The sequence below is a fragment of the Saccoglossus kowalevskii genome, chromosome 10 (assembly GCF_978046115.1).
Source record: "Saccoglossus kowalevskii chromosome 10, keSacKowa6.1, whole genome shotgun sequence".
In the NCBI taxonomy this organism is placed as follows: domain Eukaryota; kingdom Metazoa; phylum Hemichordata; class Enteropneusta; family Harrimaniidae; genus Saccoglossus; species Saccoglossus kowalevskii.
In genome coordinates this window covers 3,467,438-3,539,526 of record NC_140650.1, presented here as the reverse complement: position 1 = coordinate 3,539,526, position 72,089 = coordinate 3,467,438, and the positions used below count along the sequence as shown (strand labels likewise).

General features: G+C 37.6%; 3 protein-coding genes across 3 annotated transcripts in view; 2 read left to right on the top strand and 1 right to left on the bottom strand.

The window, feature by feature from the left end:
• The window catches only part of LOC102802743 (sulfotransferase 1E1-like), a 10,256-nt gene extending 7,396 nt beyond the window's left edge, over positions 1-2,860 (top strand). The window contains exons 4-7 of the mRNA XM_006817793.3: positions 1-90; positions 670-764; positions 1,013-1,202; positions 1,807-2,860. The exon at positions 1-90 is cut by the window's left edge and continues 67 nt beyond it. Of these exons, the coding sequence (XP_006817856.1) occupies positions 1-90; positions 670-764; positions 1,013-1,202; positions 1,807-1,922 (491 nt within the window). The 3' untranslated portion in view covers positions 1,923-2,860. The remainder of the gene's footprint in view (positions 91-669; positions 765-1,012; positions 1,203-1,806) is intronic.
• Positions 2,861-14,400: 11,540 nt separating this feature from the next.
• Positions 14,401-28,210, bottom strand: LOC100368628 (TIM double twin CX3C motif protein-like). The gene is made up of 3 exons (XM_085504155.1): positions 28,110-28,210; positions 18,831-18,971; positions 14,401-14,679 (listed from the first exon to the last, which is right to left on the bottom strand). The coding sequence occupies exons 1-3, from the start codon at positions 28,194-28,196 to the stop codon at positions 14,488-14,490; spliced, it is 420 nt and encodes a 139-aa protein (XP_085360281.1). The 5' UTR covers positions 28,197-28,210; the 3' UTR covers positions 14,401-14,487.
• A 208-nt stretch (positions 28,211-28,418) lies between these two features.
• LOC144344488 (ribose-5-phosphate isomerase-like) lies at positions 28,419-54,167 on the top strand. The gene is made up of 8 exons (XM_085504699.1): positions 28,419-28,642; positions 37,794-37,854; positions 38,482-38,597; positions 39,592-39,656; positions 40,124-40,192; positions 49,800-49,938; positions 50,621-50,723; positions 52,614-54,167. The coding sequence occupies exons 1-8, from the start codon at positions 28,487-28,489 to the stop codon at positions 52,694-52,696; spliced, it is 792 nt and encodes a 263-aa protein (XP_085360825.1). The 5' UTR covers positions 28,419-28,486; the 3' UTR covers positions 52,697-54,167.
• Positions 54,168-72,089: the final 17,922 nt, after the last annotated feature.

Below are 72,089 nucleotides of genomic sequence, written 5' to 3'. Positions count from 1 at the left end.
CCTCCTCACGCAGTTCACCAGGTTACGAGAGTTTCAGCGCCTTTTTACTTGATTTTATCAGTGCTAAAAATGATGCACAATGTGTGATTTGTAAGTATACTTACTTCCAATGAAGAATGAGCGTATTTAACAACATATCTGTTCATTTTTACAGGGCTGCTCATATCCCATGATGCTTTAACGATGTCTTATAGTAAAGCTTTGTCAAAACAGCGCCTTTTACAAATAATGTTGAATAAAGATCCCAAAATAAAAGCATTCATAATACAATGATAATCTGCATACAATTTCAGTGGTGATTTTTAATTTGTTAATACGTTCTACGTACTTCTACTACATACATTGGTTATATTGTTGATCTGTTAATACATTATACAAACCGGTTCGCAGAAACTAAACATGAGCGAAATAAAATATGAATATACACGTCTAGTATACATACATGGACTTGGTATCAGCTGTATATAACAGCAACTGAAATGTACATGTACATATTCTACACTTTCCCGCCTTATTTTATCAGAAGAAACGTCATATCCGCCAAATAGAAATAACAGAATGGCCCGAACCGCTATGATAGCACGCGGTATTCAACTTGTTAGACTTGCATCAATTGAATTGTTGAGACTTTGATATAATTTTAACACATAGTATATGCCCTTGTTCTAGACGGTGGTTCATTGTGGAAAGACCATGTTCTACACTGGTGGAGTCGAAGACACGATAGCAATGTTCTATTTATGTTTTATGAAGATATGAAACAGGTAAATTCAAAATTTACACGCTTTATTTTGATTTTACACTACATCGCATCACATTAGACGAATATCACGAGTTAATACGATATTGGTGTTGTTGGTTGAGCAAAATACATTCTTTGTATTTTCAAGTTGTGCTGATCAAACTGTTTATGACCAAACTCTTCCAAACGTAACTGTATAAAGGCAGGTGCATTTATTTCTCATCCACCCACATACCATATAGTTGTTCACTTTTATATTTCAATACACAGGATCTAATAGGAAATATTAGGAAAGTGGCTGAATTCCTCGAGGTTAAGCTTGATGATAATGTTGTTGACAAGATTGCCGATCACTGTAGTTTTGATAGCATGAAGAAAAATCCTATGGCGCTTAAAAGTGATTACTGTTCACAACGTTTGAAAGTCAACCCCACACAGGACTCTCCATTTGTGAGAAAAGGTACAATCACAATACAAGGCGCTTATCAGGTGTTACAAACACTGGAACTGAATAAAGTTCAACACATTTATGAAGTGAAGTTCCTGAAGCTAATTCGATTTACATGTTTTTATAAAGAATAATTTAAAATCACACCTGAATTCAGAATGTGGCTTTCAGTCAGTTGTTTAAGTACACGCAAGTCACTTTATTCAAATATCGAAGTACGCACTAGACATATAAAGGCTGTTTTTGGAACCATTCGATACGACTCACTGGAAATCGCATACGACTTAAGAACAATCTGTTGAGCAGACGCCTTTGCCACATATGTCATGCACATAGTGGCATATGGCACTGCACAAACCATATTTCAGAATATACATTTAATATGTTTTATTAAAGCGGAACATGAATCTTTATAAATACAATTCTGATCGCCCAGCAACATGTTGGTTACCCTTAACTGGTTAGCTAGTCAATCAGAAAAAAACAAAAGTGGCTAGCCATAGAAACAAAGCAAAAACAATTTTAAAAGACCGAAACAAGTTGTCTTACAAGCAATCCGGTTTATAAATGGGTTTCTATGGAAACAACTGCATTGCATTCTCATGTTTATTTACAGGTAAAGTTGGTGGATGGAAGAACTATTTCACTGTTGCTGATAATGAACTATTTGATTCACTCTACAAAGTTTGGATCAAGGACAGCGATTTGAAGATGCAATTTGACCTTCCATAGTGACCTGCAAGATATCTTCTACAGTGGGATATATAATATATTTCACAGTGGTTACCATGATGACATCACGTACGCACATTTGGTACACATGTTTATGGTTGACATAAACATATATTACAGGAATTTTATAAATACATCGTTTAACTGTGTTCAGTTGAGGTAATATCGCAATGTATCAACTTTTGAGACGCATCCCTGGTGATCACAAGATCATATCAATGGCTGCAACCATTGGCTGATCTCATGTTTTATTTGTGAAAATTTGTAAAATTTTGTAAGAAACAGCCAGCGTGTATTACGTCTGCTGACCGTTTGAATGAATAAAGATGAACTATCTGTAATGCGTGTTCATTGGGATCAAACCTGGTATCTCTACAGTGTATCATCGGCTAAATAAGTCTAAGTCACCCCCCTCACACACTATGCTAGTTCGTAACACAGATATATTATATCTTCTACAGGAGAATATATGATATATCTCCAACGGTGGCATATATGATATATTCATCTTACACATTTTTAGATGTCTCATTGCTACTATTACTGAGAACAATACATTGTGTATCCCAACATTCTTAGATGTCTTATTATTACTACTATTATTACCGAGAACAATACATTGTGTATCCCAACATTCTTAGATGTCTTATTATTACTACTATTACCGAGAATAATACATTGTGTATCCCAACATTCTTAGATGTCTTATTATTACTACTATTATTACCGAGAACAATACATTGTGTATCCCAACATTCTTAGATGTCTTATTATTACTACTATTATTACCGAGAACAATACATTGTGTATCCCAACATTCTTAGATGTCTTATTATTACTACTATTATTACCGAGAACAATACATTGTGTATCCCAACATTCTTAGATGTCTTATTATTACTATTATTACCGAGAATAATACATTGTGTATCCCAACATTCTTAGATGTCTTCTTATTACTATTATTACCAAGAATAATACATTGTGTAACCCGACATTCTCAGATGTCTTATTATTGGATTTGGATTTTGAGATATATGTAGAAAATAGTTGATTCGTTAATACATGTATGCACAGATTTCATTCCAAAACTAATTAGGTCTGTGTATTGTTACAGGGCACAAGTTTTATGTTTCATTACTGTGTGACAATCTTAAATCAAAAAAAAAAACTTAAAAAGAACTCCCGTGTGCTGAGAGTATTGAAGACACGTTAACAATTAATTCAAAATTGCTTGTACCTGAGATATTGATGGAAAAGCTGAAAACTAATTATGTAAATCAGGTTACCTGATATGAACAAAACCAAAAAAAAAATTAACTAATTATGCAAATTAGGTAATTAATATCCACAATTATTCACCCTAAAACCAATCAGGTCTCTGCACAGTTTGATTTTTACACCCTATAAAAACATTCAATTCACTTTTCTTCCTACTGAGTGTTTGCTCCTTGTAGTCCAGCATTGAAAAATACAAAAAAGTAGAATTTTGGGTTTCAAAGCAAAAAAAGGTGTACAGCATCCTTAAGCAACTATGTACCAAGTTTCATTGAAATATGATTACTACTTGAAATATCAAAAGCTGAAAATTAAATAATTATGCAAATTAGGTAATTAATATCTACTGATACTACCCTAACAACTATCAGGTCTGTGCAGTATCCTATGACATCTGTGTACCAAGTTTTATTGAAATGTGATGATTAGTACTTTAGATATCAGTGGAAAAGCTGAAAATTGATTAATCATTATGCAAATTAGGTAATTAATATTGCACAGATTTTTACCCAAAACTGCGCATTAGTTTGGAGCATCTATGTGCCAAGTTTCATCAAAATCTAATGAGTGGTTCTTTAGATATCAGTGGAACAGCTAAAAATCAGCTAATTATCATGCAAATTAGGTAATTAATATTCACAAATTTGTACTAAAACCTAATCAAATCTGTGCATTGGCCCAGAGCATCTATGCACCAAGTTTCATAAAAAATTACTGTAATGTATGGTTCTTGAGATATCAGTGGAAAAGATGGCACACATACACAGACACCCATTGTGTACACGGATGTCAAAAATGGATGGAAAGAAAATATGATTATGCAAATTAGGTAATTATTCTGCGTGTATAAACTCAAAACTAATTAGATCATCACATTGTCTTAGAGTATATATCTACCAGGTAATTAATATGCACTGATTTTAATGTAAAACTAATAGAAGTTGAAGTACTTGATTATCTTGATATATCAGTGGAAAAGCAGAATTTTATCCAAAACTAATCAGGCCTGCGTATTGTCATCAAAATTCATTTACATGGTTCTTTAAGCTCAGTAAAAATTGGCAAATTAGAAGATTAATATGAAATGTATTTCAACCAAAAACTAATCAAATCTGCACATTATATCAGAGCATAAATCTACTATGTTTCTGTGGTGGGTAAGTTTATATCGCAAAACTAGGCGTTGAGGTGTTCTTTTCGTCCCATAAAACGAACTGACTAAACATGCGGAATTGTCTACGATGTCAACTCCTCATGAAGCTATTTCTGTATTTCTGTTCAAAGAATTCCTATTTAATTATTCAGACGCCATTTTGTTGTGTACAATTTATATTCCATTCAGTACACAAATTTATATGTTTCAAAAAAGGTTGTCATTTTGCGTCATTCATTTTACTTCTAAAATAATTAAATAGGAATTCTTTGAACAGAAATACGTTTGGTGAAATCAAATACGTTTGATGAAATCAAATACGAATTTTAGAGAATAAAATAATATTTATGAAATGTAAAATAGAATTTACAAACATAAATTGCGTTTTATGGAATGAAATATGGATTTTACAAATGTAAATCGCGTTTTGTGGAATAAAATATAGATTTAAAAAAAAATGTTTTTAATAATATTGCAACACTTGGCTTGCCATAGCAATGGATTCTAGCTTTTTGTACGAACGGAGTTAACTCCATGGCGGACGCCATTGAAGTGTGCAAAGCAATATAATAATAATAATAATAATAAATACAAGTTTATATAGCGCCTAGTATCCATCGCAGTAATGCTCACTGACGCTTGGTTTCGCAGATAGGCTTGCTGAAACAGGTAAGATTTGAGTTTGGTTTTGAAGATGTTAACATTTGGTGCAGAACAGATGTCATTCGGTAATTGATCCCATAAAGATGACGAGGAATGGGCGAATGACCGGTCACCATAATTCTTGAGATGAGTTCTAGGTATGGCAAGTGTATGTTTCTTACTTGAGCGAAGGGTTCTCTGGTTTTGATTTTTGTGAATAAGGTCCGATATGTAGGATGGTGTCAATCCATGTAGTGACTTGTACGTGAGTAGTAAAATTTTGAAGTGTATCCTATAGTGAACTGGCAGCCAATGTAATTTACGAAGAACAGGAGTGATATGATCAAATTTTTTGGTACGTGTAATTAGACGGGCAGTACAGTTTTGAGCCCTCTGAAGCAGGTGTATCTGTAATTTTGGTAAGCCATCGAGTAAGGCATTGCCGTAATCCAGTTTAGCGGTTATAATAGAGTAAATGAGTTTAAGACAGGTATGCTCAGATAGATGTTGGCGAATGAGTCCTATGCGTCTGATATGCATGTATATGCTCTGGCATGTACTGATAATGTGTTTACTGAACTGAAGTGAATCATCGAAGATGACACCAATGTTGCGAACTGCTTTAACCGGTTTAACGAGTGTTGATCCAATGTTGATACCATGCAAGGGGTTTGGAGATTGGTCAAATTTTGAACGGATTAGCAATATCTCTGTTTTACCATCATTTAGCTGTAGTTTTTTGTTAACCATCTAAGCCTTGATGTTAGATAGGCAATTTTCAATTTGCGATGTGGCAGCTGAAATGTTATCTTTAGTGAAAGAAAGGTAAAGTTGATTGTCATCAGAGTATTGGTGAAAATGAAGATTGTGGTGACGAATAATTTGACCAAGTGATGAGATGTAAATTGAGAATAACAGGGAACCGAGTACTGATCCTTGGGGAACTCCATAATGAAGGGTTGTTTCTTTAGATGAATGACCATTAATGACAATTGACTGATGTCTGTTTGTGGGATATGAAGCTAGCTATTGCCAGGCGAGATCACATATGCCCATATCTGCTAGCCGTGCAAGAAGGATGTCACAGTCGATCGTGTCAAAGGCAGCAGACAGGTCTAGGAGGACAAGGATAACATATTGTCCTGCATCAATACACATTGATATGTCATTGTGGACTTTGATGAGTGCTGTCTCAGGGCTGTGAAATTTCCTGTATGCAGACTGGAGAGGTTTCAGAAGAGAGTTCGTAGCAAGGTAGTCATTTAGTCTCCTGGCGACGACTTTTTCCAGAACTTATGAAAGGAAAGGTAGGTTAGAGATAGGTCGGTAATTATTGAGTATTTGCTGATCAAGTGTTTTCTTTGTAAGCAGTGGTATGACAACTGCAAACTTCAGATTAGCTGGTACGAGTCCTTGTTGGAAAGATAGGTTGATGAGATACATGAACCAGGGTATGATCTGTGATTGAACTTTCTTCAATAAATATGTGGGAATTGGGTCGAGGCAACATGATTTAGATGGTGATTCCTTAATGATTTTCGTGAGTTCCTGTATAGTAGTAGGCTGGAAACTTGAAAGTTGTTCAGATGTACATGTAGCATTTGAAGTAGAAATGACTGGATTATTATCACCCTGTCTGTCTAAATCCAAACCATGTCGAATATTGGTGATTTTGTTTGTGAAAAATTCACTAAATGTTTCTGTGAGTTGATTGAGTGAAGAATGAGTTGGCAGTGGTTAGATTAGATGATAACTGAAATAGTGCTTTTTGATTGTGAGCGTTCTCTTCCATTATATCTGAATAGTAGCATTCAAGAGTTAGCATCTTGAACGAGCTTGTTAGCTTTACAACAATGGGTACAATAAATTTGCTTGTGTATTTCTAGTTTCGTAGTGCACCACTTCCTTTCATGAAATCTGCGTGTTTTCTGAACTACCATCATGTCCGTTGTATACCAATCTGCATTAGGGCGCACAGTGATAAGTTGTTTACGTTGTGGTGCATGTTTATTTAGTAGTTTCCTGAGGCACGAGTTGTAATGAGAAACAGCCAGGTTCACATCTGCTGAAGGTTGGCTGGGGATTAGAGCATCCTTAATGTCACATTCAAAATCTTCCACAACAATATCTGCAATGCGACGATATTTAATTTCCTTTTGAACTAATGGAGGTTTAGGTAGTAAGACTTGTATATAGATTGGAAAATGATCTGAAATATAAACAGTGTCAACAGTGACATTGAGAATCAGGTCAGGATTTGTGAAGACCAAATCAAGTGTGTGACCATGAGTGTGTGTTGGAGTGTTCACCCACTGCTTTAAATTACACGTCCAGTAATTCTTGAAATTTACGAGTATTAGGATCCGGTGATACATTTGCCCAGTGAAAATTGAAATCCCCAATAATAGATAAATTGCCAGTGTATGTAGATGAAGATTCAAGAAGATATTCAAATTCATTAAGGAATTTAGAGACAGTGAATTTGTTCTTCGTGTTGGGAGGTGGACGATACACAATAATGACTTTAAAAGTAATTCCATGGTAACGCAGAGTGACTTCAACAGCTTCAAAGGTAGTAAGATTCTGTAGTGGCTTCCAGGTGGTGACTGTAATACTCGACTTAAATATAAATGCAATCCCTCCACCAGTTGATTTCACACGCGGAAAATGACGGTAAGTGTATCCAGCTGGTGTAACTTCATTAATGATTGGTTCATCGCCACTGGCTTTCAGCCATGACTCTGTGATTGCAAGTGCATCAATATTGTGTTCTACAATATAGTCAGAAATTAGTGTAGCCTTATTCCGAATTGAATGTACATTCCAACAACCAAGCTGGAAATGCTGATTTCTTGTAATTGTACGTTGTGGGTGAGAATTCAGCTTACGAGTACCAACTCTTTTCCCTCTGTGGGTTGATGACTTTGACTGAATATCTAATGATCTGATCCTATTCCCGACTGAGAGGGAGCATTTGTGCTCAATAGTACAGATGTTACTGTTCCTAATACTGAATAGATCCTTTTTAGTATAATTAATTCTTCTGGAATGATTGTTCATTTGCATGTGAATGATAATTAGTAGGACAACGATTTCAATGAGTCTTTTCATTTGAACTGCTGAGTGGTGACAGGTATTTCCAGGTGTGCATGAATATAAATGAGTCTATTGTTCATGCAAGGTAATTACCATGAAAATGGTGACTGAGTTGAAACACAAAACAAAAAGGATATGAAGAAATTACAGCAAACAGCGATTCTGGCACACACAATGACAGTTCTGCTAGTCCAATGTGTTCTCTGACTGTTCATAGATGGAGTATTGGCACAAAAACAGCTTAATAATCGATGGTATTCACTAAACCAAACAATTTTGCAGAGCTTCTGTGAGGGGCAGCCTGCTAGGCGCACAACAATATCATTGTGGGTCCATCCTTTAAAATAAATTGATGAAGTTGGTCATTGGTCGTCGCAATGCGTCATTGGTCGTCGCAATGCGTTATTGGTCATCGCAATGCGTTATTGATCGTCACAATGCGTTATTGATCGCCGCAACGCATTACTGATCGTCGCAATGCGTCATTGATTGTCGCAATGCGTTATTGATCGCCGCAAGCGTTAGTGATCGTCGCAATGCGTCATTGATCGCCGCAGTGCGTTATTGGTCGTCGCAATGCGTTATTGATCGCCGCAATTTGGTCATTCTTCGCCGATTGTATATATGGGCCACCGTAGAGAGTCCCTTTTGACGGACCGCTGAGGCAAATAATGACCAATGGTTGTATCGTCATTGGGAATTCTATCATATATTTTCAGAGAATTTGGTTCTAATTTTCGAATTATACTGCGTGTTCGCACTTCTGTTGATTTGAAATTTGTGGGTAAAATTGGGTGATTTACTTTCCACGGCAATTTTGCGACAAATTTTCCACTGTTAAGCATTTGTCGGTATATTCCTTGTATTGTTGTTCATGTGTAATGTTGAGTGCCTGTTGTCTTGTAATCGTATCTTTAACACCCACTGACTCCAGGTCCCAGTAACTAGCAATCATTTTATTCATTACACTGTCATGTGCTCGGATAGAAGCAATGGTAAATGAATTTGTTTTGTTTGTCCTGTTGTGTCAGTGTGTAGTGAAAGGCCCTGACAGTAGGTACCGAAAGACAGTCGGTATAGCGTTTGGTTTGCCCCTAACTATGCGTGAGTTGTGTGTAACAAAATCCCAATAGTGATCGGCGCCTATCAGAATATCGATGTTTAATGTGGACCGATTTGACGGCGGATAGGCCAACGATAGACCTCTCAAATGTGGCAAACGTGCAATATCGTAAGTTACAGTGTTCTCCACTCCCTCGGAAATACAGTCGACCATCAGTACATCGATCGGGGATTTAATGCCATTTTTGCTTTGTAGTGATAGCGTGGTACTATCTCGGTATGGACTGCACGCCGGAACGCGGATTGGAGAACGAGTTCAGACTCAATAATTCGTTATAATTTGGGATTACACCTAGTTTACGTGCGAAAGAGTTTGTGACAAAGCTTCTATCACTACCATTGTCAAATAGGAGCGGGTAGCAACACATTTAGTACCTCGAAAATGCGTACTAACTCGTGCGGTTTGAAGCATTGCGCGTCGCGGACTGTCAGAGTTAATTTTTGAGTCACTCCCGGTAAAACGCGATTGTTCACCAGTATTTGCTGAATGTGAAAAAAGCGAGTTTGCCGTGCTAGAATTCGTTGAATTTGTTTGCGCAGTTCCAGATTTATCAAAATGAATCGACGTATGGTGTTTACTCTTACAAACACGGCAAGTGAAACGCGATTTACATTGAGACAACATGTGCTTTCCCAAACAATTAAAGCATCGTTTATTTTGGGAAATAAATTCGACTCTATCCTTCCTAGTTGAAATATTTGTACAATTTGTGGTGTAATGCTTGCCTTTGCAATATATGCAATGTGGGGTCCTGTCACCAATTTGTGTTCTACCATGAGTGTGATCAGTTTGTGTGACATGGTTTTGTTTCTGTTGATCAGAATATGTGGTACCACTGTAAGATTTGTCAGTATTATTGTAATTACGACGCCCATATCGTTTGGACTTGAACTGTATTGAGTCATGTGTACTCTGGGTAAAAGCATGTATTGCTGAAGGGTTTGTGTCGTAATCTACCTGACCTATGGCGAGGATTTTAACCTCGTGTAACATGTGCTGACTGAGTGTGACTAATGTCCATTCCCCGTTTGGGTTGGATCGCGCTAAACTTTGTTGAAATTGAACTGGGAATGTATCCAGTATCATGGGTATGAGGAGTTTCTCATAGCCCGCCTCTGGTACACCTAATAAACGAAGTTCCCTGATGTGCTTTTCCAGGGTATCATGATATTTCCGTACAGAATTGGCATTATAATTGGGTGCGTCTGCTGTGCGTAATGCACGCATGTGAGCAGCGTTAATTTGATGTGGCTGGCCGAATCGTTCGGTCAGAAGCTGGAGTGCCAAACTGTAATTTACTATAGTAAGATCTAAGCCGGTTATTACTTCTAGAGCCTCCCCCTCTAACGACCTTTTCAAATAAGCAAATTTGATTATAGGACTAAGTTGTGGATTTAAACCTGTAGCAGCATTGAACATATCCCAAAATTCAGCCCACCCCGTATACTCGCCTGAATAGACGGGCAAATCAATACGTGGCAGTTGAACAGAATTAAATTGAGTGTAATGTGGTTTCATACCTGAAATATGAGCTGCTGGAATTGAATTGTTCAAAAAGTTATTTTGTGTAACTTCTACTTGAGGCACTGGTGCGTTAGCGGGTTGATCGAACTGTTGTACAGGTGGTTGAAACGCGACTTGAAACGTCGGTACTGGGGGCGCGACTTGAGGTGTCGACGGCGGTACGACTTGAGGTGTCGGCGGCAGCACGATTTGAGGTGTCGGCGGCAGTGCGACTTGAGGTGTTGGCGGCGGTACGACTTGAGGTGTCGGCGGCGGTACGAGCTGTTGGACCGGTGCTTGTTGATCATCTGGAGGGATTGGTTGTTGATTTACTTCGTGTTGACCAAGTTGTGGGACTGGATGTATTTCTTGCTTCGCTGGCTTGTTTTCTGTCAGGAATAAATTGATCGAACTAAACCTCTCTAGTAATTTGAGTTCGATTTCTTCAGTTTCAGTAAACTCTGCGTAATTTCTGACTTCATCGCAGGCCTTTTGTAAGCTTGAGATACGATTGTCAAGTGCTAGTATGCTTACTTTGATCAGCCGATATACTTCAGATTTGTTGTCAGTGACTTCAAAGTCTTGGATTCTATCCTCGGCAAGTGTCAACGCGATATTTAATTGAGTCACAACTTTGTTCAGTCTATCTGTTGCTTTGTTCAGGATTCTTCGAGGCATAATGAATCAGTATTGGATATCCTGGTCTCGGCACCAAATTTATGTGGTGGGTAAGTTTATATCACAAAAATATGCGTTGAGGTGTTCTTTTCGTCACATAAAACGAACTGACTAAACATGCGGAATTGTTATTGAAACGGACATCGATTGCGTTGTGTTCTCTCGAGTTGAACAGACGTGAGGTATAATTCAAACTTGTTTATTTGTACTCAACATGAACATCAATACGTTGTACAGCAAATACTTCTTGATATAAAATATGGATCGCTAAATAATAGTTTCATGAGGAGTTGACATCGTAGAGAGCATAGAACGGAGGGTGTGCATAACGAGCATCAAGTTGCGAAGCTACCATAGGAGGAATTACAGCGACGGCCTGAATCGGACTTCTCACGACAGCGCTTTGCCTGGTTAATGTAGTTGTCAACGTTAGAGCGGCATTTGTCTTGGTGACAGCTAATCGGAGAAGTGACAAACACGTGTTTGTACTCTAGAATATATCATGCCAAAACGTTCCGAATATAAAACAACGCTAATGGCGCATACAAACGAAACATAACACTGTCATTCCATATTAGGAGTGACACGCGACTACCACGAGGCAGAACTTTGGTGGGAATTTTGGGCGGTAAGCACACAAGTACCGTGAGAACGCAATGGGGAAACAATGTAGCGAACGTTTGGATTATAGCGTCACGGTTGCTACAGAAACCGATCTAGTCCCTCAGGGCTCAACTCGTGGTTATCAAAACAATGTCTGGAATTACAAACTAACTTAGACGGAACACATCATAAAGAAAATCAATTTTTTTCATGTTAGATAACTGCGCGCGACAGTTTCATCAAAATCCAATAAGTGGTTCATTAGCTATCAGTGCGCAGTGTGTGTGTTCCACTTACGAAAAAGACTCAACAAATTCATCATAACAAAAAATAGCACAAGCATGTGAATGCTAGCAAGAATAGTGTCCTCAAGTGTCAACCATTGCATATTTTTCCCTTACATTCTAAATACTTAATTCAACACATGCATGCACGCACGCGCCCCCCAACAAGATATGCGACACAATCAATTTCTTACAAATAACGGAATATTTATTTTATGTCAATCAAAACAAGATATTTTGATATAAGCTAAGGTGTCCAAATATTTATCAAAATTCAAATTACGTGGCAGGTTAATGCACGAACATCAAACACACTAAAGTCTGAAGTTGGTTTATGTTAAAGTAATTGATATGTAATTAATAATGTGAAATAGATAAGCGATACTAGTCCATTTCCCTACTTTCACACAAATTTTGCATTCAGGTTTTTTAGAGGATTTTTGTAAAGGTATGAAAAGGTATATAGAGTCAAAAGAAAAACCAATTACCTGTGTGCAACTTGGGTTCTAATCTTCTGTATAGATAATCCCATTATTACATATACTTCATAGGTTTATGTAACTGAAACAGTTTTAGTTTCCTTTTTTATATGTTTGATAAGTTATGCTTTGGGTGTACTATGCTATAACAGTTCTGAATATGATGAAAAATCAACTTATGATGTAAATTGCGACAGGTTATTTACTTTTAGGCAGTTTTGTTTCCTTGTAGAGAAAATTTATCCTTTTTGTTTCCCTTTCCAGTGTTCACTGCAGAATAAAAATTAACTTCTCAATTTATAGTTTTACTCGTATCAATAGAATGAACTGGCCTATTCAGTTTTGATCAAATGTAATTTTTCTGATTATATTCTAACCACAAAGTTGGCAATTTTTTATGTAATTACTACATCCTGGCAGCCATGTTTGGCTTATGAAACAGAAAAGGATGTAACAGTGGTGTTGATATAGATTTATTGTTGGTTCCTACAAAGTGTTAATAGGATAGAGAATTATAACTATAAGTAGTGTTCATGTTACACACAGTACTAGTTGCGTTCACGCACAGCTCCTTAGCACGGGCTAAGAGGTCAAATTCCTTAGCCCGTGCTAAGAAAACGTGCGTGAACGCTTAGCACGGGCTAAGGAATGCTAAGTACGGGTTAAATCTGATCCGAATTTAAGACGCGGTCTAGACCTTAGCACGGGCTAACGAAGTATGCGCGAACGCTTAGCCCAGGGCTAAGCGCCCTCTGCCGCCGCACCTTTGGGTGTGAAAATTGTCCCATGTTCGTATAACGACAATATTCCACCAGTCATTACTCCGCGCTCGCTTCCACACTAATCGGATCACTGTAGTAGAGCGTACAGCAGCTCCAATCGTAGACAAAATAAATTTGGTTCGCTGTCTACGACATGCATTAATAAAACTCTGTATTCTGTTACGACCGTTGTATACTGTTTATGTGCATCCAAATAAGTTGGGTCCGTCTTCTCTCGCGTTCCTGTGCACGTCGCGTCAAAATTAGAACGAAACATGCCAGCAGCAGAAATAGAACCTCGCACGTGTCATCCATTTTTCGTTCGTAAATAGCGGCTTACCAAAGGTCACCGACTAATGGCACCCCTTAGCCCATGCTAACGACTGGCCCTCCCTGTGCGTGGACGCAATTGGGTCTAGCCGAAATGCAAATATGCTAGATAAGCCTAAATCAGCTTAAATCTTAGCCCGTACTTCGTGTAACGTGAACACAACTACTGACTAAGATTTAAGCTAATCGTGTATGTTTGCATATCAGATAAAACCCAAACTTCTTAGGATTATAACAAATCTTCAATTTTAACTGCTTATTAGTACAGTAACTATGAAGGTATACATGACAGTTCCACGGTTATAAAAATATAAAAATTAGATTGCCATCGTAAAAGTAATAAATGATACATTTAATTTTCACAGTTGTTGTTTCAATTCTTTGTGTGGAATCACACCATGAAATCAATGAGTTGACATGTTCATGTCAACTTAAATTAGCAGATTTCATTTACTAGTATCCATAAAAATAGCCAGGGCAAACCTTATGAATAATTAATGCATTTACAGAAATAGTGAAATAAACAGAAACAAGCCACAGCCAAAAAATTATGACTATAAAAATATTCATTACCATAATAACTAATACATACTTTTAATTTGCGACATTCCATTGAAAAAATTAAATTACAAAAATTATTTATCATAACTAGCTAGTGTTTGTTTCATCCGTTTCATCATAGAGGGCAGTAGATCTATATGCTTGTCTGCACATTTATTAAGACATTTTTCCATATTATTTCTCATTATTATTTCATCCGTTATTCCCTTAGCAACCATATCTTTAAGTTCATCTTGACACTGCATGGCACCTCTCTGTAGACGATCCTGTCAATGACAAAACAAGTTATAGTCTGTTATCATACTAATCATCTAGTAGTATCGGGTACATGTACATCTTAATTAATATCTGAATAAATTACAGAAACAAAAATATAAGATTCATAATTTTTTTCTACAAAGAGAAGATTTGCAAATTACAAGTATTGTACTTGAATGGTAAGGTCAAGTTAATTACATCATAACCAAATTGTACCAAACAAAAAATGTCAAGATGTGTCTAAACAATGGGTAAGGGCAATCAGTCAGCCATTTTAAATTAGTGTCAGAGAAATTGGTAATTGAGAAATACAACATTTTTAACTAATATGTTTTTTACACATATAGCATTTTGTATGAAGTAGTACCGGTATGTACCATATACCAAATGGAGCAATTACAGTATTTACAAGGTATCCGGGTCAGAAATTGGTAGCAAACAACTGAACATAGCCAACTATTAATGTAGATTTCGATGTAATCAAGCTTTCAGCAGCTTAATTTCAACAATTCCATGCAGAATCACACATGGAACCGATTTCTCTAATTTGGCATACTTAATTCATCAAAATTCAATGAAAAGCAGATCAGGGGATTCGTTTGATGTCCGCTATTGTCCTGTTCTGTTCTTCAACATCAACCATGGAACATGAAATAATTTTTCCATGTATTCCTAATGAAAAATACATCAGATAACAACACAATTTGTGAACTACTGATTTTAGTTCATGGCTCATTTTACTATGTACATGTACATGTCAATGCACTTTGTGCAATGTCGATGCACTGGGTGCAATGTCGATGCACTTTGTGCAATGTCGATGCACTGGGTGCAATGTTAATGCACTGGGTGCAATGTTAATGCTTCGTGTGCGATGTTGATGCACCGGGTTCAATGTTGATGCTCTGTGTGCGATGTTGATGCACCGGGTGCAATGTTGATGCTTCGTGTGTGATGTTGATGCACCACGTGCAATGCCAATGCACCACGTGTGATATCAATGCCACGTTTTCAGGCATGTCTGAAAAAAAGTACCGGTAGTTGGCTAATATGCTTTTATAATTTGTGAGTCAAAACAAGGCTACATACAAATGTACCTGTCTGGCAATCACAAAGAAACAAAATAAATGTAAATGTAATTTAGGCGTTGAGGAAGAGTGAAGTATTTGGTTCTAAAATAGGCATCACGAAAATTCAACTTAGTTACACCATAAGCGAATGATTTCGATCACATGAAAACGCTTGATGCGATAAGATATTCGTCATGTTTGCCATACATATGAGTGACCTGAAACTGTGTTCCTTGACCTGATAGGTCAAGTTTCTAATTAACCAATCAAATTGCTGGATGGTGCAAACGTGTTTGAAGTACCATAGCTCATTTAAGGTAGAGATGCAGTTTATTTGTGAATTTCGATCAAAAATAGTTTTTTTCGTTTTTTATATAGATTTTTATCTAAAGAACATTCTGTGAAAATTTGACCAATGAATTCTTATTGGAAAATCGTTAAAATTGCTGTTTATTTTCTGGTTAAAAATAAAAAACACTCACACGTGGCAATGTTTATGTCCAATTGCCTAATTTGCATGAGTAACCAAATAACAGGACCTTTGATTGACAATATGCAAATCGAGATTCTACGGGTTCATTCAATTCACGCGCATGTGCAATTATTTACAAATCAGTTATCGCTCGCTAGCAAACCAAACATTATATTTCCTCAGTGTTTTTTCCTAATTTTTATCATTACATTATGCATGGTATAAAAAGGAAGAGAGGTAGAAAGACGATTCAGATGAGTTCTATGTCGGAAGAGGCAAAAGCTACACTGAAGGCATCAGCCCGCCGAACGAAAAACAAAATCGATGTGAGCGTCCAAACGTGACTTTCCCTGAAGGCGTGAATCCGAGTTTCTGATTGACTGAGAGATATTATTTTTAAATAATTGTTCTCAAAAAATAAACTGAGCATGTGAAGAATAATTTAACATTGTTTACAGTGATAACAGCTCATTGTCGAAACGAAGCTTACCCATTCACGCTAGTCACAATAAACATCATAGTCTTGAATAAGCGTCAATGACTACGGTAAAACTTAGACTCTATTTTAGGCATCAGGAATGATTGAAATGTCCGAAAATGACGCCAAAATACACCTTAAAAGTCCCATTTTATTTTTTTCTAAACCCCATCCCGAATTTACGGCAGAATCTGGTCCCTCAAATAAGGGACACGTGAGCTTTGATTCTAACCGGATATATTGCACTGGGTCGGGGAGATACAAACTTTCGTGTATCTTTTGTCCAATGGGTACCTGTACTTCGATCATTCGCAAAGTAACGAACACACTGTTTAGCACTCCTATTTTTTTCATTTGCTGATTTCTATTCAGAAAAAGTCGACCGCTCGAAAATGCACCTTAATTTTGCACTCTTAAAACATGTCAGATTTCCAACACTAAGTATTTAAAACCGGTCGAAATTTTAAAACTTTTACGTTAGGAGCTGGAGCTCTCTTCTTGCAGGCGACCATCGCCTGTAGTACAACAGCATGTTTTGTACGTACATTCGTGCGCTGATTGTCTGCGACTGTCCCTGAATAGGGCGTTACCAAAATCGGAAAAAATAAAAAATTGCCTCCTTAAAAAACGAACAGAATTCAAATATTTCTTTTAACAAATATGTTGCAGTGGGAAAATGGGATTGGAAACGCTGAACAAAACTTCTGTGCCTCGCGTTTCGATTCTAGGATTACGCGATTATTCATTATTGTGCGTTTGCTTCCTGGAGTTGGTTCTCAATACTACATAAAAATCATCGAGGATAAATAATTTAATATACCACTTTGTACTCTTCACGGTAAACCATAGGCTCTGAAATACTCATAGATTTTTTATTGAAAATACATCGAAGAGAAGCCATGATGTTTTGATCCTGATAAAAGGTCACCTTCCTAGGACTGCCCCCTGTTTAATAATTCATGAGATGACGTCATATTTACTGGGCATTGACACATGTTTTTACCGACTTCATCAAAACACTGGTATGAATGACGTGTTTCTGATTTATATATTCAAGAGCAGTTGTTCTGGTCTAACGATTTTACATAAAATGTCTATGTCTATACGTTAATTTCAATAGTCTAGAAAGTATGACAAAGTATGACAAAGCAGTAATTCACGGCTTAACGCGCAAATATGCAAATTAGCCTTTTTCTCGTCTTCTATTTTTGGTGAATTCTTGGGTTTTAAATTAAAATAGCTGATAAACGCTTTGGCCATTTGCCTCGAAATTTTCACACACTATTGACAAGGTGTTCCCCCTTCAAAATGCGTCCGGACAGTTTATTACGGCGAGTGGAACAAAAATAACAAGTCCGCAATTAACATGGATATATAAATTATGCAAAAATAGAAAAGAGTGAACTTTGAGGTCATGCTGTGCGACTTTGAAAGCCGTTAGAGAGATGAGTGGACGCATTTGAATTAGCAGTATACCAAGATATCCAGTGATGTAATGTTACCCACAAACGGACTTGAAGTTTTTAAGCTAATTTTTTTTAAATCACTTTTGTCCAAAAAAGCATATTTTTGACCCAAAATCAAAAACACATTCTGGGTATTTAAAATAAAGACAAGTTTTACAAAGTTTGTATAATAAGCATTCAGAAAATATATAACATGTTGGATATATAATACCATCTTCATTTTCTAATTACTCAATTAAAAAGCAAGCCAAATAAACTGCATCTCTACCTTAAATATGTTAATGACAGTTCAGCGACTTCATGGTGAACGCAACACGAACAAGATTTACCTAGTATGTTGTAGTGCGATCTTTAGGCTTTGATTTTGATGGGAAAACAGCATGACTTTTTTTTTAAATCAAGAAATTTTTTTTTTTTCAAAAGACAAACTGAGCATTGATTAACACTTTTCACGGTGATGACAGTTCATTGTGGAAACGCTACACACAATAAACGACATACTCTTGAATAGGCGTCAATAACTACGGAAAACCACAATTAGACTCTCAATTAAGCGTCAGGAAAGATTGTAATGTTCAAAATATTACACCTATACTGTAGTTGAATACACAGAAGAGCAAAGAAATAAAAAATGTTGATGTCAATAACCAGATCTGAATTGATATACACATACCTGAAAATCCCTGAGTTCATTCTGTACATAAACCTGTGCTTGTTGTACTGGCTGTGAACACTGTTCTATGCAACGCTGTGCTTCTTCCATTGAATACCCCTTATTATCACAACATCTGGCACTGCACTTGTACATCTTCGACTACAAATCAAAATTTATAATAAAATGTAAAAAATTTTGTTTGACTTTTTATAAGTTTTTCAAATTGCACACACATTGTAAGGAGTATGCTACCAAGTCAACATTGTTTTCAACATACATATATGTACATGTACATGTGGTAATGAACGACAACACATGTACAGGCCTTGAGGGTTAAACTCAAAATCAAATTGATTGCTTATAAGAAGCCATTTGATTGGTTGCCCAGTTGGGATGTGGTCAAGTTAAATAGATATGCTATATATATCACTGCAGTGTTTTTACCTAAGTAATATTGGCACACACTTGTTTACAGAAATATTCAATACATTGACTATTATGTGATATCTGCACACACTTGTTTACAGAAATGCAGCTAAGATTAAAGTCTGTGGTGATGGACGAGGAAACCACCACACATACATGTAGGCAGCTGACGTACACTGAGAAGAATGCTATATATACTGTGTGTTTATTATATGCAACAGCAGATAGTAGAAGAAGTAAACTTAAAGAAATCATTGATTGTAGGACACTTCTCCTTATACATGTACTTTCACTCAGAATATTTTCACTCTGTGGCTAAGATCATCTTACCATTGAACTCTACATAGGCTGAAACGTTCAGGCCAAAACATCCAGCATTTATTTGAGCCATGGGTAAAAATATATAGTTTAACCCTTTTCCAGTCAAGTCGGTGAAAAAACCGCCGTCAATATGGGTATGCTAGAATTTACCACTTCAGCTAACTGGTTAAGTCGTTGAAAAACGGCCTGCTATTTAGGTTGCTCAGACGGTCAAGCGTTTATAATACGTTGTATGGAACCTGATATTTTACACTTGCAAAATTATGGAGGGAGAGAATTTGTTTTCGATTCCGTCAAGTCAAATAAATTAACCAAGTAATAAAGAATGTAATTCTATACTCTTGTCTGCTCATTTCACTATTTTACCGTCACAATGCGACGTTTGCGACGATGTAAAAAAAACGCCTTGACCACATTGCAAACTGCAGCATTACAACCGTTTTTGAACGACACGATTCACGATTATAACGGTAGTAACGTATTTTGACCAGCTTGGCAAATAGTCCCAGCACTTAGAATGAATAGCATGACGGATTCCAACGGCTGAGCTTGGAATGTCGGCAATCACCAACGTAAAATGACCGGGACAGCTGGTAGGAAATATTCAAGTCCACGTGATTTCACCGTCTGAGCTAGCATATGCAATTCTATGTGTATGCAAATTGTAACCAATCCGTGTTCGAAAAAATAACATATTTATTTACATAACAATAATTATTCAAATTGTGGGGAGATGCAGTCTTGTGGACATCTGGTCGTTCAGTATAAATATGGCCGAAGAAAGTGAGATAAAGCCCAGACTCGCTGTGTGCCTCCTTTCCGACACGTATGTTAATATGCCGTCCTATACAGATAGGAAGTGTTTTATGAAGGCAAGAAGGAAATTGAAGAAAACGCGTCAATCATGCAGTGGCACGGGGAGTGATAAGTTTGACATTGACATGACAGATTTTTCACCAGCAAAGCGCGGGAAAAGGAAGAAATCCAAAGCAAAGGAAACATTTGACGTCGGTGAGTTACCAGCCGAACGTACCACCGACACCGGTGATAATAGTCCACTCAAGAAAAGGCGTAAAAAGAAAAAGAACAAACGCAAGTCGGAGACTGCCTCCTCTGTCAATGAACAGGTGATTACAGAAGAAAGCCGTTTGAAGGACTGCAGGGGCAAACTAGGGGGCAAACCAGGAGGCAAGCGTAAATCGAAGACGAACCGTAAAGTGGTTGAATCGCCAGTTGCCGATGAAGCAGATGCCGAAGAAACGGGAGTTAATCACGCTGAAATACAACGTGCCGTCAAAGATGTGATACAATTTTTGCAAGACAATGTTTGCGATTCGGAACCGTCGACATCCGCCACAACTGCCAACGCAGAAAAGCAGGGGCCTGAACATATTGACCCAGTGAGTACGCAACAAAACGTCGATGTCACCAAAGAAATGGTACAAGAAAATGTATGCGATACAGAACAATCAACACTTGCGAGTTTCCCCGAAAAACAAACTATTAAAAAACGTGTTGCCAATGGACACGCGTGATGATGAACTTGTATTGGACGAAAAAACGGGTGAGCTACGACACAAAATACCAGATGACTTCATAGTTGCAACTGACGAAGATACAGATTCAGAAATCGATGAAGATCGTGCTGAGAATGACGATTTTTTAGAGCAACGTTACCCACCGGTACTCGATAGCGACATTGAAATTGAATCCGACACAGAAATTGGTGCTACATTCGATTATGTTGCCTCCGGCACTGGTGAATGGAGAATGGCCACGGAGGAAGACGGCGATATATTTACTATTCCAGTTTTTGAACCCGAACCTGGACCAACTTTCGAACTGCCTTCATATGCACGTGAGGTGGAATATTTCTACAAATTTATCCCACCAGAACTGATAGAACTGGCTTCCATCAAGACTAATAAATACGCCAAATATCATCAAAAATGCATTGCAAAGAAATTAAATGCCCGCTGGCGTAATACAAATTTCAGTGAAATGCAAGCATTCTTTGGTGTGATGATATGTATGGGTGTGGATCACAAATCAGCAATCGACGATTATTGGTCGAGTGACCCCTTTCTGCAGAATATGGGAATTGCGTCAGTAATGACTCGGGCCAGATTTCAAATGCTAATGCGTTATTTTCATTTAGCTGATCAAGTAAATGACCCACGGCGGGATCCTGACATTGAACGTCGTCGTCAACGATCAGAGGCCGACCTGTTGTATAAAATCAACCCATGGCTGAAACCCATAGTTGTCGGCGATACTACCAGATGGGACAGGAAATTTCGATTGATGAGGGTATGATTAGATTCAAGGGACGGTCCAAGTGTAAGCAGAGATTGCCCCACAAACCCAACCGTGATGGCTTCAAAAAAGTGTACATGGTCGGTAGTTTTAGCAGACGAAATCGGAAAACCATGCCGCTGCAATTAATTCCTGAGGGAAAAAGCAAGAAGCTGAAATTGAAAATTGGTGAAATGAAAGCAGCAACTAGACTGAACGACACTATCAATATTACTGCATACCAGGATGACAGCGCGCAAATATTGATTTTAAATACAGTCTATCCCCCACTGGCTATGTCGGCAGAAGCAGTAGATGACGAGAGACATGTGCCTGTATCGTTACAATGTTACAGACATCACATGGGTGGCGTGGATCGTTCTAACCAAAGGCAAAAATACTATCACACGGGCAGAAAAAACAATCGTTGGTGGATCTACATGGCCTGTTACCTCATAGATGTTGCATTGGTCAATGCTTATGAATGTTTCAAGGCATTGAATCGCACGACTAAAGTAACGCGCAAATTCTTCAATATCCGCACAGGTAAACAACTGATTGGTGGACACTCGAGTAGAATTCAAAAATCCATAAGAGAAGTTGGCTCTCTTCCAAGTAACACGTCATTTATTCGTAGTGAAAACATGGATTCGCACGAAATATGCAGACTATTCGGGTGTCAAAAATCGTGTAAGCAGTGCAGCAAGGACGGGAGAAAAACAGCGAGTGGCCTATTATCAGAAACATCGAAAGGATGCCCAATTTGTAAAGTTCACCTTCATGCGGGCAAATGTTTCGCTGCTTTTCATCACAACATGGCACTGAGGGGAAAACGCACCGTGGGAACACAAACACGAAGTACGGAAGAGCAGCCCTCGACATCAGGCAGACGCATGGGAGCAGCCCGCCGGGGTGGACGACTAAGAAAGGCGTACAACAAATAAATTTGGGACTTATTACAGCGTCACAGACTGTACAATAGTTTGAGTTGGTGAAAATACGTTATCGTTAATTTAGTTTCATGCTCACTCGGTATTTATATGTTTTAATGTCAGGATAGTTCATCGGGTCTAGTCGGTGGAAATACGTTTCTGTGTGAGTATATATACACGCCAAGTCCCTGCAGTTACATTCTCGCTAGTTCGTTTTATTTCAAGTCGTTAAATATACGTTGAAATATTTAGTTGGTTAATCGGGTCATGTAGGTGAATATACGTTGCCGTGTGAAGGTAACCTCGATCAAGTCGTTGCAGTTACGTTCTCAGTTCTCAGTTTGGGTCGTTAAATATACGTTGTAAGTGTGGACTTATTCGTACGGTCAAGTCGGTTAATATACGTCAGAGCTTGAATATAACATCAGTTAAGTCACGGAAAGTATGTTGTAATATGTTACACATGTAGTTCAAGTCGTTGAATATACGTTGCAATTTGAAATGTACGCTGACGGGTCGAGTATGTCAAACACGTTTTCCTCCGTACATGTCCCAAATATCCACATACTCGCGCGTTTTTTTCTTCTTACTTCGAACTTGCATTCATGTAGTGACCTTGTACTTGCTTGTAATGTGTTTTCAATTAAGCAATATTTATTTCAGTGCTTAACGCGTGTTTATTGAGACTGTACAAAGGGCAAAACATCGTTACTTAACGACAGTAAAAAATGTGTATTGAAATAAAATGGTGATTTTTTTTTATACGAGAAATTGTTGTCCATGGTGGTAATGAAGTGTGTATGCGAACAGATTGCAAAAAATGTGAAAACTGTGGACCATTATCGGATACGGCTGTAGATGGTAATCCATGTTGTGCAAACACAATACGTAGTTTTTCTATTGTAGCTTCAGCTGTCGTGGATTTCATCGGAAATACTTCCATCCATTTTGAATATGCACAGGTGATGATGAGAAACATTTGATGAAGAAACGGTCCTGCGTAATCAATATGTATGCAATCCCATGGTCCTTTTGGGTATTCCCATGGATGCATTGGTATAGGTGCGGGCAATTTCGCATTAACTTGGCAAGTACAGCATTTGCGAACAGTAGTCTCTATTTCATCATTTAGACATGGCCACCATACATAATTTCGAGCTAATGCTTTCATGTGAACTATCCCTGGGTGCGATTTGTGTAACATTTCTAGTATACGCAATCGTCCTTGTGGCGGCACAATGACTTTACTGCCCCATAGAACTATGTCATCTTGAACACTCAATTCGGATTTACGAACGAAGTATGGTTTGAGTTCTGGCTCAACGGATATCTCATACACTGTATTTGGCCAACCACAAGTAATATATCTACGAACTTGTAATAATACTGGATCATGATCTGTCCATCGTTTGATATCCTCTGACGTTACCGGTGATGTGTCTAGGAATTCCATCAGTAACACGGTATCAGTAGGTATAGGAATGTTGGACGGTTGATCTTGCAGTGGTAATCGACTCATCGTGTCGGCATGGCCCATTTCTTTGCCTGGCTTATAATTAAACTTGTAGTCATAAGCGGATAATGTGAGATTCCATCGTTGGACTCGCGATGATGCCATTGTTGGGACACCTTTTGCTTCATTAAACAAGGTTTGTAACGGTTTGTGATCATTGAAAATTTCAAAATGTCTGCTGAACAAGTAAGAATGAAACTTCTTCACTCCAAATATTACCGCTAGTCCCCCTCTCTAGCTGAGAATAATTCTTCTCGGTGGGTGCTAATGTGCGTGATGGGAAGCTAATCGGTTTCTTAGAGCCATCTGGCATTACGTGAGAGAGAACAGCACCGACTCCGTAGGGTGACGCATCGCATGCAAGTATCAATTCTTTCATTGGGTCATAGGGAAGAAGTACTTTCGAAGAATTTAACAATCTCTTAGATTCGTTAAATGATTTATCTTGCTTCACTCCCCAGTGCCATTTAGTATTCTTGTTCAGAAGTATATGCAGTGTCGCTAACGTACACGGTTGACAGGTTGGATACGAAACGACCGTAGTAGTTAAGAAGTCCCAGGTACACATGTACATTTTGTATGATTTTAATTCAGTTATGTTACACAGAACAGGAGCATCCATCAAAGCGCGAACTTTACTTTCCAGTGGATGTAGGCCCACTGCATCGATACGGTATCCGAGATACTCTACTTCTTTCGTTTGTAAAACACATTTCTCTTTTCGAGCACGAATTCCAGCTTCAGACAATTTATTCAATACCGACTCTAAATTGTATAAGTGTTCAGCTTCTGTCTCTCCTGTGATCAGAATGTCATCAATAAATACACATACATGTGGAATTCCTTGTAGGAGACTATCCATACACTTTTGTCAAATTGCTGGAGCTGATGATACTCCGACTGGTAAGCAATTATATCTGAAAAGTCCACGGTGTGTATTTATTGTTGTGAACTCCTTAGATTTATCATCTAGTGGCAGTTGTAAGTAGGCATTACTTAAATCAAGCTTAGTGAAAGTCTGTCCACCACTCAGGGAATCGGATACGAGTCAAGTTTCGCAACTTGATTTATGGTTACTTTGTAATCTCCACAAATATGTATTTGACTTTACCTTTCAATACAGGTACAATGGGTGGAGCCCAATCAAAAAACTCAACAGGTTCGATTACACCTTCCTTTTGAAGTCGCATCAATTCAGATTCTACCTTATCCTTCATCACATACGGTACAGGACGTGGTTTAAAGAACTTCTACTGGGCATTAGGATCAACATAGATTTTCCCTGTCACTTTCTTGACAGTACCTAACCCATCCTGAAATACATTTGAATACTGTTTTATCAGTGATTCATGAGCCATTGCTACTTTAACATGACAAGTTTCTGCCCATCTTAACCGAAAGACTTTTAACCAATCACGACCTACTAAATCAGGAACACTACCTTCTACAATTACAATACTGTAGAATACTTTATTTTCGCTGGAATTAATTTTCGCTGAAAAGTCTTTTTGGGCGTTTTGTATGGATTTTATTTTCACTGATTTTTGATGAGTTTAATGTGATATATAGAAAAAAAAGTATATTTGATGGATTTTATTTTCACGGAATCATCCCTTCAGCGAAAATAAATTCCAAGCGAAAATAAAGTATTCCACAGTAGGTACATTTGCTATCTGATTATCATATTTAACATCTACATTAAGAGTTCCTACAACTTTTATCTGTTCACCAGTATATGTACGTAATACTGCGTGTGCATTCTGAACAATTGGAATATTAGCCAATAATACAATGTGCACACAAGGACCCATGTGTTCTCGCCATTGGCGAGGCAATGGCGAGGTCATGTCCCGCCAATGTCGAGTCAATGGCGTGCCAGTGGCGAGGTCATTAAAGGGCTCGCCCTCAAAAAAGCGAGCCCAAGATCGAGCTCGTCGCGGTCAGTTAAATACGGCGCGCCTTATTTAACTCGGCGCGATCACCGGCGCGACCGGTATTTCTTGGAACACCAAAACATAAAATATCACTTCAGCGTGGTTACACAAGTGTTGTTTGAAAAGTTAACAAATGTTTGTTTTGTTGATTTCATCATTAAGATTTGTCAGATTGAATTATTTCCCCGAGTGGACCTTAATCTTTGCAGACCCGATCGTTTTGTGAGATTTGTGTATGTGTACGTGTATCTGATTGTCGATTTCATATCATTGGTAGTTGTAAAAATAAAACAAAACAGAAACACTCTGTGCCGAAACCTCAGTGACAACACGATTTCCAAATATATGTTATCATGTTGTTTTGATGATATGCGAGTAATTTTGCCATGCATGTAAATCAGTCGGTCCCTGGTCCACCATTATATTACCGATGTCTTGATTCACCCCTGCACCGATCTGGAAAACGGGTCTCATTACGTGACAAAATAATCGTCACAAACTGTTTGTGTTCACTTAAATTCCAATGTATAAACCGTCATCACGAAGTTCATAGAGGTAAAATGCTTGACAAAGTAAAATTGTTGTACGTGGAGTCGTTGCATGATGTATGTTTCCTTTTCACAGTTCAGTCAGAGGTCAATGACAATGTCGTAACTAAAACCTTCATGCTAAAACCATGTGGTCAGCAACAGAAATTATACAAGTATGTTTTCGAATTAGATAATATAATAACCGCGCTTTAACTAAGACAGAACCGTCTCTGTCCTGTGTTCAATGCGGTAAGTGTCGCCGAGACCTAGACGCAACAAAAGAAAAATGAAAAGCTGTCTAGCTGGTTGCCATGACGTCGACTTTTGAGGGCACCGCTAGCCAATAGTACGTATGGATTTACGTAACTCTGTTGTTACTTTGTACTAAACATCTGTTTTGTTGCAAAGTGCATGCATTTTACTCAAGCGATTCCCGTTAATTATCGTGACGCCGACCGGTCACGGTGCTTCCCTTCGATTAACAACGGATATTTTGCCGTGTAACTCTATTATTGGAGACTGATCGCGACGTTTTCCCGTGATTTTTTATGTTATTATTATTGGCTAGACCGGCTTTTAATTTTCCTTCTTAAATTTGTAAATGTGAGTATAGGGGAGTATGTATAGGGGAGATGAGATGGGAATAATCTGAGTTACATACGAATTATTATTTGACATGTCATATTTAGTATTACATACTACCACGTTGCTGAATATGTTTTTGGTAAAATAAAGACAGTGTACACTCGAAAATTGACTGTGTCGGAAAATGTATACTATCATTACCATTTTACCAATAAATGAAATGGAGGGAAGTAGGACTGACTTCCGTGAACATATATCTTGTAATGTGTAGTTTACTCAAAGACATTCTATTGTCTTTGGATTAACATTGTAAACAACATAAACAATAGTGTCCCATGATTCTTTGGTGCAATCCAAGGGATTGAGCGGTTCCCCTTTAAATGACATGTCAAATCCAAATGTTTATGTGCGCATACTCACTAACAACTGAAATGGAGTGGTTGGAAAAGTGTGACCAGTGTATTTTTTTTGTGGCGTCTTGTCTGTAAACTTTTGAATGTTCCTACATTTTTTACTGAACACTGCGTGAGAATCTCCAGACCTGGTAGAGTTGTAGGTATATACATGTATCATCCTGCGAAAATGAATGTTTGATGGGTGATTTTTACAACGGCCTTGTTTGTGTTCAGGCTTGTGTGGGGTGCAGACCATGGCCATTCACAGTTGTAGGAGTACACACATCACGAACGATAGAGTGGAAATAACACACATCGATTTCGCACACATATCTTTTCGTTCGTGCTGATAGAATAACGAATTACCTGCATTCTACGTAGACCATCTCTGTCTAGTTCTTCAACTGACTTTTTAATAGCATTTTCCACACGTGCTTGTATAGCCTCCGCCATTTTGAAAGTTGAAAGGTCAACTTAGTTGAAATTGGTCCACATAACTGATGCATAGTTCTGCTTGTAGATTCAAATATAAACCTGTAATCAATGTGATCCTGTAATGTCAACTTAGCAACGTAATTTGTTCTTGAGCTTTTTTGTTTATTATATGCAAATTAAAAATATCAAACAAATATTTGTTTTAAGATTGTTCGTAAAATCACGCATAGTGAATTTTTGACCGGCTAGGGACTCTTAATTTCGCGCCAACTTCATATAATTTTGTGTCGTAGTCTATTTTAATTTCAATGTACCCTGTTGTTGGTGTAACACGCACACTATCGTTTCGGTTGAATCCGTTATTTAAAATATTGCCGTGTGTATCTTCTCGATTTATCAGTATGGACCCAGCCGAAGCAGCCAAGAAAGCAGCGGCATATGCCGCTGTAGATGAGCATGTCAAGGTAGGAACAGGAAGCTGACCCCCGGGGACTGCAGCACGTTCAGTTTCCAAACACATGTTCATATTCATGTTTAAATCTCAGTAACACATTGACAGAACAAACGAACATGCGCAATTTAAAATATGTAGTAGTCAATTCCTTTTTAAACCCCACCCCCACCCACCCAAGGACTAAACGCACAACTGGTCACTTACTCTCGTATTGTATTATATCTAAACAACAATATGTTTAGAAAAAAACAGTTGAACTTCTGATAACTTGAAATGACTGAAAGAGTTCATCCCTCACACCTAGCCTGAACCCTAACCTTAACATTGAAGCCCTCAATGTAAATGTTTATGCAGATATCTATACGTCTCCTGTAGAAGAAATACCTATGAAATTCTTTGCAAATATGTTGACAATGGTACCTCACACTCGATCAATCAATCTAGCACTGTACAAATTTTATGATTCTTTTTAAATTTAATCAGTAATTAAAATATGAAATTTTCTGTACCTGCAAATCTTTGGAAATTTATTTTAAGAGCAGGTTTATACAATGTAGCCGATTTATTTTAGGTTTTGCCTTAAAGCTGATTTTGCATAGAATTGTGTAAAAAAATGCAATATTCTATTGTAAAGAATCGTTTACCTCTACTGATAGTAGGGATGAACCGTACCGATCACTCGTAGATATTTGTGAAAATATTTGTCTACAATTTTATAGACCTTTTATATCTGGTTCAGCTCACCTCCCAACTGTTAATCAGATATACTTTCGTTGTCACAGCATTTCAAAATTCAGGCCTATTTATAACAAATCCCAAATGATTCAGGTTAATTTTGTTTACAAAATGCATGTGTACTGTATGTTTTCATTTCACAATTTAATAATTTCAATACATGTATGTACACTTGCTAAAATATTAGTCAGAAAATTTATTTATTTAATATCCTTGAGGAAAGCAGTGCTTTCTCTTGCTATAATAATTCATACATGTATTTGCTGTATCTGTGACTTCATTCAGGATTCCTTGTGGCAAACTAAACAGTTGAATCTTCAGTTGCACAAGTGTCATTCAAAGGTTTAAAATTGTAGCATTCTCCATAACAACCATTAATTTGGCGAATTGAATTTTTATTTTGCCAGTGTTTGCAGTGTAATCATCTTAAGCTATTGCAATATCATATTTACTGGCTTTTGTCACTGATTTGACATATTTTTTTTCATTTCAACTTAAAACAATCAATACTGCCACACATGCAAGATCAACTAGAAAATGATTAAAGATTTACACTGGGCAAAATCGTTTATATACGGTGGGTACATTAGTGTATTCGCACGTGTATATTCCCAATATTTGAAGATATACGTTGGTCGGCGCACACGTACATTCCATGTATGTACGGGGAATACGCAACGTATATTCACACATTCGGAACACACTGATACGTAAATATACACAGCAGTATATTTACGGAGACCGGAAGTACATGTATACAGTGCAGACATTAACGTACACGTAATGCAGAACAATGCTGTCTTACATATTTCTACGTATACGTAGTATATACGGACACGTGATAAACCACTGCACAAAGTTAATACTGACGCAGATCAGCATATACGTAGCGTATACGGTCACGCAATAAATCAGTGCACACAATTAACATCGGCGTAGATCTACGTATATTTTGCGTATACTCGGCATATTTAAAGTGCATGCTATTGGCTGATTTTTCAGGAACATTTGCATACAGGTCACATATTTTAGGTCATGCTTCATTTCCGGTTAATCAGTCACGTAGTAATTTGGTTCTTGGGCGCCGCACGTGCTTGTAATTTTTCTAGGTACTAGTATTTTGTTTATAAATAAAGTATCGATATTATTACTCGTGTTTGCTACCGCAACACATTTATTTATAAACACAATACAACAACCTAGCAATATCACGAGCTCCTGTTACAGTCATATACATGTAAAGATAAAGAAATGGTTATTGCCACACCCATAGCCATCTCAGTGATCAGACGTTTCTTCATGATCACAGGACCAGCAACGAGGCATTAACCCTTTCTTTATCTGTAAGTTACAAGTGACTGTTCTCCCGTGACTTGCATCAGACTAGATCGCATACCACAGGAAATCAAACTCGAGAGGTGATTCACAATGAAATATTTGGCCACTCGATGTTCAACACAAGTAGAATCAGGGCAATGTGAACAGTTCATAATCGGAAATAACATTTACAGTAGATCTACGGTCAACGATAACACATTGCAACTAATGCAATTTTTTGTTAATTAATATTGAGGAGTTGTTTTTGGGTAATTGCAAAGGTGGGAATAAAAGACAGACATTTGTGAATCAAGTGATTTAGTATTTATTTGTAAACAATACACACACTTAAAAGTACACAAATCTTCCTCGACATACATAAATATGGGGTTTTAATTTCAATTTAATTGAAGGTGAAAAATAAGTTCATTTCAAGTGGTTTAAATTTAGTGGACTTCTTTAACAGAAATAACGAAATTCAACAATTAATGCAGAGGTGTTAATCCGAAAATTCATAATTTTTGTCTGTTCTTGTTTGTGATTGGTTCAAGCAACGTTTCGGGGATCGTGTCGTAGTGCCTTCGTTGGTAGTGGGAGCGTGTAAATGGCGAGAGCCGGGTTACCATGAAAGTTGGGTTACCGCTATTGCCATTTATACACTACAATATTTTATTTAATAAAAAAAATAAAACAAGAGACTGTATGCAAATCGAACGACCAATTTACACTAGCCTGTATCGGTTAATTGCCCTTTGTCAATTTGAGTAGAGCCCTTTGACAACAATGAAGGATCAGACAAAAGCATGGAACAACGGACATCATATGGTACATGTATAACCAGGCCAACATGAATTACTAGTAATTTGGGTGAAGAGGTCAATTAATTAAATCGGACATCAATTTTTGACTTTCGCAAACTTACATTTTTTCTGACACATAAAATTGCGTATATAGTGATTTACAGGCTATAATCAAAATCGATCCACTGAATACAAGTTATAATAATACAATGAAATGGTACGAACTAAGTGTGAAAAATTGAACAATGACTTTTCTATGCATGTTGAAATGACACAGCTAGACACGCTACATCGACTGAAAGTTAAACACAACTTACAAATACTGCAGGGTCAATCCGGACATGCTGATTTTCAGAACTTCTAAAGAGGTTGATATTATTCTCTTGTGGTGACTTGGTTTCGGTTTCTAAAATAGCACGCTTTCTTCTGTCTGTTTTGATGTAGCCATGACTTCCTTGCGCAAACGATTTACTGTTGTAACTAAAGATTGCATAATTTTGGTGATCAAGATAGCATGCTTGAAGACTGTGGGCGATATCTATCAGAACTTCCAAATAAACTTTGACTTGGTGAAGATGAGATGGGGATTGAGATCAACCTGAATGTCGGACAATCAACAAGTACGATGGAAATGGGACATCTTGTTCCTGGATTAATGCAACAATTACGTAACTGATTTCAAAAGGGCTCATCACTTTAGTCACATTAGCGTATAGCATTTTGTTAGTAGGGGTGTGCGATTGCGAAATTCCTCATTTCACAGTTTCATCATGTTCGATTATTATTTTATTTCCACCAGTAATACAGATATTTGTTATTTTACTATTCTGTACGTACTAAAAACATAGTGTTTGATTTGTTTGTGACGACTGTTCCAACTCAGCCCATAATGATAACGTCCAACCAGTGTATTGCGCCCTCATTATTTTGGACAGTGTTCTACGGAACGCGCAAAGAATTGTGGGACACTCTACCACAAAACTGAAATGAATATATATACCCGAATGAGAGACTACACCATTGGAGTATCTTTCACGTACACCATAGACTATGGAAAACGGGAAATTTCTAGTAAAATGTATTTAGGAATTCAAATGATAGTAAGAGACAAACATTTATTTACATTTATAAATGAAACCTGATAACAAAATACAAGTTTACAGACAGATTCGGAAATGGGTCGTCGTGACCCAAGTATAAATAGGCTTCTAAACAATATGAATTATTTCTTTGCAATTATCGCTGCAGTAAACAGTAGATGTATGTGACTATGAATATAACTGCAGTTATTCAATGTTGTATTTATGACAATAATTAAAGTTAAAATTAAGATTTTGTTGAATAAAGGTAAAAAAAAAAACATGAACCGGTAAACCGTTGCGCTACTAAGCATGAATAATTAACTGATGTCAATCGATGTCACGTGATGTGAATGCACTAAAACATGAATCGTAAGTCTAGTTTTCACAAACATTTACGCAGTTCATAATATGTTGCCAAGTACCACATAGCAGGTTCAACGATAGACTGTCTATGGTTCAACGAAGACAATGAGAATTGTGTTCGCAAATCTGAAATGTCACTGCAAAGAGTACTAGCCAGAAATATCCATAGTTGTTTGAAATGATGTACGTGTTCAGAGTGTATGTGGTGATATCACAGTCACTCTACTAGTAGAGTGACTGTGGTTAATAGATCGTATTCTGAAAATAACGCAGCGTATGATGGTAAATGGAATAGAAATGAAACTCCGTGATAAAACGATCCCTAGAAGTGAAGATGACGGCAAATTCAACCAATTTTGTTACACGTGTCTCGGTGAGAATTCATTTCACTTTCTTGGTATGGACTTTGTGGCTATTCTTACCCAAATGCCATTCTTGCCTGAACCGGCCCCGAGAAACATGCACACGACCCAAATGGAAATTATTTTAACACTCGCCAAAATATTCACACCTCGTATTGTTTGCATTCATTCAGGCTTGCGAATGATATTGCAATTAATCAACGTATACTCTATTGTGCAATTTCCTGTCTTGTGTTCGAATTCACCAGTGTATAGTGAGACAAATGAAGACGTCACGTTAATATCAAAGCGATGTTACATTTCAGTCAGAAAAAAATTTTTTTTTTAATTTAGAAATTAGTAACAACCGTTTCTAAATTGTACCTGTACAACGCCATTTCTCAATTACATGTGCTCGGCAAAACGGGAGTCGTTTTTAGATCGATTCAAAATGCCGTGCGAGTCGTCAATTCCAGTAATTATTTATCATAAGTACTAGCGGCCGCGATTGCTACTCACATGTGATTCCAAATAAGATCGAACAATGTGCCTAACACAGTATTCTTCCCATGTGCGTAAATATACAGACTTCGTAAAAGAACGTAAATTGTACTACAAGAATGCATGTAAAATACGTACGTATACACTGCGTGCCACCCAAGGCGGGCATGGGTGAAAGAAACCATAAAAATACGTAGTGCATATGTACGTATATTCCATGATTTGTATACGTAATCATATCTGTGTATACTGAACGTATACCGTGAATATACACAAAATGTATAAATGCGTATGCAATCGTATATCAACGATTTTGCCCAGTGTTACACATTTATATATAATAATTAAAATTAAGTTTATATATGTATACATGTATTTGTATAGCATTCTGATATTTGTTTCCTGCGCTTTCAATAGCAGACAAGTAAACATTTTAGTCACAGAATAAACTGACTACCAATCAGCACTCAGGTGATTGGCTGGAAGATTCAGTTGTAGGCATCCTACAAAGTAAATAACTGCATTTTTTCCACTGTATCAATGTTCAGTCATGTTTGATTTATGTAACGTTACCTGGAAAATGGGACCACTGTGTGAGAAACCAAACAATAATTTTTAACATATCGTACTTCAGGAAACTGGTTTTAATTATTTTTACCAAATAACTTCTTTGCACAAGACAAATTGTTTTTTCAACATTTACAAAAGAATGCGATTATTGACTTTGTCTCTTCCGGCGATGTGAGTAGAAATTCATGTCATAATAGAAATGTAGATGAAGTATGAATAAAAAATAATGTTTGATAATTGATTCACAATTACTCACTTGGATTGGCCTTCATCTTTGGGTTTTTAGAAAATTTTAATGTACATGTACCTATATTATTTCTCACAATTCTTGGATTATCAGTGATTTGATATTGTTGTCATGGCAGCATTGACATATTTACATGTACTAACAATATCAAGAATATATAAAGAAGCAATGAAAAAATAAGTTCACACTACTAGAACTGGTCGTCTCTTTCAAAAGATCAATAACTTTAATTTAATTCAACGTTTCTTAAAACTAAGTCATCGTCAAGAAAGGGTAATATGTGACATGCCTGATAAATTGTCTTGCACATATGATGTGTGGTCTTGCATTCCTGGATATATTTTTGACAACTCTTCAAACACACTTAGCAGTGAGTTTATTCCTTGGGCAAATGCCACTATTTTTTTCCATTACAGTAATTACATGTACGTCTATAGTGACAATCATGAAATATTTTTAAATAGTTTAATGGCTGTGAAAACTGAATAAAATTGAAAATTCACTTCACCAAATTTAATTAAAATGTAATTATAATACTAAATATATTTGGAAATTCTGATAACATTTGCTAGTTATTAAAGTCTGGTTATAGGCACTAAGTTACTAGTAGATGGTTACAGGGCATTTACCTTGTCTAATACATGTATATGTAGGAATAATGAATTGCTTTGATACTTGCTATCTTGAGTGAACAACATTTCTATTTGTTCATTTTGCTACAATATCATTAAATTCACTACGTTCAATTACCCACCATAGACTCTGGTCAGTCGAAATGACTATTTTGAACTGTAGGCCATAAACAGCGATTCTGCCAATGATGGAGAAATAGAATCTAGGTCAGGGGAAGCCCCATGACCCCAAGATTCTTTTCCCTTATGTCACGAACCACGTGTCCAAGGCCATATGGCGGCACCATTACGGCTGGCTATTCACTCTTTCTTTATCTCCGCATCGATGGGGATGAAGTTTTAGCGACTCTGCCTGCATAGCCTGCTTTTTCCTGTCCGGGTTTCTGGCTTGGGTTGTTACCACGGTTTTCCTTGTCATTTTTACCCTTGTGTCAATTTCCCCTTTGTGTGTAGCATTTTTCACAACAAAGTAACAAAACCCGGTGACGTAACTTAATCACTTGTTGGTTTCGTTGAGTCACCTTTTCCAACTGTATTTCGCTTCCCTCATGCATGTTGTGTTCATTTTATGCTTTATCAATGTATTTAGAAATGGATAGATGTAATGACAGTACCAGAGGCTCAACGCCGGTTTTGTCTCCTCGTTTTTTGAGGTGACTGTGTAGTGGTTATAATCAGAATTTACCAGCATAAAACCTGCAGCAGAAATGCTATTTTTGCCATGGCTGCGTGCGGGGTTCGGGGTTTTTGCCTTTTCTACTCATAGTTCGAGACCACAGAGTCCTGCTCCGTACAGGTAACACAGCGTTGGTCTCCCTCAACAAGGAGGGGGGGGGGGGGGGCGTTCCCCATCATTGTCAGCCCTAGCTGAGCAAATTCTCCTTTGATGCCTGGAATACAATGTGGAGTTAACCGCACACCACCACCTCAGGGGTGAGGAACAGTCTGGCAGACGCCCTTTCAGGCGGCTCTGTCTTCAGAACACGGAGTGGCTGATACCCCAGTGGGTAGCCTCCAGGCTGTTTCGACTGTGGGACGGTCCAAAGATAGACCTGTTTGCCACACCCAGGAACGCCAAGCTCCCGACGTACATAACACTCCTGCCGATCCTCACCGATCCTCATTCCCCGGCTGTCAAATTTTGACGGCCCAGAGGGTTCGGGGGAGAATTGCTTCTTTGCCCGGTTCGAGCACGGAGTTGCTACCAAAACCGTACTAGGGATTCAAGACGGGGTGCCAAGCCTCCCTGACATCCATCACCAGGTGGATTACTGCGACTGTATTATAGGTCTATAATACTTTAACTTCCTCGACACATGATGTGCATGATGTCCGTGCGATTGCTAACTCACTAGTTCTAGCGTCAGGCACCCCTCTCGAACATTTTCTGAGGGCAGGCTTCTGGAAAACGCAAACGTCTTTATCAACTACTACCTAAGAGACGCCCAATCCATTGAGGAGGATCTCTTTAGGTTGGGTCCTGTCGTAGCAGGTCAGGTCAGACTTGGTTTGCTGACCCAGCCTGAACAACCACAAGGGTCCCTGCGCATAGCCGATAAGTCGGTCTCAGCATTTTTGCGGACAGATTTCTCTACCATCAGCAGAACTGTTTCGGTCTTTTCGGGGTCTTACTAGGCGATGAGTTGTGTATAGTGTTTCATCCTGGACTGGGAAAAGACTTTCATCATTTTCTGTTTGCTCTGAAAACCCGCCACCTATCGGTGTCTGACTCTGCCTACAGTTCAAAATAGTCATTTTGACTGAATGCAGTCTATGGTAGGTAAATGAATGTAGTGAATTTAGGCAGAGAGTTCTCCGAACCCGCCTATTCACATAGCTCATACCCACCATAGACTCAGAGTCACCCCCAACCACCCCTCTCTTTCTGTAGCGTTGGTCTAAGTCCTCGATGTGGAGAGAAAGAAACCAGAGTGAATAGCCAGCCATAATGGCGCCGCCATATGGCCTCGGTCATGTGGTTTGTGACGTAAGGGAAAAGAATCTTGGGGTCATGGGGCTTCCCCTGACCTAGATTATATCTCTCCGTCATTGGCAGAATCGCGCTGACTAATGCCTACAGTTCAAAATAGTCCTTTTGACTGACCGGAGTCAATAGGCGGGTTCGGAGAACCCTCTGCCTAATTCTCTATTTTAGCAAATATTTTTGTCATTATTATGCAGTTAAACTGTTTTATTTTGTTGGTGTGCATATTTTACTTGAGTACTATAAACTGATACATGTAGGACAGCAGAGCTGTTTCAACTGTCAGCCTGCTGACCCAATTTTCAGCAGACAATCTATTATTATCTCTAAATATTTTTCAGATGAAAAAAAAGGCATAATAGAAATATATCAAACTCAAATTGAAAGAACAACATGTTTTTATAACCCAGGGTTACTACAGACATGTATACAATGTATCTTTGGAAACAACATTATTGTATTAATATTCTTTTCTCTTAGTACTGCATTTCTGTAATGTTCTGTACCATTTAATTTGCCTGTATTTGTAGACTGTTAGGTCACTCTCTATATACTATGTACTTCATCCATGTCACTCTGATATTTGCAGGATAATCAGAAGTTGGGTATTGGCAGTGGATCTACCATTGTGTATGCAGTGAAAAGAATTGGTAAGTTTGAAGTATGGTCTCATGTAACATAATAAATTGTTATATTAATTTCTATTTCTTCATGTTTTTGATCAGATCATATCACATGAATCAACAGTACAACTTGCATCATGGTCATTTCTTGTACTTACTAACTGTAGGAGTGATAAATGCACTTGCACCAAGGGTGTTATCTGGTTGTATGTGCTGACTGGGGGACTGCTGTCACTAGTGTGCCCTCTAACAAGACAGATCAAATGGAATTCCAAGAGTCAACTTGAGTCAGTTTGATGACTCATGTGTACATGTATGTTAGGGTGACTTGGTTGTGGCCTCGAATTTCCCTTGTCTCAACACTTATTTTGTTTATAAAATTGAATTTCATTTAAATCTTTGTGTGTCAATAGTAGGTTTGTATTAATTGTTACAGCTGTAGATGTATTAGTCCCCATTCAGACGCAGTCCAGAAACAGGGACTTGTGGATTAACCTCTGTGTGTATGTCTGTCTTTTCATGCCCACATCTATCTTAGACATGCCTGGGCATGTAATCTGTTTCATGTTGTAATTCAAAATGGCTGATTCATTTCAGTTTTGTACATTATTTAACTAACAGGGACTATGTCATGACATTTTTATTTATTTACAGCACATCGTGTCAAAAAAGAAGGCTTGCATGTTACATGCGTACCAACGTCATTTCAAGCTAAGCACCTCATACTTGATAATGATTTGCCATTAAGTGATTTAGAAAGAACTCCCCAGGTACATGAATAATATACAAATATATCACAAATATATTGGATTAAATGATAAATGTGTATTTGCCTCCAATCTGTTATTTTAAAAGAACTACAATCATGGTCACCATCATTTGCCACTCATTTTCCATCATGTGTGCCGCTCATTCTACACCATCACGTGTGCTGCTCATTCTACACAATCACATGTGCGGCTCATTCTACACCATCACATGTGCCGCTCATTCTACACCATCACGTGTGCGGCTCATTCTACACCATCACATGTGCGGCTCATTCTACACCATCACGTGTGCTGCTCATTCTACACCATCACGTGTGCCGCTCATTCTACACCATCACGTGTGCCGCTCATTCTACACCATCACGTGTGCCGCTCATTCTACACCATCACGTGTGCCGCTCATTCTACACCATCACGTGTGCCGCTCATTCTACACCATCACGAGTGCCGCTCATTCTACACCATCACGAGTGCCACTCATTCTACACCATCACGTGTGCTGTTCATTCAACACCATCACGTGTGCCGCTGATTCTACACCATCACGTGTGCCACTCATTTTACACCATCACGTGTGCTGCTCATTCTACACCATCACGTGTGTCGCTCATTCTACACCATCACGTGTGTCGCTCATTCTACACCATCACGTGTGTCGCTCATTCTACACCATCACGTGTGCTGTTCATTCAACACCATCACGTGTGCCGCTGATTCTACACCATCACGTGTGCCGCTCATTTTACACCATCACGTGTGCCGCTCATTCTACACCATCACGTGTGCCGCTCATTCTACACCACCACGTGTGTCGCTCATTCTACACCATCACGTGTGCCGCTCATTCTACACCATCACGTGTGCCACTCATTCTACACCATCACGTGTGCCACTCATTTTGCACTATCATGTGCCACTTGTTGAACATCCTTTTTGTATTTGATGAACCATGTAATCACATTCTGGTGGTATATGGCATCTATCTTTGTTACAGCTTGATCTTACGATAGATGGAGCTGATGAAGTTGATGCAAATTTGAATCTCATCAAAGGAGGAGGGTAAGATAATCTTGCTATACTGTCTTCCTGCATACTTTTCGGTATTCTCATAATAATCTCATAATATTATAGTCATTCTATGTAAGAGTACATTTAACACTTTTACACTATAAATTAAACTAATACACACTGGCAATATATATTGTTGATATAAAGCAAACCTGTTTGGTCTCTTAAAAACTGCTTTAGATGCATTAAAAATGTCTATTGTATTGTATGTTGTGTTATATAATTTGTACACTGATTCAAGGTCACCATCAAAATCGCAGCACAATTTGCCAATACTGTGGTATATATCTGGTAATCATTAAGTGGTTTCCTTTTGTAGCAGATAAGCAAAGCTGGGCCAAGAAAAAAGTTATGAATATCATTACGTGTCATACAGATTGGTTTCGAAAAAGTTTTTTTGATTCAATTTGTATTTAAATCTACATTGTTTTGAGTTACCCGACAGTGTATCTTTTCAGTGGTTGTCAAACACAAGAAAAGATAGTTGCAGCTGCAGCTGATGATCTGGTAATCATAGCAGACTCCAGGTGAGTAATACAGTAACAATATATCTGGTAATCATAGCAGACTCCAGGTGAGTAATTCAGTAACAATATATCTGGTAATCATAGCAGACTCCACGTGAGTAATTCAGTAACAATATATCTGGTAATCATAGCCGACTCCAGGTGAGTAATACAGTAACAATATATCTGGTAATCATAGCAGACTCCAAGTGAGTAATTCAGTAACAATACAATGTATATCTGGTAATCATAGCAGATTCAAGGTGAGTAATACAGTAACAATATATCTGGTAATCATAGCAGACTCCAGGTGAGTAATTCAGTAACAATATATCTGGTAATCATAGCAGATTCAGGGTGAGTAATTCAATAACCATATATCTGGTAATCATAGCAGACTCTAGGCGAGTAATACAGTAACAATATATCTGGTAATCATAGCAGATTCAAGAGGACTAATACAGTAACAATATATCTGGTAATCATAGCAGGCTCCAGGTGAGTAATACAGTAACAATATATCTGGTAGTCATAGCAGATTCAAGGTAAGTAATACAGTAACAATATATCTGGTAATCATAGCAGATTCAAGGTGACTAATACAGTAACAATATATCTGGTAATCATAGCAGGCTCCAGGTGAGTAATACAGTAACAATATATCTGGTAATCATAGCAGATTCAAGGTGAGTAATACAGTAACAATATATCTGGTAATCGTAGCAGATTCAAGGTGAGTAATACAGTAACAATATATCTGGTAATCATAGCAGGCTCCTAGTGTGTAATACAGTAACAATATATCTGGTAATCATAGCAGACTCAAGGTGAGTAATACAGTAACAATATATCTGGTAATCATAGCAGATTCAAGGTGAGTAATACAGTAACAATATATCTAGTAATCATAGCAGACTCAGGTTGAGTAATACAGTAACAATATATCCTGGTAATCATAGCAGGCTCCTAGTGTGTAATACAGTAACAATATATCTGGTAATCATAGCAGACTCAAGGTGAGTAATACAGTAACAATATATCTAGTAATCATAGCAGACTCAAGTTGAGTAATACAGTAACAATATATCCTGGTAATCATAGCAGGCTCCATGTGAGTAATACAGTAACAATATATCTGGTAATCGTAGCTGATTCAAGGTGAGTAATTCAGTAACAATATATCTGGTAATCATAGCAGATTCAAGGTGAGTAATACAGTAACAATATATCTGGTAATCATAGCAGACTCAAGGTGAGTAATACAGTAACAATATATCTGGTAATCATTGCAGATTCAAGGTGAGTAATACAGTAACAATATATCTGGTAATCATAGCAGATTCAAGGTGAGTAATACAGTAACAATATCTGGTAATCATAGCAGGCTCCTAGTGAGTAATACAGTAACAATATATCTGATAATCATAGCAGATTCAAGAGGACTAATACAGTAACAATATATCTGGTAATCATAGCAGGCTCCAGGTGAGTAATACAGTAACAATATATCTGGTAATCATAGCAGATTCAAGGTAAGTAATACAGTAACAATATATCTGGTAATCATAGCAGATTCAAGGTGAGTAATACAGTAACAATATATCTGGTAATCATAGCAGATTCAAGGTGAGTAATTCAGTAACAATATATCTAGTAATCATAGCAAACTCCAGGTGAGTAATTCAGTAACAATATATCTGGTAATCATAGCAGACTCCAGGTGAGTAATTCAGTAACAATATATCTGGTAATCATTGCAGACTCCAGGTGAGTAATTCAGTAACAATATATCTGGTAATCATAGCAGACTCCAGGTGTGTAATTCAGTAACAATATATCTGGTAATCATAGCAGACTCCAGGTGAGTAATTCAGTAACAATATATCTGGTAATCATAGCAGACTCCAGGTGAGTAATTCAGTAACAATATATCTGGTAATCATAGCAGATTCAAGGTGAGTAATACAGTAACAATATATCTTGTAATCATAGCAGATTCAAGGTGAGTAATACAATAACAATATATCTGGTAATCATAACAGATTCAAGGTGAGTAATATAATAACAATATATCTGGTAATCATAGCAGACTCAAGTTGAGTAATACAGTAACAATATATCCTGGTAATCATAGCAGACTCTAGGTGAGTAATTCAGTAACAATATATCTGGTAATCATAGCAGATTCAAGGTGAGTAATTCAGTAACAATATATCTGGTAATCATAGCAGACTCCAGGTGAGTAATACAGTAACAATATATCTGATAATCATGGCAGATTCAAGGTAAGTAATTCAATAACAATATATCTGGTAATCATAACAGACTCCAGGTTAGTAATACAGTAACAATATATCTGGTAATCATAGCAGATTCAAGGTGAGTAATACAGTAACAATATATCTGGTAATCATAGCAGATTCAAGGCGAGTAATACAGTAACAATATATCTGGTAATCATAGCAGACTCAAGGTGAGTAATACAGTAACAATATATCTGGTAATCATAGCAGATTCAAGGGGACTAATACAGTAACAATATATCTGGTAATCATAGCAGATTCAAGAGGACTAATACAGTAACAATATATCTGGTAATCATAGCAGGCTCCAGGTGAGTAATACAGTAACAATATATCTGATAATCATAGCAGATTCAAGAGGACTAATACAGTAACAATATATCTGGTAATCATAGCAGGCTCCAGGTGAGTAATACAGTAACAATATATCTGGTAATCATAGCAGATTCAAGGTGAGTAATACAGTAACAATATATCTGGTAATCATAGCAGATTCAAGGTGAGTAATACAGTAACAATATATCTGGTAATCATAGCAGATTCAAGGTGAGTAATACAGTAACAATATATCTGGTAATCATAGCAGGCTCCTAGTGTGTAATACAGTAACAATATATCTGGTAATCATAGCAGACTCAAGGTGAGTAATACAGTAACAATATATCTGGTAATCATAGCAGACTCTAGGTGAGTAATTCAGTAACAATATATCTGGTAATCATAGCAGCTTCAAGGTGAGTAATACAGTAACAATATATCTGGTAATCATAGCAGGCACCTAGTGAGTAATACAGTAACAATATATCTGATAATCATAGCAGATTCAAGAGGACTAATACAGTAACAATATATCTGGTAATCATAGCAGGCTCCAGGTGAGTAATACAGTAACAATATATCTGGTAATCATAGCAGATTCAAGGTAAGTAATACAGTAACAATATATCTGGTAATCATAGCAGATTCAAGGTGAGTAATACAGTAACAATATATCTGGTAATCATAGCAGATTCAAGGCGAGTAATTCAATAACAATATATCTGGTAATCATAGCAGACTCCAGGTGAGTAATTCAGTAACAATATATCTGGTAATCATAGCAGACTCCAGGTGAGTAATTCAGTAACAATATATCTGGTAATCATTGCAGACTCCAGGTGAGTAATTCAGTAACAATATATCTGGTAATCATAGCATACTCCAGGTGAGTAATTCAGTAACAATATATCTGGTAATCATAGCAGACTCCAGGTGAGTAATTCAGTAGCAATATATCTGGTAATCATAGCAGATTCAAGGTGAGTAATTCAGTAACAATATATCTTGTAATCATAGCATATTCAAGGTGAGTAATACAGTAACAATATATCTGGTAATCATAGCAGATTCAAGGTGAGTAATACAGTAACAATATATCTGGTAATCATAGCAGATTCAAGGCGAGTAATACAGTAACAATATATCTGGTAATCATAGCAGATTCAAGGCGAGTAATACAGTAACAATATATCTGGTAATCATAGCAGACTCAAGGTGAGTAATACAGTAACAATATATCTGGTAATCATAGCAGATTCAAGGGGACTAATACAGTAACAATATATCTGGTAATCATAGCAGATTCAAGGTGAGTAATACAGTAACAATATATCTGGTAATCATAGCAGATTCAAGGTGAGTAATACAGTAACAATATCTGGTAATCATAGCAGGCTCCTAGTGAGTAATACAGTAACAATATATCTGATAATCATAGCAGATTCAAGAGGACTAATACAGTAACAATATATCTGGTAATCATAGCAGGCTCCAGGTGAGTAATACAGTAACAATATATCTGGTAATCATAGCAGACTCTAGGTGAGTAATTCAGTAACAATATATCTGGTAATCATAGCAGATTCAAGGTGAGTAATACAGTAACAATATATCTGGTAATCATAGCAGATTCAAGGTGAGTAATACAGTAACAATATATCTGGTAATCATAGCAGATTCAAGGTGAGTAATACAGTAACAATATATCTGGTAATCATAGCAGGCTCCTAGTGTGTAATACAGTAACAATATATCTGGTAATCATAGCAGACTCAAGGTGAGTAATACAGTAACAATATATCTGGTAATCATAGCAGACTCTAGGTGAGTAATTCAGTAACAATATATCTGGTAATCATAGCAGATTCAAGGTGAGTAATACAGTAACAATATATCTGGTAATCATAGCAGGCTCCTAGTGAGTAATACAGTAACAATATATCTGATAATCATAGCAGATTCAAGAGGACTAATACAGTAACAATATATCTGGTAATCATAGCAGGCTCCAGGTGAGTAATACAGTAACAATATATCTGGTAATCATAGCAGATTCAAGGCGAGTAATTCAATAACAATATATCTGGTAATCATAGCAGACTCCAGGTGAGTAATTCAGTAACAATATATCTGGTAATCATAGCAGACTCCAGGTGAGTAATTCAGTAACAATATATCTGGTAATCATTGCAGACTCCAGGTGAGTAATTCAGTAACAATATATCTGGTAATCATAGCATACTCCAGGTGAGTAATTCAGTAACAATATATCTGGTAATCATAGCAGACTCCAGGTGAGTAATTCAGTAACAATATATCTGGTAATCATAGCAGACTCCAGGTGAGTAATTCAGTAGCAATATATCTGGTAATCATAGCAGATTCAAGGTGAGTAATTCAGTAACAATATATCTTGTAATCATAGCAGATTCAAGGTGAGTAATACAGTAACAATATATCTGGTAATCATAGCAGGCTCCATGTGAGTAATACAGTAACAATATATCTGGTAATCATAGCAGGTTCCAGGTGAGTAATACAGTAACAATATATCTGGTAATCATAGCAGGTTCCAGGTGAGTAATACAGTAACAATATATCTGGTAATCATAGCAGGCTCCAGGTGAGTAATACAGTAACAATATATCTGGTAATCATAGCAGATTCAAGGTGAGTAATACAGTAACAATATATGTGGTAATCATAGCAGGCTCCAGGTGAGTAATACAGTAACAATATATCTGGTAATCATAGCAGACTCCAGGTGAGTAATTCAGTAACAATATATCTGGTAATCATAGCAGACTCCATGTGAGTAATACAGTAACAATATATCTGGTAATCATAGCAGACTCCAGGCGAGTAATTCAGTAACAATATATCTGGTAATCATAGCAGACTCCAGGCGAGTAATTCAGTAACAATATATCTGGTAATCATAGCAGACTCCAGGTGAGTAATTCAGTAACAATATATCTGGTAATCATAGCAGACTCCAGGTGAGTAATTCAGTAACAATATATCTGGTAATCATAGCAGACTCCAGGTGAGTAATTCAGTAACAATATATCTGGTAATCATAGCAGACTCCAGGTGAGTAATTCAGTAGCAATATATCTGGTAATCATAGCAGACTCCAGGTGAGTAATTCAGTAACAATATATCTGGTAATCATAGCAGATTCAAGGTGAGTAATACAGTAACAATATATCTGGTAATCATAGCAGATTCAAGGTGAGTAATACAGTAACAATATATCTGGTAATCATAGCAGATTCAAGGTGAGTAATACAGTAACAATATATCTGGTAATCATAGCAGGCTCCAGGTGAGTAATACAGTAACAATATATCTGGTAATCATAGCAGGCTCCAGGTTCCAGGTGAGTAATTCAGTAACAATATATCTGGTAATCATAGCAGATTCAAGGGGACTAATACAGTAACAATATATCTGGTAATCATAGCAGGCTCCAGGTGAGTAATTCAGTAACAATATATCTGGTAATCATAGCAGACTCAAGGTGAGTAATACAGTAACAATATATCTGGTAATCATAGCAGATTCAAGGTGAGTAATACAGTAACAATATATCTAGTAATCATAGCAGATTCAAGGTGAGTAATACAGTAACAATATATCTGGTAATCATAGCAGATTCAAGGTGAGTAATACAGTAACAATATATCTGGTAATCATAGCAGATTCAAGGTGAGTAATACAGTAACAATATATCTGGTAATCATAGCAGATTCAAGGTGAGTGATACAGTAATAATATATCTGGTAATCATAGCAGATTCAAGGTGAGTAATACAGTAACAATATATCTGGTAATCATAGCAGATTCAAGGTGAGTAATACAGTAACAATATATCTGGTAATCATAGCAGATTCAAGGTGAGTAATACAGTAACAATATATCTGGTAATCATAGCAGATTCAAGGCGAGTAATACAGTAACAATATATCTGGTAATCATAGCAGATTCAAGGCGAGTAATACAGTAACAATATATCTGGTAATCATAGCAGATTCAAGGCGAGTAATACAGTAACAATATATCTGGTAATCATAGCAGATTCAAGGTGAGTAATACAGTAACAATATATCTGGTAATCATAGCAGATTCAAGGTGAGTAATACAGTAACAATATATCTGGTAATCATAGCAGATTCAAGGTGAGTAATACAGTAACAAGATATCTGGTAATCTTAGCTGATTCAAGAGGACTAATACAGTAACAATATATCTTGTAATCATAGCAGATTCAAGGTGAGTAATACAATAACAATATATCTGGTAATCATAACAGATTCAAGGTGAGTAATACAGTAACAATATATCTGGTAATCATAGCAGATTCAAGGTGAGTAATACAGTAACAATATATCTGGTAATCATAGCAGATTCAAGGTAAGTAATACAGTAACAATATATCTGGTAATCATAGCAGATTCAAGGTGAGTAATACAGTAACAATATATCTGGTAATCATAGCAGATTCAAGGTGAGTAATACAGTAACAATATATCTGGTAATCATAGCAGGCTACAGGTGAGTAATACAGTAACAATATATCTGGTAATCATAGCAGGCTCCAGGTGAGTAATACAGTAACAATATATCTGGTAATCATAGCAGATTCAAGATAAGTAATTCAGTAACAATATATCTGGTAATCATAGCAGGCTACAGGTGAGTAATACAGTAACAATATATCTGGTAATCATAGCAGGCTCCAGGTGAGTAATACAGTAACAATATATCTGGTAATCATAGCAGGCTCCAGGTGAGTAATACAGTAACAATATATCTGGTAATCATAGCAGATTCAAGGTGAGTAATACAGTAACAATATATCTGGTAATCTTGGCAGATTCAAGGTGAGTAATACAGTAACAATATATCTGGTAATCATAGCAGACTCAAGGTGAGTAATACAGTAACAATATATCTGGTAATCATAGCAGATTCTAGGTGACTAATACAGTAACAATATATCTAGTAATCATAGCAGATTGAAGGTGAGTAATACAGTAACAATATATCTGGTAATCATAGCAGGCTCCAGGTGAGTAATACAGTAACACTATATCTGGTAATCATAGCAGGCTCCAGGTGAGTAATTCAGTAACAATATATCTGGTAATCATAGCAGATTCAAGGTGACTAATACAGTAACAATATATCTGGTAATCATAGCAGGCTACAGGTGAGTAATACAGTAACAATATATCTGGTAATCATAGCAGGCTCCAGGTGAGTAATACAGTAACAATATATCTGGTAATCATAGCAGATTCAAGATAAGTAATTCAGTAACAATATATCTGGTATTCATAGCAGGCTACAGGTGAGTAATACAGTAACAATATATCTGGTAATCATAGCAGGCTCCAGGTGAGTAATACAGTAACAATATATCTGGTAATCATAGCAGGCTCCAGGTGAGTAATACAGTAACAATATATCTGGTAATCATAGCAGATTCAAGGTGAGTAATACAGTAACAATATATCTGGTAATCTTGGCAGATTCAAGGTGAGTAATACAGTAACAATATATCTGGTAATCATAGCAGACTCAAGGTGAGTAATACAGTAACAATATATCTGGTAATCATAGCAGATTCTAGGTGACTAATACAGTAACAATATATCTAGTAATCATAGCAGATTGAAGGTGAGTAATACAGTAACAATATATCTGGTAATCATAGCAGGCTCCAGGTGAGTAATACAGTAACACTATATCTGGTAATCATAGCAGGCTCCAGGTGAGTAATTCAGTAACAATATATCTGGTAATCATAGCAGATTCAAGGGGACTAATACAGTAACAATATATCTGGTAATCATAGCAGACTCCAGGTGAGTAATTCAGTAACAATATATCTGGTAATCATAGCAGATTCAAGGTGAGTAATACAGTAACAATATATCTGGTAATCATAGCAGGCTCCAGGTGAGTAATACAGTAACAATATATCTTGTAATCATAGCAGATTCAAGGTGAGTAATACAGTAACAATATATCTGGTAATCATAGCAGACTCAAGTTGAGTAATACAGTAACAATATATCTGGTAATCATAGCAGGCTCGAGGTGAGTAATAGAGTAACAATATATCTGGTAATCATAGCAGATTCAAGGGCACTAATACAGTAACAGTATATCTAGTAATCATAGCAGGCACCAGGTGAGTAATACAGTAACAATATATCTGGTAATCATAGCAGGCTCCAGGTGAGTAATACAGTAACAATATATCTTGTAATCATAGCAGATTCAAGGTGAGTAATACAGTAACAATATATCTGGTAATCATAGCAGACTCAAGTTGAGTAATACAGTAACAATATATCTGGTAATCATAGCAGGCTCGAGGTGAGTAATAGAGTAACAATATATCTGGTAATCATAGCAGATTCAAGGGCACTAATACAGTAACAGTATATCTAGTAATCATAGCAGGCACCAGGTGAGTAATACAGTAACAATATATCTGGTAATCATAGCAGACTCTAGGTTTTGTTTATCCTTATTCAACTTTAAGTTGCTCTCAGCATCTAGGTATAGTGATTACGCAACAACACTATTCTATCTAGGTATAGTGATTACGTAACTGTAAAATAATGATTTTGCGGCCATGTTGTCTTGTCCACCAGTGACAACTGGGTAACTTTATTTCTCAAACTGAACGTAGATGTCAGTATTACATAATGGTATTACATGCTAAATACATAGCTTCCATGTAACATACATCACAGTAACAACATAGTCCAAAGACAGCATAACATCTAGTTGTCTATTTTGACCGCACACATCAAACCATGCTGACTTGCCCACCTACAACCATTTTACTAATGCATATTCATTTGATTAGGTCATATACCATACAGATAGTTGTAATACAACATTGTGTTACAATTGACTTCAAAGCTTACACTGATAACTTTGGTTTGTAGTCTGATTAGTTTCAATTAAAAATTATTTTTTTCCAGGAAAGATTCCAGGGACCTTGGTGAGAACTGGAAGAAAGGTGTTCCAATTGAAGTCATTCCCATGGCATATGCATCAGTGATTAAGAGGTTAACATTACTGGGAGGCAAAGCAGAACTTAGAATGGCAAAGAGTAAAGCAGTGAGTATCGTAACTATAAAGACGTCTTGAATGGCTCAAATCAGGGTTTTCCCCAGCTACTATATCACGCTGTAAATTTGGCCACAGGTATCTGCATTCCAAAAACGGAATTACTTATGGGTTCACGATAAAATTCATCTTCATATGCCAATGTATATTGTGACACACACTCCCTCCCCCTCCTGTCCTACTGATCTAATTAAGCCTAAATGCATTTGCATTAATTGCAGCAAGAGGAAGCAACAATTTAGAATTTTTAGTGATATATATTTTTAATAATTTCAACAGAAATTTTAAGTGGGCTTTGCTGTATGTCTTGTGAACAAATTTGATTCCATAATTCTGTCATAATGAAAAGTGTAAATCCTGCTGCTTGCATTAGATAAGATAAGATAAGATAAGATAACAGCTTTATTACAACCGTGTAGAAAATTTTACATTTCTAATTTGGTGTTTAAAATGTAATAAAGTTAATAATGAATAACTAAAAATGTAAGTAGGCGAAAGTTGAGTAAATAAAAAGTTAAATAAGTGTGACTGAGTGTATTCTTTTGTTTGTTCATTTACTGTTATGTATTACTGTTACAGTATTACATTTACTGTTTATTTACTGTTTATTTACTGTTTATTTACATTTACTGTTACTGTTATGCATTATGTATGATCTTACATTCCATTACAGGGTCCTGTTGTCACAGACAATGGCAATCTTATAGTTGACTGGATTTTTGATAAAGTACCGAGCAGCTGGGTTGAAATAAACACAGCAATTACAATGTTTCCAGGTATAAGTATATTATGTTCACGCTAAATTAAGATTAATATTATTTCAACAAAAATAATATACAGCCAGATGGTATTGATAGGTAGGCTCTACCAACCAGTTTTAGCCAGGTGGCTTCTGGGATATTTAGTTTCTTTAGTGCCTGAGTTTGAGCTAAACACGCTGTATGGCACAATGTCAATCTTGTTTTATTTCACTGAACTCATCTTGCACTGATTGGTGTCAACAAACATTGTTACAGGGAGATACACCATGTGTTCTGGTAACTATTTGGAATATTGCATAATATTAATAATAATAACTTTATTGCATCTTTAGAAATACAGAATGTTCTATCAGTGTATAGCAATAAAAACAAAAACATTGAAAACCAGTTTGTTATTCTAACACCATTCATGTCAAAATGCCTGACTCTGACCTATATCTGATGTTGAAATAACAGGAAAAAACAATGTTTTACTTCATGGGAATATAAAGGCTTTAAAGCCAGCATTGAAACCTAAGCAGCAAGCATAAAAAATGTACACATTTGAAGTGATTTTGGTTCACCAATGATCTTCAGAATGAATGTTATTTCTTTCATTGTCGACATAAAGTACATGTATGAGAGACAGCACATTTTTCCCACCAGCTGACATATTTCCGGATGAGAATATTCTTGACTTTGTGTAATTATCATTCACCATCACTGAACCTGACACTGAGAAGGGAATGCTTCAGTTGATCTGTAAATGCCCAGGTCATCCAATATGGGACAGCTGCACTGAACCAGTCAATTCTGTCACCTTTGGGTACTTGCAAACACTTCTGTCAGTCCATCTAGAACAACAGAACACAGCATACTGTTTGTTAGATATCTACTGAAGCACAAAGCCTACTGAGAAACCCATTATTTTTGACATGTTGGCTGAGAATAAAACTTTCTTTTCCCTCTGTTTTTGAACAAATGTATGATTCCTTTGATCAGTGGAAGAGGTCACAGACAAACAGTGTGGACACATAATTCATTTCTACCTTGTCAAGCCATGTTACAAACATTACCAGGGAATCTATAAAAAAAACATGTAATCCTGATTAAGGTTTCATCAACTGTTCTCATTACCAAAGATTTCAGGCAAGTTAAGGCCAGTGATGGACCTCTATCCTCTGAAGTATTAATTTTGTTATTTAAGCTACACTCATTCAAGATGGTTATGCCACAGTTTCTAAGATAGTGTATCAAACCGAATGATTTCCTAGTGATGTTGAATCTGAAGGATGCTTAATTATACATCACAATGAGATTAGTGTTCGAAAGAACAGTATATCAGTTCAAAGTTTTGTCATTGCCTCTGTTTGGCACCATTACATCAAGCATCTACTGTACACATACAGTGTATGTACACTTTTGTTTGGAAAATTGCACTTAACACTGACCTCTGGTTTACCTAGGAATGGAAATACACATGCAATGTGTTTTTTTCTACCTTTCATAAAAGCATCACAACAAGATTAGAAATTGACTCGCACATAATCTGCATATTCACTGTGGAAACTGATCAGTGCAGTGAGAATATTTACACCTGTGGAGGACCTTCATATGATTCTATGGTTCAGAACCTGATACTGAATTCTCTTGAATTTAAAAGTATCGTTCTGGTGACAAGAGCTTGTGTTTATTTGCCATACGGATGGAAAACATTAGATGAGTCCACAAGACTATTAGGCTCACATTCACAAGTTCTTAGAATCTAACAGAACAGACACTCCCCTGACACTCTTAATGTCTGGTGAAACATTGGAACATTTTCTTCTTGGTCTAGGCCACCTAATACAATTGTCTTTAATAAATCAAAGTTTTCTTTTGTTATATAAAAGACTTTTTCTAAACTGTATTTATATTTTTTTACAGGTGTTGTTGAGACTGGATTATTCATCAATATGGCAAAGAAAGTGTATTTTGGAATGCCAGATGGTACAGTTTCCACCAGATAGAACTTAGTCTGTACATGTTGGTAGTAATATTCCATGGAAATGCAACATGTTGATGTTGCGCCCTGGGTTTTAGACCTCGCATAACAATAAATATTAAAATAGCTCACAACAAGAATAGTCTTGTATACAGTATTTACTTTGTATTCTCATTTAAAAAACACAAAATTCATTCTTAGTTTCCAGTTTACAAGAGACTTAACTGACTGTTGTCGATGACTTTGCAATGTAGGAGAACATACAGTGGTCAATACCATGTAAAGTAAAGATGTACATTTGTGTTGATTGCTTGCAGCTGTTGGTTACCTCTGATGGTCTATAATTAATTATCCCTCTGTTTTTCTGTCAGACTAACACAATGAGTCATTTCTAGCACAGAGGCAAGACCTATTCTTCAAGCTCATTACGAGGCACACCCGGGTCACCAGCTTGTCACAATGGTTAAAAAAAGACACAAATCCATTTAGAGTGGACCCGAGTCTCGATACAAAAATGTATTGAACAAAAAGTGAACCCCTGTAATCTGTGTGGGAAACCCCACATATATAAAAGACAATAGAATAAATTATACAGTAACACTACAGATGTGTTGTACCTCCTACCTTGAAACAAAAATTATAGTACATGTTCCCAGTTGGTTGTTATGAATTTTTATTGAGGCATTCTCACTGTGACCATACATACAGTAGTCTATAAACAATATGTTGAACTACAACTGTATGTCTACATGTTTATGAACCAATCCTATCATGGTGAGTTTAGCTCATTGATGGTTATCTTTACTGGTAATAATGTAGCATAAATAGAAATAAAAATGAATAATTCATGTACTTGTATTACAGTTCTACAAACTTGTACATTTGTGTGATTTTGTATGTATCATATTTTAACATTTAAATAATACAGTCCATGTACAATTCATATATTTGTGATTTGGCAAATTTTTAAATTGTAGAATGCATTGATTGTAAGTTGTCTGTCAATGTCACTGAATTTACAGTATCTTCACAGAACAGTTATTTCCAATAAAAAATATTGAAAGTATATGTTAAAATTAGTTATGCATCAACATTGTCTCAACGAATGTCGATTATTGCACTCTGCGACAGGATCGCAGGGTCACTCGGCGAAGAGCATGATTCCTATTGGTTGGTGGGTCGAACAGCGCGAATCCCAATGGTCGATGTTCACCTCATGCCTTATAAAAAATTAAGTTTTAAATGGTACGGTAAAAAAAAGTGTGTAAACACTATGTACCGGCGACATGCCGCACTGTTCGGTGATCGGCAAGCACATGGAAGACAAATTGTGGGACCTAACAAATGACACATGGTTTACAGTGATTAGACATATCACATCAACAGCAAAACTATATCCCCAGTTTGTTCAATGTACAGTGTTTTCTTTACAAGATTTGCTCAGTTGTCTGTAACTTTGTTGTTAAACGATTAATAAACATTGCTTATTTGAACTATTTTTTGGGTCAATTTGTGTTTTTTTTTTATATACAGGTTGTTTCTCTGTTAGTATGATTGTATGTGGGTGAAAAATTATTCCACCATTGTCCCAAGATCCTCTTGCTGAATAAGAATAGAATTCACTCAGCAGAAACTATATCACTGAATTCCAGATTGGCTTTTGGTACAGATCCTTGAATCAGATATTTTGCTTAGTAATTACTTGATATTAGTATATACATTGTTCATCTTTATGTCTTTCCTTAAATCCATTGAAACTTAATGCGTGTATAGTATTAGTACATTAATGGAACACTTTCTGGAATGTCAAGTTGTAACCTAAATACAGTAAAGTACTAAACAATGTAGGCTTGTGCGCTATTTGTGCAAGGGCCACTGTCATTTCTTTGAAAATAAACAGAAGGGACGAATCGGTAAAAATAAAATCCAACTCTTCAAAAAACAATAAAAATAAACTTCATATAAAACACCTAGCGATAATTATGTATTTTCAGTATATATTGTTTTGTTACCAAAAAGACATGTACTGTTCACATTTTGAATATTGCATTGTGTTTGCCCAAAAGGAAAGCTTTCACGACTGGTTTTAAAGAGTCCTATAATTGACATGCAGCATTCAATTACGTGTTGCATAGCGCAGATAAACAAAATACCATTGGGTGCCTAGCACCGCACTGCAACATACAGGTAAAGGTGATTTGAACTTTGATACAAAATGCTCCAGTGTAGTATAACGGACAAATAAATAAATAACTAAAGTTATAACATAACTGGGGACAGCTACATTTTATTACTCAACATGGCGGAGCATGACGCTGAAGTGGTGTACATTGCCGGTGAGTTTTTATCAGCTATGATTTCTGGTAGTTTTACATGAAATTTATAAATGTTTACCTAATATGTATGTATGCTATTGTGAGAGATCCGTGCTGCCAGCCAAGTGAATACAGTTCATATTCATTTATTTGAACAACATTCATTTACGTGCACGATACTTGGTGTATCTCGTTATAATTTTATTTATGTAAATATACAGTGCTTGACAATATGTAATTTTCATATTTATGCATTATTTTCGCTGATAAACGTTTATTGGGATGTAAAGGACTTGCACAGACGTGCACGTAGGTGCCGCTATTTGTGAATTACATGTAGTTATTTTAGTTTGAGGAAATATCGTAAAGTTATACAAGCTTTCGGGCGTTGTTGTAACACTGGTACTGTATATACATACATACAGTAATGTGATGGTCAGTCATGTTTGTGCTTGTTGCATATTGTATTGCGTTCTTAAGGGGCGTGGGCAACTGCAAATTGGTCATCCTCCCTTGGGGTCTTGAGATACGATGATATAATTATTTTTTTTTGCGTTTTACGTTCTTGTATTTTTGCATTTCTTTTTATGAATATACTTCACCCTAACGTTTACTCTGCACAGATTTATTTTTTACCATATTTCATCGAAAGAGTTTCTAATGGTCATCCAATTGTCATATAAACTATACATTTAATATGTGGGTTATTAATGGTGATACATTATGTGACGTTATACTTCTGTTCAAATGACACAACTGAAGTGTGTTGCTGTCTGTATTGCACACATACAAAATACCTTTGTGGTTGTAATAGACTTGTAATAGATCTTATCTGTCACAGTGACCTGATTTGATTTATCGTATCATAGTTTATATTTACGTGAGCCATTACTTAATAACCTTTGACTGAAAATGAGTGACCAATTTACTAATTGGTGTGAATAAACTGTAAATACATATAAATTGCAGGGTGGTTCGTATTGGATCATCATTGGATTTATTTGTTCATATATGTGCGGTAGATATGTACATCACGTTGTTTATTTCGCCCTGCAAGTTTGCCTACAGGGGCGAGGCGCTTTGAGTCCCCCGTTTACTGTTCTAATATCATTTATGTCATTATCCATTTTCAGAAACCAGTACAGAAAACAAAACAGATATACGTGAAGAAAAAGTAACAAATGTGCGATGTAAATTCAGAGACGAAAATGAGACGCCATATACAAGATTACTGGGAGACACAGATAGAGTAGGTGAGCCTGATACACACGTAGATGATGATGATGACCAACACAAGTCACGTGATACAACAGTAGCTGAGCCTGATACACACGTAGAAGATGATGACCAACACAAGTCACGTGATGCAACAGCAGCTGAGCCTGATACACACGTATATGATGATTACCAACACAAGTCACGTGATACAACAGAAGCTGAGCCTGATACACACGTAGATGATGATGATGACCAACACAAGTCACGTGATACAACAGTAGCTGAGCCTGATACACACGTAGAAGATGATGACCAACACAAGTCACGTGATGCAACAGCAGCTGAGCCTGATACACACGTATATGATGATTACCAACACAAGTCACGTGATACAACAGAAGCTGAGTCTGATACACACGTAGATGATGGTGACCAACACAAGTCACGTGATACAACAGTAGCTGAGCCTGATACACCTGTAGATGATGATGACCAACACAAATCACGTGATACAACAGTAGCGGAGCCTGATACACACGTATATGATGATTACCAACACAAGTCACGTGATACAACAGTCGCTGAGCCTGATACACACGTAGATGATGGTGACCAACACAAGTCACGTGATACAACATTTGCTGAGCCTGATACACCTGTAGATGATGATGACCAACACAAATCACGTGATACAACAGTAGCGGAGCCTGATACACACGTAGATGGTTATGAGCAACACAAGTCACGTGATACAACAGTAGCTGAGCCTGATACACACGTAGATGGTTATGACCAACACAAATCACGTGATACAACAGTAGCTGAGCCTGATACACACGTAGATGGTTATGACCATCACAATTCACGTGAAACAACAGTAACTGAGCCTGATACACACGTAGATAGTTATGAGCAACACAAGTCACGTGATACAACAGCAGCTGAGCCTGGTACACACGTTGATGATGATTACCAACACAAGTCACGTCATGCAACAGTAGCTGAGCCTGATACACACGTAGATGATGATGAACACAAGTCACGTGCTACAACAGTAGCTGAGCCTGATACACACGTAGATGATGACCAACACAAGTCACGTGATACAACAGTAGCTGAGCCTGATACACACGTAGATGATTATGACCAACACAAGTCACGTGATACAACAGTTGCTGAGCCTGATAAACACGTAGATGATGATGACCAACACAAGTCACGTGATGCAACAGTAGCCGAGCCTGATACACACGTAGATGATTATGACCAACACAAGTCACGTGATACAACAGTTGCTGAGCCTTATACACACATAGATGATGATGAACACAAGTCACGTGGTACAACAGTAACTGAGCCTGATACACACGTAGATGGTGACCAACACAAGTCACGTGATACAACAGTAGCTGAGCCTGATACACACGTAGATGATGACCAACACAAGTCACGTGATACATCAGCAGCTGAGCCTGATACACACGTAGATGATGATGACCAACACAAATCACATGATACAACAGTAGCTGAGCCTGATACACACGTAGATGGTTATGACCAACACAAATCACGTGATACAACAGTAGCTGAGCCTGATACACACGTAGATGGTTATGACCAACACAAGTCACGTGAAACAACAGTAACTGAGCCTGATACACACGTAGATAGTTATGAGCAACACAAGTCACGTGATACAACAGCAGCTGAGCCTGGTACACACGTTGATGATGATTACCAACACAAGTCACGTCATGCAACAGTAGCTGAGCCTGATACACACGTAGATGATGATGAACACAAGTCACGTGCTACAACAGTAGCTGAGCCTGATACACACGTAGATGATGACCAACACAAGTCACGTGATACAACAGTAGCTGAGCCTGATACACACGTAGATGATTATGACCAACACAAGTCACGTGATACAACAGTTGCTGAGCCTGATAAACACGTAGATGATGATGACCAACACAAGTCACGTGATGCAACAGTAGCCGAGCCTGATACACACGTAGATGATTATGACCAACACAAGTCACGTGATACAACAGTTGCTGAGCCTTATACACACATAGATGATGATGAACACAAGTCACGTGGTACAACAGTAACTGAGCCTGATACACACGTAGATGATGACCAACACAAGTCACGTGATACAACAGTAGCTGAGCCTGATACACACATAGATGATGACCAACACAAGTCACGTGATACAACAGTAGCTGAGCCTGATACACACGTAGATGATGATGACCAACACAAGTCACGTCATGCAGCAGTAGCTGAGCCTGATGCACACGTAGATGATGATGACCAACACAAGTCACGTGATACAACAGTAGCTGAGCCTGATACACACGTAGATGATGTTGACCAACACAAGTCACGTGATGCAACAGCAGCTGAGCCTGATACACACGTATATGATGACCAACACAAATCACGTGATACAACAGTAACTGAGTCTGATACACACGTAGATGATGGTGACCAACACAAGTCACGTGATACAACGGTAGCTGAGCGTGATACACACGTAGATGATGATCCACACAAATCACGTGATACTACAGTAACTGAGCGTGATACACACGTAGTTGATGACCAACACAAGTCACGAGATACAACAGTAGCTGAGCCTGATACACTTGTAGATGATGATGACCAACACAAGTCACGTGATATAACAGTAGCTGAGCCTGATACACACGTAGATGATTATGACCAACACAAGTCACGTGATACAATAGTAGGTGAGCCTGATACACACATAGATTATGATGACCAACACAAGTCACGTGATACAACAGTAGCTGAGTCTGATACACACGTAGATGATGATGACCAACACAAGTCAGGTGATGCAACAGTAGCTGAGCCTGACACACGAGTAGATGATGATGACCAACACAAGTCGCGTGATACAACAGTTGCTGAGCCTGATAAACACGTAGATGATGACCAACACAAGTCACGTGATACATCAGCAGCTGAGCCTGATACACACGTAGATGATGATGACCAACACAAATCACATGATACAACAGTAGCTGAGCCTGATACACACGTAGATGGTTATGACCAACACAAATCACGTGATACAACAGTAGCTGAGCCTGATACACACGTAGATGGTTATGACCAACACAAGTCACGTGAAACAACAGTAACTGAGCCTGATACACACGTAGATAGTTATGAGCAACACAAGTCACGTGATACAACAGCAGCTGAGCCTGGTACACACGTTGATGATGATTACCAACACAAGTCACGTCATGCAACAGTAGCTGAGCCTGATACACACGTAGATGATGATGAACACAAGTCACGTGCTACAACAGTAGCTGAGCCTGATACACACGTAGATGATGACCAACACAAGTCACGTGATACAACAGTAGCTGAGCCTGATACACACGTAGATGATTATGACCAACACAAGTCACGTGATACAACAGTTGCTGAGCCTGATAAACACGTAGATGATGATGACCAACACAAGTCACGTGATGCAACAGTAGCCGAGCCTGATACACACGTAGATGATTATGACCAACACAAGTCACGTGATACAACAGTTGCTGAGCCTTATACACACATAGATGATGATGAACACAAGTCACGTGGTACAACAGTAACTGAGCCTGATACACACGTAGATGATGACCAACACAAGTCACGTGATACAACAGTAGCTGAGCCTGATACACACATAGATGATGACCAACACAAGTCACGTGATACAACAGTAGCTGAGCCTGATACACACGTAGATGATGATGACCAACACAAGTCACGTCATGCAGCAGTAGCTGAGCCTGATGCGCACGTAGATGATGATGACCAACACAAGTCACGTGATACAACAGTAGCTGAGCCTGATACACACGTAGATGATGTTGACCAACACAAGTCACGTGATGCAACAGCAGCTGAGCCTGATACACACGTATATGATGACCAACACAAATCACGTGATACAACAGTAACTGAGTCTGATACACACGTAGATGATGGTGACCAACACAAGTCACGTGATACAACGGTAGCTGAGCGTGATACACACGTAGATGATGATCCACACAAATCACGTGATACTACAGTAACTGAGCGTGATACACACGTAGTTGATGACCAACACAAGTCACGAGATACAACAGTAGCTGAGCCTGATACACTTGTAGATGATGATGACCAACACAAGTCACGTGATATAACAGTAGCTGAGCCTGATACACACGTAGATGATTATGACCAACACAAGTCACGTGATACAATAGTAGGTGAGCCTGATACACACATAGATTATGATGACCAACACAAGTCACGTGATACAACAGTAGCTGAGTCTGATACACACGTAGATGATGATGACCAACACAAGTCAGGTGATGCAACAGTAGCTGAGCCTGACACACGAGTAGATGATGATGACCAACACAAGTCGCGTGATACAACAGTTGCTGAGCCTGATAAACACGTAGATGATGATGACCAACACAAGTCACGTGATGCAACAGTAGCCGAGCCTGATACACACGTAGATGATTATGACCAACACAAGTCACGTGATACAACACTTGCTGAGCCTTATACACACATAGATGATGATGAACACAAGTCACGTGGTACAACAGTAACTGAGCCTGATACACACGTAGATGGTGACCAACACAAGTCACGTGATACAACAGTAGCTGAGCCTGATACACACGTAGATGATGACCAACACAAGTCACGTGATACAACAGCAGCTGAGCCTGATACACACGTAGATGATGATGACCAACACAAATCACGTGATACAACAGTAGCTGAGCCTGATACACACGTAGATGGTTATGACCAACACAAATCACGTGATACAACAGTAGCTGAGCCTGATACACACGTAGATGGTTATGACCAACACAAGTCACGTGAAACAACAGTAACTGAGCCTGATACACACGTAGATAGTTATGAGCAACACAAGTCACGTGATACAACAGCAGCTGAGCCTGGTACACACGTTGATGATGATTACCAACACAAGTCACGTCATGCAACAGTAGCTGAGCCTGATACACACGTAGATGATGATGAACACAAGTCACGTGCTACAACAGTAGCTGAGCCTGATACACACGTAGATGATGACCAACACAAGTCACGTGATACAACAGTAGCTGAGCCTGATACACACGTAGATGATTATGACCAACACAAGTCACGTGATACAACAGTTGCTGAGCCTGATAAACACGTAGATGATGATGACCAACACAAGTCACGTGATGCAACAGTAGCCGAGCCTGATACACACGTAGATGATTATGACCAACACAAGTCACGTGATATAACAGTTGCTGAGCCTTATACACACATAGATGATGATGAACACAAGTCACGTGGTACAACAGTAACTGAGCCTGATACACACGTAGATGATGACCAACACAAGTCACGTGATACAACAGTAGCTGAGCCTGATACACACATAGATGATGACCAACACAAGTCACGTGATACAACAGTAGCTGAGCCTGATACACACGTAGATGATGATGACCAACACAAGTCACGTCATGCAGCAGTAGCTGAGCCTGATGCACACGTAGATGATGATGACCAACACAAGTCACGTGATACAACAGTAGCTGAGCCTGATACACACGTAGATGATGTTGACCAACACAAGTCACGTGATGCAACAGCAGCTGAGCCTGATACACACGTATATGATGACCAACACAAATCACGTGATACAACAGTAACTGAGTCTGATACACACGTAGATGATGGTGACCAACACAAGTCACGTGATACAACGGTAGCTGAGCGTGATACACACGTAGATGATGATCCACACAAATCACGTGATACTACAGTAACTGAGCGTGATACACACGTAGTTGATGACCAACACAAGTCACGAGATACAACAGTAGCTGAGCCTGATACACTTGTAGATGATGATGACCAACACAAGTCACGTGATATAACAGTAGCTGAGCCTGATACACACGTAGATGATTATGACCAACACAAGTCACGTGATACAATAGTAGGTGAGCCTGATACACACATAGATTATGATGACCAACACAAGTCACGTGATACAACAGTAGCTGAGTCTGATACACACGTAGATGATGATGACCAACACAAGTCAGGTGATGCAACAGTAGCTGAGCCTGACACACGAGTAGATGATGATGAACAACACAGGTCACGTGGTACAACAGTGGCTGAGCCTGATACACACGTAGATGATGACCAACACAAGTCACGAAATACAACAGTAGCTGAGCCTAATACACACATATTTGATGATGACCAACACAAGTCACTTGATACAACAGTAGCTGAGCCTGACACACACGTAGATGATGATGACCAACACAAGTCACGTGGTACAACATTGGCTGAGCATGATACACACGTAGATGATGATGACCAACACAAGTCACGTGATACGACAGTAGCTGAGCCTGACACACACGTATATGATGATGACCAACACAAGTCACGTGATACAACAGTAGCTGAGCCTGATACACACATAGATGATGATGACCAACACAAGTCACATGATACAACAGTAGCTGAGCCTGACGCACACGTAGATGATGACAATCAACACAAGTCACGTGATGCAACAGTAGCTGAGCCTGATACACACGTAGATGATGATGAACACAAGTCACGTGGTACAATAGTTGCTGAGCCAGATACACACGTAAATGATGATGACCAACACAAGTCACGTCATGCAGCGGTAGCTGAGCGTGATAAACACGTAGATGATGACCAACACAAGTCACGTGATGCAACAGTAGCTGAGCCTGACACACACGTAGATGATGACGACCAACACAAGTCACGTGGTACAACAGTGGCTGAGCCTGATACACCTGTAGATGATGATGACCAACACAAATCACGTGATACAACAGTAGCTGAGCCTGATACACACGTAGATGGTTATGACCAACACAAGTCATGTGATACAACAGTAGCTGAGCCTGATACACCTGTAGATGATGATGACCAACACAAATCACGTGATACAACAGTAGCTGAGCCTGATACAGACATAGATGGTTATGAGCAACACAAGTCACGTGATACAACAGCAGCTGAGCCTGGTACACACGTTGATGATGATTACCAACACAAGTCACGTCATGCAACAGTAGCTGAGCCTGATACACACGTAGATGATGATGAACACAAGTCACATGCTACAACAGCAGCTGAGCCTGATCCACACGTAGATGATGACCAACACAAGTCACGTGATACAACAGTAGCTGAGCCTGATAAACACGTAGATGATGATGACCAACACAAGTCACGTGATGCAACAGTAGCCGAGCCTGATACACACGTAGATGATTATGACCAACATAAGTCACGTGATACAACAGTTGCTGAGCCTTATACACACATAGATGATGATGAACACAAGTCACGTGGTACAACAGTAACTGAGCCTGATACACACGTAGATGATGACCAACACAAGTCATGTGATACAACAGTAGCTGAGCCTGATACACACGTAGATGATGATGACCAACACAAGTCACGTCATGCAGCAGTAGCTGAGCCTGATGCACACGTAGATGATGATGACCAACACAAGTCACGTGATACAACAGTAGCTGAGCCTGACACACGTGTAGATGATGATGAACACAAGTCACGTGGTACAACAGTAACTGAGCCTGATACACACGTAGATGATGACCAACACAAGTCATGTGATACAACAGTAGCTGAGCCTGATACACACGTAGATGATGATGACCAACACAAGTCACGTCATGCAGCAGTAGCTGAGCCTGATGCACACGTAGATGATGATGACCAACACAAGTCACGTGATACAACAGTAGCTGAGCCTGACACACGTGTAGATGATGATGACCAACACAAGTCACGTGATACAACAGTAGCTGAGCCTGATACACACGCAGATGATGATGACCAGCTCAACTCACGTGATTCAATAGTAGCTGAGCCTGATACACACGTAGACGATGATGACCAACACAAGTCACGTGATACAACAGTAGCTGAGCCTGATACACACGTATATGATGATCCACACAAATCACGTGATACTACAGTAACTGAGCGTGATACACACGTAGTTGATGACCAACACAAGTCACGAGATACAACAGTAGCTGAGCCTGATACACACATAGATGATTATGACCAACACAAGTCACGTGATACAACAGTAGGTGAGCCTGATACACCCGTAGATGATTATGACCAACATAAGTCACGTGATACAACAGCAGCTGAGCCTGGTACACACGTTGGTGATGATTACCAACACAAGTCACGTCATGCAACAGTAGCTGAGCCTGATACACACGTAGATGATGATGACCAACACAAGTCACGTGATGCAACAGTAGCTGAGCCTTATACACACATAGATGATGATGGTCAATACATGTCACGCGATACAACAGTAGCTGAGCCTGATGCACTTGTAGATGATGATGACCAACACAAGTCACGTGATACAACAATAGCTGAACCTGATACACACGGAGATAATGATGACCAACACAAGTCACGTGATACAACGGTAGCTGAGCCTGAAACACACGTAGATGATGGTGACCAACACAAGTCTCGTGATACAACAGTAGCTGAGCGTGATACACACGTAGATGATGATCCACACAAATCAAGTGATACTACAGTAACTGAGCGTGATACACACGTAGTTGATGACCAACACAAGTCACGAGATACAACAGTAGCTGAGCCTGATACACACATAGATGATTATGACCAACACAAGTCACGTGATACAACAGTAGGTGAGCCTGATACACACATAGATGATGATGACCAACACAAGTCACGTGATAGAACAGTAGCTGAGTCTGATACACACGTAGATGATGATGACCAACACAAGTCAGGTGATGCAACAGTAGCTGAGCCTGACACACGAGTAGATGATGATGACCTACACAAGTCATGTGGTACATCAGTGGCTGAGCCTGATACACACGTAGATGATGACCAACACAAGTCACGAAATACAACAGTAGCTGAGCCTAATACACACATATTTGATGATGACCAACACAAGTCACGTGGTACAACATTGGCTGAGCATGACACACATGTAGATGATGATGACCAACACAAGTCACGTGGTACAACATTGGCTGAGCCTGATACACACGTAGATGATGATGACCAACACAAGTCACGTGATACAACAGTAGCTGAGCCTGATACACACGTAGATGATGATAACCAACACAAGTCACGTGGTACAACAGTATCTGAGCCTAATACACATATAGATGATGATGACCAACACAAGTCACGTGATACAACAGTAGCTGAGCCTGACACACGTGTAGATGATGATGACCAACACAAGTCACGTGATACAACAGTAGCTGAGCCTGATACACACGTAGATGATGATGACCAGCTCAAGTCACGTGATACAACAGTAGCTGAGCCTGATACACACGTAGACGATGATGACCAACACAAGTCACGTGATACAACAGTAGCTGAGCCTGATACACACGTAGATGATGATGACCAACACAAGTCACGTGATACAACAGTAGCTGAGCCTGATACACACGTAGATGATGATGACCAACACAAGTCACGTGATACAACAGTAGCTGAGCGTGATACACACATAGATGATGACCAACACAAGTCGCGTCATGCAGCAGTAGCTGAGCCTGATACACACATAGATGATGATGACCAACACAAGTCACGTCATGCAGCAGTAGCTGAGCCTGATACACACATAGATGATGATGACTATTTACTAAAAGCTGAAGTTTTTTTGAAGCCTGATAACCAGGCCATGGGTGAACATGATGTGCCACATGAAGAAGATATTCCAAATAGGCATATCATAACACCTGAAGACATAAATGATGAAGTGGTTGAGGCTTGCCTTCTATCCAAACAGAACATGTCCATATCAAAAGAAGATACTGTTTCGTCAGATAACCAACTAATAAATACAATGCTGGAATGTCAAAATAATGTTACATCAAAACATGACACAGATGAAGTCGGTATGAATGAGAAAGGTGGGGAAAAAACAAACATATTCGATGAGGAAAATGCCCTGGAAAGAGAGGATAAAATTGAAAAATCCAAAACATATTCAGCAGACAACAGGAATCTAGTAGTGGGAATTGAAAACGAAAAGACAAATGTTTCACACGTAGATGAGAATATACAAAAAATTGACACGTTAGCCGGCAGTGCAGTGAAATATACTAGGGAAGACTTGTCAAAATTGGACGTGCTAATGGAAGAGTCTAGTGCATCACAGAGGCATGATTATTCAACAGATCATCCACCAGAAAATAAGCAACTGTTAACAAATGAAGATGTAGACAATAATGAAGATGCAAAATTAGGGGCTGTACCACAAATTGTCGAATCAGACATTGAAGAGATTGAATCAGAAGGAATAAATGGTACAATCGACAAATATGAGGATATGGCAGACACTGAACATACAGCAGTGATAAATGAAGAATTAAAAACCAATGTTTCACTGATAGATGGCAACATACAAAAGGTTGATACTTTAGTCGGCAATATGGAGGAATATTCATGGAAAGAGTTGGAACAACTTGATCATTCTTTAAATGAATCAATTGTGACAAAAGATGTTGCAGTAGATAAGGCGGGTCCTCCAACAGACAGTATTCTACAGAGAGATGAAGCATCCCCGCTAAATATTTCAATCCATAAAGATGATACTCTGAATGAAGCTGTACCACCAGAATCAGAAAAAACACAAATAAACATGTCTCAAGTGAAGAATGAGGTAGAAAAAGATGATAAAGTTGTAACAGATAACAAATATTGGGACACAGCAGATTCTAGGCATCCAGTAGTGGGAATTGAAAATGAAAAGACAAATGTTTCACAGATAGATGAGAATATACAAAAGGTTGATACTTTAGCCTACAGTGCAGTGAAATATACTAGGGAAGACTTGTCAAAATTGGACCTTTTAATGGAAGAGTCTATTGCATCACAGGAGCATGATTATTCAACAGATCATCCACCAGGATATGTTATAAATCGTGAGGATACACAAATAAGAGCTGTACCATCAACTGTTAAACTAGATGTATCAGACATGTTTGAGGAGATTGATGCAGAAGAAATAAAGGACACGACAGAAAAAATCAAGGATATTACAGACACTGAACAGACAGCAGTGAAAAAAACCAATGTTTCACTGATAGATGGCAACATACAAAAGATTGATACTTTAGCAGGCAATATGGTTGAGTATTCCAAGGTCGAATTGGAACAACTTGATCATCCTACAACACATGACTATACACTTGAAGATAATAATCTCCCAGAAGACAATATTGAACCAGGAATTGAGGCATCATTACATGCAATCAATGATAATTGTCATCTGAAAAAATCTGTACCATCAAATGCTGAATTGAATATACCCCACACAGACGGTGGAGAATGTGGTACGACAGAAACACATATGGAACATGCATCAGCTGGAAATGTAGCACACAGTGAAGAGATGACTAAATTGGAACACCAAATAGAAAACCTCATTGAAGTACAGGAATTTGTGACAAATGACAATGATACTCAAACTGATAAACTGATATCTGGAGATAGTAAAGTAGAAAAAGAAAGTGTATTTGATCATGATACCAAAATCGACGCAGTTACAGTAGATGTAGATGATATAGAATCAACAATAGAAGACCAAAAACAAAAGTCAGCTGATAGGACACAACAATTTTACTGTGTGACAGAAAGTGGAACTATAGAGCAGAATGTGTATGAAACACAACTGCCTATAATTGTAATTGAAGACTGGCATGAGAGAAAAGATACAGAAGAGAAACAAGAAAAGTTAACACAAGAATGTCTAGAATTGCATGATAATATGTTGGATGAAAAGATGCCATCTGAAGAAGACATATCTATTCCAGCAGCTAATTATGAAGATCAACCAGTACATATCATTTTAGTTAAAGATACTGCTATCACTGCTGGTGAAGTATCTGGAGAGCAATTAAAATTTGAACCAATAACTTCTGTATCTGCAAAAGGAATAGAAAACAACGGAAAGTCTTCAAAAATTGACAAGGCAGTAGGTGTACCAATTACTAAACCTGCAGATGCAAGTATTGATGGAAATGCTTCAGATGATAAAATAAGCACTGACCGAGAAGTTCAAGTACAAAGTAATACATCAATCAAATCGGACACTTCAGTGTCAAAATCTAAACATAAACTTGATGGTGATTTTAAGGATGGTTTGATACTACAGCAGGATCTATCATTGGAAAAAATATATTATGCTGATGATGTGGTGACTACTTTACCTATTCAATCCAATTTGAAGGATATGGATGGCTTAGAAGAAATACAAAGCACGTCAGAAGGTATCATCATATCAAATGAGAAGACAGCAGACGTGCAGGAGAATTCTAAAGCCGAACCTGTTATTTTGGATTTAAACCAACCAAATGCAACAAAATCAATACAAGATGGAAACAAAGAACTGATAAGTAATAATGTAGGTGCTGATGATGATAAAAAAGACATGTCTGAAAACAGTGTAGAGCCAATGGGACCTATCCAGAGTGTTGACTTATCTAAAAACAATGAAATAGTCCTATATCCACACAAAACAGAAATATTTTATTACAGAGAAAGCAACCCAAAACACCGAAGTCTTAGCATGTTCAGTCTTGCACCTGAAGACTGGGAAGTCATATGTGCTGGGGGAAGCTATGAAGATCAGACAACGAGGAGAATGAGTGACACTATGGCTTTGGATAATGGCGATATATCTGCATTTCAAAAATCGGGTGTTAATACCCCTCTGAAAGCAGCCACAAAGGAAATGATGCCTAGTATGAGTTTAGATGATATGATACACGGTTCGGCTGATCAAGAACACGAATCGAATGCACTAAAGAAGAAGAACAAGAAAAAGAAGAGTAAATCTAAGAGGTCAAAAGAAAAGAGTATTGTAACAGTGGAAGAAGCAAGACTGGTTTCTTGGCAACCAGAAAAAAAGGTATAATATCATTCAGTTCTCTACATTAGCACTAGATTATATATGTGTACAAATACAAGAACATATCTTTAGCTATGAGAGCTTAATAACTCTCCTTTAATCTAACCAATGATACATTGCAGTTATAACGTTATCCATTAATTAGTAATTACTCCTACATTTTGACCAGATTCCCCCCCCCGCTCACCCCTTCTCTGTCAAAATGAATATATATATATCAATTTCATTCATGTGTAATAAAAATATGTCACAATGCATTGTTTCTTCATTTTGTGATTTCCAGAAGCGGCGAGTGTATGAACTTATATGGACTGGTGTAATAAGTCCATATTACATGTTGAGAACACTGAAGACATACCTCACTAAATGGTTCCATCAGGAACAAGTCAAAGTTCACCTTGTCACGCCGTTTATAGATGACCTAGTGTTGAGCGAAATCATCAACTGCATCTGTCAAGCTGACGATGGGGGTACAAGCGAGGGTAGTTTTGGTGAAGTATATACACGTGACATCGGAATGGCTGCTGCAAAGCTCGGATGGGACCAGCGGAAGGTATATGAAGAGAAAATTAAACCTTATGTCTGGTTAAGTCAGCAAGGATACACCTGTTTCAGCTGCAAATTTGCTGCGGGAGAGTACCCAAATGGCAAAGTTGTGCTACTTGTGACGAGTGGCGATTTCACTAGGCAGCATATGAGATCTGAAGAAATGGACTTATTTAATGATCGACAAAGAGACACACTGACTATTATTAAAACAACAAAACAACATTTTGAAGAGAAGTATTTGCGCCCTCTTCGATCAGTTACTAGGAAATCCGATTCTGGCATACAGAAGTAGAAATTGTGAAAGGTTGAGATTATAAAACTAAATGTTCTAAAAAGTTTCAAACTATTTTAATTACGGTCATTCACTCTATTTTGTATTTTGTAGTGTTTTGTTTATTAGTTCAGTTGATTACGGCAAACCTCATTGAATTAAATTCAAACTTTCAAATTATTACGTAAAAATAAAATCTAATTACAAGTTTCTAAGAAGACCAATAAAAATACTTCAAAACTCAAACGTTTTAATTTTTGTTAATATAGTTTTGTTAATACATTTTGAGACAAGTGTATAAACGTATTTGTATTTAGTGATAAGTAGGCGCAGTGTGTGAGCACTGAACCATGGGATGTCTTTACTAGGATGAGTTAAATATCGATTATACTAGTTAAATATCGATTATACTAGTTAATTATCGATTATACTAGTTAACAATTTCTAAACGTTGTTTTATTGTTAATGATTTCAATTAGTTTTGTACTTACACCAACTTTGCATTGACTTTGTTTTTTATCATTATATAATATTTCATAGTATTATATTATATCAGTAATTCTGATTGAGTGGGAGTGTGTTTTTAATTATACAAGAAATGGTTAAATAGAAGCCCCCCCCCCCCGTACATGAATGATATTAAAATGTAGTTGAGGTAAATAATCCTGTTCTGATATTTTGCGCTATGGACGTAAAGCGTAATGAAATAATGGCGACTTTTAGATGTTCGGGGTTCAAAGCACAAGCATGTGTAAATTACTGTTTTGTTAAAACCAATGGTTGTCGTAGGCAGTGGCTTATTCGTCGGTCGTGCGTTTCGTAACCTTCAAAGCGTAATCGCGCGTATAACACTAAGAGTCTGTATTTTCTAATGCTACGCCGATTGAAACTATTTTACACAATCGGAGATTGTAAGCCAACACTTGATGAATGAACAGTATGATAGACCCAGAGTTCATTAAATTTAGCTACGGGTACAAGTGAATTTATACATTGTTTTTGGTGATTTGAAATTATTTCCATGTTTAAAAATTATATTAAAAATAAAGTTGTTGTAAATAATAGCAGGAAAATGTCGCCATAGTCTGGTATACAAGTCGCAATATCTCGCAATATACACGACTGCGGTGATTGTTCATTCTTAGATTTAACCACAGCTTGAATAAGTAAAGACAATAAGCTTTCGCTCTGTCAGAAGGACGTATTACATTACTAATATAACACATTATATATTGTAACAAATGAGCATGTCGTCAACAAATGATTGACGATGCATTAACTTTATACAAATCTTGAATCATTAGTATACTTGATGTATAATCAGAATGTTGTCACAATTGTTGTTCACAAGCGGCCAATTTAAATAAATATAAACACATATACTTTGATTTGGAATAAACATTTATATTATTACGTTTTATATCAAATACGAGCAAAACAATTATAAGATGAGACTGCATATTAATTTCAGTTTACAAATGGTAATATTATAGTTGTACAAACTTTGTGTTTCTAAGAAAATTGTAATAATAGATTTGAAAACTGCTTTTATTTTCAATAATATCTTAAAATAATTATGCTACAGAGCATATGATTTAAGAAAGTTATGTAGTTTCTTACAAGGTATTTTTGATGTCTCGAAGTAATAACAACTTATTTTAGTGGGTTTTAACGGAAAATTGTATTTTTATTATGGTCTATAAAAATGTCATTTTATGCACATAATTTACATATAATTTACAGCCTGACATTCAACCAACACATTCCGCATAATCTTGACTATTACTAAAAAGATTTATTGCAAACCGATTTTGACAACAGGAAGTGTGTCTATTACATACGTTATAATATCTACGTTAAGTTAACTATATTGACTTTCAACATACATACATCATACATACATGTCAGATTTTTAAAAAAACTGAAAGAACATTTCAATTATCATTTAAATATAATT

Coding starts and splice junctions, on each gene's coding strand:
- LOC100368628 (XM_085504155.1), bottom strand. CDS start 28,196: ATGGCGGAGGCTATACAAGCACGTGTGGAAAATGCTATTAAAAAGTCA. Junction 18,972..28,109: donor ATGGTCTACGTAGAATGCAG/GTAATTCGTTAT, acceptor TTTGATTTGTAG/TCGAAGATGTACAAGTGCAG. Junction 14,680..18,830: donor ATGAACTCAGGGATTTTCAG/GTATGTGTATAT, acceptor TGTCATTGACAG/GATCGTCTACAGAGAGGTGC.
- LOC144344488 (XM_085504699.1), top strand. CDS start 28,487: ATGTACCCTGTTGTTGGTGTAACACGCACACTATCGTTTCGGTTGAAT. Junction 40,193..49,799: donor GTAATCATAGCAGACTCCAG/GTGAGTAATACA, acceptor ATTTTTTTCCAG/GAAAGATTCCAGGGACCTTG. Junction 50,724..52,613: donor AGCAATTACAATGTTTCCAG/GTATAAGTATAT, acceptor ATTTTTTTACAG/GTGTTGTTGAGACTGGATTA.